Below are 72,089 nucleotides of genomic sequence, written 5' to 3' on the forward strand. Positions count from 1 at the left end.
GACTTCTAGGGTGGAGGCCATGGTCTCGCTGAACTCTTGCTCAAAACGGGCATAGACTACATTGAGCTCATCAAGGGGAGGTGCGTTGGAGCCAGTAATTTTGCATGCCATCATCTCTGTTATGTCTTACAGACCTTGCGATAGTTGGCGGGGGTTGGTGTGGCTAACCCAATACTCTAGCTTGGTCCGGTACTGTCTTTTGGCATCTTTACTGGATCTCCGTAGATCATATCTGGCTTTCTTGCATAAGTCAGGGTCGCCTGACTTAAACGTCTCAGACCTAGAATTCAGCAAGCAGTGGCTATCCCTGTTTATCTATGGTTTCCAGTTTGGAAAGTCACGGATTTGCTTCTTTGACACACTTACTGATGAAGTCAGTTACTGTAGTGGCGAACTTGTTCAGGTTGGTCGCAATGTTTTTAAAATTAATCAGCCCACAGACTCGAAACAGTCTCATAGGAAGTGATTTGATTCCTCAGACCAACATTGCATGATTTTCTTTTGACGGATTCTCCCGTTTTGATTTTTGTTTCTAAGCCGGGAGCAAGAGCACAGCCTTGTGGTCTGATTTATCAAAGTGTGGGTGGGCGATAGAGTGGTAGGTATGTTTGTAGTGCAGTGGTGTAGTATGTTTGAGCCTTTGCTGGAACAGGTGACATGTTGGTGGTAACTTGCAAATACGCTCTTGAGCTTGGCCTGATTGAAGTCCCCAGCCACAATGAACAAGGCTTTGGGATGTTTTGTTTCAAGGCTATTTAGGCTGGTGTATATATGGTCTAGCATGTTCTTCATGACTGCATGGGGTGGGATGTAAACTGTGGTCAGGGTGACAGAGGTGAACTCCTACGGAAGGTAGTCGGGGCGGCATTTTAGTGTCAAGTATTCTAATCTGGGGAGTAGAAACTTGCCAGTGTTGCTACATCTAGGCACCAAGAGATGTTGATTAGAAGGCAGACCCCACCTCCCCTAGCCTTGCCTGAGGCCGATGTACGGTCCATTCAGTGGATTGAGAAGACCTCTGGTTGTAGGGTACAGTCAGGCGGCACGGAAGCACAGTGGTTAGCACTGCTGCCTCACAGCACCAGGGACCCAGGTTCAATTCCCGATCTTGATCACTGTCTGTATGGAGTTTGCACGTTCTCCCTGTGTCTGTGTGGGTTTCCTCCGGGTGGCCCGGTTTTCTCCCACAGTCCAAAGATGTGCGGGTTAGGTTGATTAGCCATGCAAACTATACTCTAGTTCTGGAAGGAGGGAGGTGGAATTAGCAGGGTAAATATGTGGGGTTACTAGGATAGGGTGGATTTGTTGTCGGTGCAGGCTCGATGGGCTGAATGGCCTCCTCTACTGCAGGGATTCTGTGATCTCGTCCAATGAAGCAGAAATGAGTATGTCTCCATGGAACAGAGCACACAGGTCCTTTTGAAAAGTGAGTCTGGCTTTAAGTTTGTCTACCTTGTTTTCCAGAGGTTGGACATTTGCCAGGAGTAAGCTGGGGAGGGGGCCTTGGAACTGTCTTGTTTCACGCACAGCTGCAGGCCTGCATATTTTCCGTGCTTCCTGGAGTGACTGCTTCTTTTTGGGCCCGGGAGACGGTGAGAGTAGTATGCGGTGTTTGGACTATAGGTGAGCCTAATGATGTTCTTCACTTTGGTGAGTGTATGGATGGGGGATTTGTTGCCTTGTTTGTGATTCCTGCATCAGTAGACAGGTTTGCGTGGTCGGGTGTTCTGGGTCATTGTTGGTTTGGCTTCAGAGGTCAGACGATGTCCAAACCATGCTTGGGTGTGGACGGGTCAAATGTCAGTAAGTGGATGATGTCTCTGGCTCAATCGCAACAGTGATCCTAATGGCCAGGTCCACGTGTCAGGGTCATCGGGGTCACAGGTTGGGGTCTTTCTTCGGAGGTTGGAGGATCTCTAGACCTGCAAGTTAATTTACAAGAGCAGCGTTAGTAATTTTTAGACAGTGGGAGTTGATTTTAATTGTGCGGTGATTGTAGAAGTGGGAGCTTGGGGCCTGCAGAAGTACACAGTTCTCTGGGTCACAGACCTGATATTTTTCAGGTCCGAGACATTATTTACAGGTTTGCAGAGTTCAAAAGCTAAATGCGTGTCAAAATCAAATAGGGTTTCCCAGAATCAGACACAATGTCAATACCCATTGGCCATATGAATGTGGAACTTGAGGTTTTATTGAAGTTTGTGGTGTCTGTAATTAGTCGTTCATCTGTGAACTAAATGACACTTGAAATAAATCTCTTCATTGGTACAATTTATTGTACCCAACCACAGGGTGGCACAGTGGTTAGCACTGCTGTCTCACAGTGCCAGAGACCCAGATTCAATTCCAGCCTTGGGTCACTGAATGGAGTTTGCATATCCTCCCCGTTCCTCTGGGTGCTTGGGTTTCCTCTCACACGTCAAAGATGTGTGGGTTAGGTGGATTGGTCATGATAAATTGCCGTTTTACTCTCAGGGAGATTAGCAGGATAGATACATGGGGATTTGGGGATAAGGTCTGCTGTTGGTGCAGGCTCGTGGGCTGAATGACCTCCTTCTGCACTGTACGGATTCTATGAAAAGCCCAGGAAACTGAAGATAACTTTCACACTTGGGTTCCGACTGAGAGAGAAAATTCATAAATCCAGAGAGATCTCATCTTAAAAACCATTGGTCTCCAATCACATTCAAGGCAGGATTACCTGACTGACTGCTCTTGTTCTTCAGTTTCAGAAATTGCTACTTCAACCCTTCATCAAGAAACGGAAGTGGAATATATTGACATCGGGAAGGCACAATCCATAGCTACGGTTCCTCTGAAAAAAACTGAGACCAGCAAGAGGAACTGGCTGAGGTAGAAAGCCGAGTTCTCTCATCTATTCACATACTCAATAAGTACTTCCAAGTGAGAACATGGAGTTAAATGATTACCAAAATTGCGATGAGTTATCCAGTGATCCAGAAAGGAGCTGCAGAGGAAAACAGGAAGAGTTGAAACCAGGTATGTATCAGTTATTTGATCATTACTGTACGATATATACATTTTGAGATAATTAGCTAATATTTATTAACCTTCAGAAATTGAACAATAAATTGTTTATAGTTTGTTTATTAATCACAAGTGGGCTTACATTCACACTACAACATGAAAAATTCCCTAGTCACCACACTCCAGCACCTGTTCAGGTACACCGAGAGAGAATTTAGCACGGCTGTGCACCTAACCTGTATGTTTTTTGAATTGTGGGAGGAAACTGGAGAACCTGGAGGAAACCCACGTAGACACAGGGAGAACATGCAAACTCCACACAGACAATGACCCAAACTGGGAATCAAACCCGGTCCCTAGTGCTCTGACACAGCAAGTGCTAGCCACCTTGCCGCCCTGTTTGAGAGAATAAGTTATCAGTGTTCTTCAGAAGGATAAATGGATTTGGATCTGAACACTAAAACAAAGCAATAAAAATAGTAAATGTTGGAAAATCTCAGCAGGTCCGGCAACACCTGTGGAGAAAGAAACAGAGGCCGGAAATCTATCACCTCGCCTACCAAGGAATTGGTGAGGGTCTGACAACAGAAATCTCGGGCGGGCATTTCCTTCATAGCTAAAGAGAGGGAGAAATATAGAGTCATAGACGTTTACAACGTGTGGGTAGTGAATTTGTGGAATTCATTTCCACAGAAATAGCTGAGGCCAAAACGTCTGATTTCAAGAAGAAGTCAGATAAAGCCTTTGGGGCTAAAGGGATCGAGGGACATGGGAGGAAGGCAGGATCAGGATATTGAATTCAATGATCAGCTATAATCAAAATAAATGGTGGAGCAGACTCAAAGGGCCGAATGGCCTACTCCTGCTTCTAGTTTCTATGTTTCTATATGAACTTACTTCAAGGAGTCAACTTCAATTGAACTGGAAGATTCTGCTAGTGGGAGGGGCTGGAAAATTAGTTTCTTCTCCAATACCAAATGAATAAAAGTCTGGGATTATTTTTCACAAGATTGTTATAAAGCTTTCATTGATGACTTTCTCTTAAACCTTACAGAACAAGGTGAGAAATCGGCAGGCTCTGTCCAAGGAAAACAATCACCACTCGTCATCTATATTCTTCTGGGCCTCACTATCCTGTTGTTTGTGCTGATATTCACCACTGCCGTCATACTGTGTAAGTTTTTTTATTATTCATTCATGCAACATGGATGTCACTGGCTAACATTTATTGCCCAACTTTTGAATGGACCTACCTTGCATTAAGTTGATCTTTCTCTACATCCTAGCTATGACTGTAGCACTACATTCTGCACTCTGTTGCTTCCTTCTCTACAAACATTATGCTTTGTCTGTGTAGCACGCAAGAAACAATACTTTTCACTATATGTTAATACATGTGACAAAAATAAATCAAATTATTTGAAGTCACCCACATTGCTATGGTTCTAGAGTCATATGTGGGCCAGACTGGGGAAGGAAGGCAGATTCCCTTTCCTAAAGGACCTTAGTGAAGCAGATGGGGTTTTCCGACAATTGTTTCATAATCATCAGTAGACCCTTTAATTCCAGATATTTTTCACTGAATTCAAATTCCACCATCTACTGTGGCAGGATTCAAACCCGTGTCCCCAGAACATTAGATGAGTTTCTGGATTACTAGTCTCATGATAGTACCATGAGACCGTTGCTTCCTCTTAGGTTTTCTGGTATTTTCTGACTATGTAACTAATTGTTTTGAATTCTGATTGGCCAGAGCTAGAAGCAAGATAGGACTTGTCTTGATGTTTGAGGTGGTTTCCTTGATTAACTCATTTTAACTGAACTCCAGTGCAGAGCTTAAGCATGGAGCAAATCAGGGAATTCAGTTAGATGTTAAATATTTAAAAAAAGATGTTTAGAAAAAGATTAAGTTTCCCCCCACTCACTGAAAGCTGCAGTCCTGTTTAAGTTTCCTGTCTGAGGGGGAGGGATGTTGGAGGGCATTGGACATTGTGGAGCTATAGGTTGCTGCGTTCTGAGGCTTCTCTGGATGCCTGCAGGAAGATCTGGGAAGCACAGGCCATTCCGATCTGGGCTCAAGTCCTTCAAACAGCCCATCAGCCCCTACTGCTGCATCAGGTGAAGACACAGCCGCCACCTCAAAGCCTATCAACAGCTAATGTGCAGTCAGCCATCCTATCACCTGACCATCAATTAGTGAGATTGCAGGAGTTGGAAGGAGAGAGTCTTAACCCCCACTTCGATTCCACCTCAACATATAGGGAAGGCGGTGGTGTAGTGGTCTTGTCATTGGATGCATAATCAAGAGACTTGGGGTAATTCTCTGGGGACCTGGGTTTGAATCCTACCATAGCATGTATCAACATTTGAACTCAATAAGAATCTGGAATTAAAAGTCTTGTGACAGCCCAAAAATCAAATCAGGACGTTATTACTTCCTTTATTTATTGCTCTTTTTAGTTCCTCTGCTCAGTTGAACTTCTACTTTTTCCATTTCTGCAAATAGTTCCAATTAGTCCAATATTGTCATTTTGCTCACCTGTCAGTGCCAAGGAGCACTGCCAGGGGACATTGGCAGGCCAGTAGCTGGGCATAACCCTCTTCTCTGGGGTCTGTATTTACCTTTATGCCCCTGGGGAGACTTGATAACAAATTCACATCTGTGTGAATCTGTAGTAAACCGCACTAAAAATCTGAAATCTTGTTGGTGAGAACTGCAGTTTTTGGACCTTGAACCCCTGCTGGCATTCGCAAGAACGGGGAACGCAGGCTCAAGATTGAATCCTCTGCATTCTAAACCTAACCATTCAGAGAGTTTAATAAGAGATTTTCTTCACGTCATACTGCTCCTCTTGCCTTTCGCTTTAAATCAGTGTCCTTAAATTCCTGATCCTTTTGCAAATGGGAACAATTTCTCTCGATTTACTTTGTCCAGACCCCTCCTGATCTTGAACCCTTCAATCGAACCACAGCCTACTCTTGTCCTCAGAAAACAATTCTCGTCTTGCCATCCTGAAACTACACTGTCTCATCCTGAAACTATTCTCAGAAATCTTCTCTGAACAATCACCAATGTTTTGATTCATACCTTTCCTAAAGTTGGGGACATAGAACTGAACATGATGCTTATATTGCATCTGAAACAGAGCTTTACAAAAGTTTTTTTAAGTTTATGTATTAGTCACAAGTAGTCTTACTGCAATGAAACTCCTGTGAAAATCTCCTCATCATCACACTCCGGCACCTGTTCAGGCACGCTGAGGGAGAATTTAGCACGGCCAGTGCAACTAACCAGCGCGTCTTTCAGACTGAGAGGAAACCGGAGCACCCGGAAGAAACCCACGCAGACACAGGGAGAATGTGCAAAAGTCCTCACAGACAGTGACCCAAAGCCAAGAATTGAACTTGGGTCCCTTGTGCTGTGAGGCAGCAGCGCTAACCCTGTGTCACCATGCCGTCCCAAGTTCATCTTCACTTTACCCAACATACTACCTGTTCTCTGACCTTTTCATGGCCTCCATCAGCACCCTTCTTAGCTATGGTTGCCACTACCTTTGTCCTTTTGACTACAAGATCCTTGTCAATCTCTCCCTAGTTCCCACCTATCGCTGGCCTTCTATTCAGTCCCTACTGCTCCGCACACCGTGCACACCCCCCACCCCTCCAACCCACACACAACAGAAGAAAGCTCACCTTATTTCCCATTTTCTTGAGCTCTGATGAAGAGTCATACAGACTCGAAACATTGGCCCTGTTCTCTCTCCCTCTCCCCACAGATGTTGTCATACCTGCTGAGATTTTCCAGGATTTTCTGTTTTAGTTCAATCCTATTTGCGTTGTTATCGAAAATGCTGGAAAGACTCATCATGTCTGGCAGCATCTGTGAAGAGAGAAACAAGAGTTAACTGGTGAAATTTTATAGCTTCTTGGACAGGTTGGCAGGAGAGGCAACAGAAAAATGGGAATCACAGTGGGATTCATCCAATGTTTGAGGAAGTGTCAAGTTGCCTCCCACTTGCCCATGGATCAGTTGAGTTTGTCCTGGCACATTTTACCACTGGTGTGAGTACCCAGGTCACAGTGTACCTTGTTCACTAAGTGGCAGTGGGGGGAGGGAAGTGGGGGTGGCACTTGGAACACTTCCTGTTCAGGCACTCAAAGGAGACTGTTACTGTTAAGGGTGTTCCCTTACCCCTGGCTTGGAGAACTCAACTCCCCACACAACATAGCCTGGCCCCGTTGGAACGCTGCACTTCCTTGAATGCTGGAAACATGGTTCCTCTTCACTGAGGACTTCCTGTCACTCAATATTGGCCACCACTGCTAGCAGCTCGCAGAGACAGGCCTTCTTCCTTGACTGGGGCACGGCGGGTCTTTTAATCATGCATTTACATGGGAGTGATCCATGTTCTAATATCCAGACACAGCTGGGATGCCTAAATGATGGTGGAAAACAATACTCAATTGAGGCAAGGAGAAACCTTACCTCAATTGGGTATTATAATTAAGCAAGTGTAAAGTGATTGCAATTGGTTTTAAAAACTGTACTTTTATATTATGTAATCTAATTAATAACTATGATTGGGTAGAGAGAGCTCCTATTCTCTTATTGGTATATGCTAATTACTTGTATTTATATTCATTCATGGGACATGGGCACCACTGACTGGCCAACATTTATTGTCCATCCCTCGTTGCCTGAGGACAGTTGAGAATCAACCACATTGCTGTGGCTTTGGAGTCACATGTAGGCTAGAATGGCTAAGGATAGCAGATTTCCTTCCCTAACGGACATGAGTGAACCAGATGGTTTTTTCTGACAATGGTTTCATGGTCAACAGTAGATTCTTAATTCCAGATTTTTTTTTTATTGAATTCAAATTCCACCATCTGCTGTGGCGGGATTCGAACCCCGGGTCCCTAGAACATTTGCTGAGTTTCTAGATTAAGAGTCTAGTGATAATACCACTAGTCCGTCACCTCTCCTTCGCCTCCCCACTTGTAATCGAAGCTGAGACTTTACTTGCTTATGTATTTCTGAATTTTTCACTCTGATCTGAATGACTTTATGCAGAGTTCTGTACCCCTTGACTTCTTTCAATAAATTCATCCCAAACCACCCTGTGACTTTGTCTGGCTATTTGAGGGAAACAATAGTTCTAAATACAGCAAGAAACAGTCCCCAAACAGGGCAGAAGTCCCATCCCAAGGCTAAAAGTAGTCAAACAGCCATTAAATACAGACAAACAGAAGAAGACTCATCCCGGATTTTCGGCTGCAGGTTGGAGTAACCTCCTTTGTTTGAAATATTTTCATGTTTGTTATCTTGGTTGGAACTGAGACAAATTGGAAATGCAATATGTTTTGAGCAGGTGATGGGGGAGGGTGTGAAAGAACACAAGGAGAGGTCTGTGTCGGAGGAAAGTACAGATTAAATGAAAAAGGGTTCATGGTACAAAGTCAAAGGGAATGCTAATGGAACAAGCAAAAGAAGAAAAGTGTGTCTCGCTAATGTCTGAATGCCAGGACACAGCTGTCAAAATGAAAAGTAACTGAGAAAGGAACACAAGAAATAAAGACAATGAGATAGAATGGGGGAAGAAACTGAAATGTGACATTATTTCATTTAATCTGGAAAGCTGTAAAGTCTCCTCTTAAAGCACAGAACCTTTATAGTGCCATTCAGCCCATCAAATCTGCACTGGCTTTCTGACAGAACACGCTCCCTAATCCCTCTCTACTGCCTTGTCCCCATAACCTTGCACATTTTCTCTTTTCAGATAGCTACCCAATTTCCCTTTGAATACCTTGATCAAACTAGCTTCCACAGCCCTCTCAGTTTGTTCCAAATTCCAGCCACCCTCTGGGTAAAAGATGTTGGGTGAGATTAATTGGACCCCCACCATGTGTTTCTGCCAGTGGGAGTTGGCATCAGTCCCAACAGATTGTGGTAAAGGGAAACTGAGCTTGGGGAGGCGTACACAATGTGGACCTTAGTATGTGATTCTTGTCCATGAAGGATGGATGAGGAAAACCCAATTTAGGCCAATGTTGAGGAGCAAACCTTGTTTCCCTTTCAGTTTCACAGATGTTCAATGAAATGAAGAGGATTGATGGGAATTTGGAAAAGGAACTGGACCAGGTAATGAGTAATGGTGAGTGCAATGTCCAAATCCGACATCTAGATCTTTTGTGTCACCGTTTCAGAGGGCTCTCCTATTTTACAGATGGTTTGGCAGGTCTCCAGACTGTTCCCGATGATGAGGAAGTCCAGAACTAGGGGTCACACTGAAACTATCTTAATCTACTACACGGCTTACTTAGTACGAAGACTTAAGGGGATGGAAAGTGGGATTCAGAGGGGTTGAGGGGAGAGTGGGACCTGAGATGGAGATTGGGATTGTGGAATGAAAATTGGCTTAGTTTATGTAATCGTGAAGTCCATGTGGCGTTCTGGTGAGTATGCATTGCAGTATCTCAAAGAGCTTGTAGGTGCGGGTCTCAGAACTGTATGCAGTACATCAGATGTGGTTTAACCAAGGCTCTGTATAGCTGAACCAAATCTTCTCTGTTACATTCTCGCTTCAGTTACAAAGTGTAAACATTTCTTGAGCTGTGTTGATTATATTTCACATTTGAGAAATACATTTTAGAGATCAGTGAATGGACATGAAGTTTATTGAGCATCAAGGTCAGGATTCTCCGATCTTGTTCAGTCCTGCTGCTGCTCCCAGCAAGAATGGAGGATTTAACGCTTGTCCAAAACTCTATTCATTGCAGCAAGACCAGAGAATCCTCTTCACGGGCCAGGTCAGAGGTTTCTGGTTCTAGTACAGATGTAGCAAGTGCAAAGATGCCAAATGGTATGTTGGCCTTCATAGTGATAGGATTTGGGATAGGGATATTTTGCTGCAATTCTATAGGTGGGCATGATGTAGAGATGCTGGTGTTGGACTGGGGTAGGCATAGTAACAAGTCTCACTTGGTCTTGTGAGATTTCTTACTGTATTGTTGGAGCCACACCTGGAATATTTTGTGCAGATTGTTGTCCTTATCTGAGGAAGGATGTCTTTGCGATAGAAGGAGTGCAGTGAAAGTTTACCAGGCTGATTCCTGGGATGGCAGGTCTGAGACATGAGAGACTAAATTGGTTACAATTATATTCACTGGAGTTTAGAAGACTGAGAGGGGATCTCATAGAAACGTGTAGAATTCTGACAGGGGTTAGATAGGGTAGATTCAGAAAGAATGTTCCCAATAAGGGGTGAGTCCAGAACCATGGGTCATAGTTCAAGGATAAGGGATAAACCTTTTAGAACTTAGGTGAGGAGAAAGTTCTTCACCCAGAAAGTGGTGAATGTGTGGAATTTATTACCATAGAAAGTAGTTAAAGCCAAAACATTGCTTGATTTCAAGACGAAGGCTGGCACAGTGGTTGGCATGGCTGCCTCACAGAGCAGGAACCTAGGTTTGATTTTTGGCTGGAGTCACTGTCTGTGTGGAGTTTGCACATTCTCCCCATATCTGTGTGGGTTTCATCTGGGTGCTCAGGTTCCCTCCCATAGTCCAAAAGATTTGCAGGTTAAATAGATTGGTCATGCTAAATTGCCCCTTATTATCCCTGGATACATTGGTTAGAGACATTATTGGGGTATAAATTTGGGGATAGAGCCGAGGTGGGGTTGTTGTCAGTGCAGACTCAATGGGCTAAATGGCCTCTTTCGCATTGTAGGGATTCTATGAACTTTCCCAGTTGAACAGTAACGTCAGTGGTAAAGGGAAACTGAGCGTGGGGAGGGTTACACATTGTGGACCTTAGCATGTGATTCTTCTCCATGAAGGACGGAGGAGGAGAATCCAATTTGGGCTAATGTTGAGGGACAAACCTTGTTTCTCTTTCAGTTTCACAGATGTTCAATGAAATGAAGAGAATTGACGGGAATTTGGAAAAGGAACTGTCCCAGGTGACAAGGAATGGTGAGTACAAAGCCCAAATTTGACATCCAGATCTTTTGTATTGCTGTTTCAGAGAGCTCTCCAGTTTTACAGAAGGTTTAGCAGTTCTCACCCATGGCTTCAAGTCCATGATCACTCGTATCTCAAGTGAAACCATATAAGATGCCTTTAAATTTTACCCATACATATTCTCCTGTCTTTTACTTTAGCTACTGTCAGGAAAAAAATCAATTAGTTTAGTTCGGTGTGACCTGTCTTTACAGATTGATATGTCTGTCTCTAATCAGCTTACAGATTTCTCACTCTGTCCTTAATTCTTTTCTATCCCTTTATGGGATGTGGGTTTCACTGGCTTAGCTAGCATTTATTGCCCATCCCTAGTTGCCTTTAAGAAGGTGGTTGTGCGTAGCCTTCTTAAATCGCTGTAGTCCCAGTGGTGTAGGTATTCCCATTGTGCTGTTACAGAAGGTGTTCATTGATTTTTGACCTAGTGACAGTGAAAGAACGGCCAATATATTTCCAAGTCAGTGAATAACTTGGAGGGGGTATTTTTGGGGGGGAGGGGGAGCATGATGTTCCCATGTGTCTTATGCCCTTGTCCTAGATGTTAGAGGTCATAGGTTTGGAAGGTGCTGCCTGAGGAACCTTGCTGAGTAGCAAATGTGCATCTTGTAAATGATACACACAGCTGTCGCTGTTGGAGGGATTGAATGTTTATGGAAGGGGGTGCAATCAAACATGCTACTTTGTCCTGTATGGTTTGTGTAATTATGTCACAAGTGGGTTTACATTAAAGTAAGGTTTATTTATTAGTTACAAGTAGGCTTACATTCACACTGCAATGAAGTTACTGTGAAAATTCCTTAGTCACCGCACGCCTGTTCGGGTACACCGAGGGAGAATTTAACATGGCCAATCCACCTAACCAGCACCTCTTTCTGGAGGAAGCCGGGGCACCCGAAGGAAACCCACGCAGACACGGGGAGAACGTGCAGACTCCACACAGGCAGTGACCCAAACCGGAAATCGAACCCGGGTCCCAGGCGCTGTGAGGCAACAGTGGCAATCACTGTGCCACCATGCCACCCAACACCGCATTGCTACACTGCAATGAAGTTATTATGTTCCCGATTTTGAACAGTGGAAAATGCATCCAGCAACTGACTGGGGGAGGGGGTGATTGTGGCAAGATTTCACACCAATGTAAAACAAGTCTTTGGTCTTCTTGCGATATTTATTGCTATCATGTGTAATGAATTGAACGCAAGGGCTGGAATTTTGTCATTGTGGAGGCATTTTGTCATTGTGCCAGTGGTGGAGGCTACCTCGCTAAATATATTAACTCATGGGTAGATAGGTTTTTGACAGACAAGGGAATTAAGGGTTATAGGGAGAGAGCGGGAAAGTGGAACTGATCCACTTCAGATCAGCCATGATCTTATTGAATGGCAGGGCAGGCTCGAAGGGCTAGATGGCCTACTCCTGCTCCTATTTCTTATGTTCTTTAGCAAACTATTAGCCCAGGTGGGAAAAAGAGAGTTCAGCTCGACAGCTGTAATGATGGCTTTTCCCCCCAGATTTTAGGACATTCGATTGAAAAAAAACCAACAAGTGGGTTCCACATGCAGGCGGGGTGGGCTTTGAACGAGTTCCACCAGAAATTCAGATTTCTGAAAGATTGGGCTCCTTTTAAAGATCCCCATTGGACATGGAACTGGGAAATGCCCCACCCTGACATGGAACCACCGCCAACCTGAACCCCATGCTCACCACCCCCCACCACCCCCAAAACCACAAAAACCTCCCCAACATGGAATCCCTGATTCCCGCTATGGAAACAGAGCTCCCTCCACCCCCTCCACACCTCCATCATGGAGCCCTCCCACCCTGCAGCATTGTGGCACAGTTGTTGGCAGACGACATGGTGGCACAGTGGTTATCTTCGGTGCCTCACAGCTCCAGGGACCTGGGTTCGATTCCCAGCTTGGGTCACTGTCTGTGCAGAGTCTGCACATTCTCCCCGTGTCTGTGTGGGTTTCCTCCAGGTGCTCTGGTTTCTTCCCAAAGGCTGAAAGATGTGCAAGATTGTTTGATTGGCCATGCTAAATTTCCCATTAGTGTCCTGGGATGTGTAGGTTAGAGGGATTAGCGCGGTAAATGATGGGAATAGGCCTGAGTGGGATTATGGTCAGTGCAGACTTGATAGGCCGAATGACCTCCTTCTGCACAGTAGGGATTCTACGATTCTATGCTACCGGCATTGCCCATAGAACTGCTCCCCCAGCACAGTGCAGGCACTAACTCCTGGCACTGCCCCCCTGGAGTGATGAAGGCCCTGTCCTCCTGTCCTGACAACCCTTCCTTGCAACTGTCACGCCAAGGTATGGGCGCTGCTCCCTGGGTGGTGCCAGGGTACTGCCTGAGTTTACTGCCCGGACATTACCCTCCTCACCCCCCCAACCTCCTCCATGGGCTGTACCTCCCTGAGTGCCTCCAGCAGGTTTTGTTAACTAGATGCAGATTGTGGAGAATCTGTTGTGATTCATGCTGTCTTGAAGACACAGGGATGTGAATGGACAGGCAAACATGGAAGTGGGGAATGCAAGCCACCTCATTTGCATATTCAATTAGATATAAAAGTCGGGATCCCCAATGCCGCAGTGGCAGTGTGCGGAAGTTAAACAGAGAAATCACGCCAGCATACATCGTTCTGGGTCTCCCACTCAACTCTCTGCTCTCCTCCCCCCTTCCTCCATTCCAGTCCACAGTGAATGGGGCAGAAAATTCCCCCCCCCCCCCCCACTTTGGTTTTCAGACAGAGATTGGAGATGTGACTGGGAGTATTATTATACATTCAATGTGAGTATGGATTAAAGGTGATAATGAGAAACTCTCTCTTGGAGAATCAACGGGTCAAATTCCCCAACCGCGCTGGTCTAAAAGCCACCCAAATACCCGTCCGACTGTCAGTGGGGTTTCACATTCTCCAGAACCTGCCCACTACAATTCCAGTGGCCGGCAGGATGGGAGAATTCTGGCCAATAATCGAAAATGTTCTTTCTCTTCCAGTTACAAGAATGTCCAAAGAGATGAGAAACTCAATCACTGAACTTAAGACTGAAGTTTCAAAGCTGAAAGAGGGTAAGTTTAATTGCCCTGCTGAAATAAATGCTCAGAGTGGACTCACTGTGGTTTGATAATACTGTATAGCTACCTACTGCCTGCTTTAAATACTAAATACAATTGTATCTGGTGATCATATCAGCAATTTCCCTTCTGATTCTGTTGCTGGGGTTACTCATTTCTTTAACTGGCAGGCTGGAGCACTCAGTGTACAGTAGTATGTTCCTTGGCCTTCCTATCCTATTGGGACCCATCAGAATGGCTACTTTCAGACAACAATCACAAGAACAAGAAACAAGATCCGCGACTATGCTCTCTGGCCTGCGGCAGAGCCTGGGCTTTCTGCTGTGTCGGGCCTGCGGCAGAGCCTGGGCTTTCTGCTGTGTTGGGCCTGCGGCAGAGCCTGGGCTTTCTGCTGTGTCGGGCCTGCGGCAGAGCCTGGGCTTTCTGCTGTGTCGGGCCTGCGGCAGAGCCTGGGCTTTCTGCTGTGTCGGGCCTGCGGCAGAGCCTGGGCTTTCTGCTGTGTCGGGCCTGCGGCAGAGCCTGGGCTTTCTGCTGTGTCGGGCCTGCGGCAGAGCCTGGGCTTTCTGCTGTGTCGGGCCTGCGGCAGAGCCTGGGCTTTCTGCTGTGTCGGGCCTGCGGCAGAGCCTGGGCTTTCTGCTGTGTCGGGCCTGCGGCAGAGCCTGGGCTTTCTGCTGTGTCGGGCCTGCGGCAGAGCCTGGGCTTTCTGCTGTGTCGGGCCTGCGGCAGAGCCTGGGCTTTCTGCTGTGTCGGGCCTGCGGCAGAGCCTGGGCTTTCTGCTGTGTCGGGCCTGCGGCAGAGCCTGGGCTTTCTGCTGTGTCGGGCCTGCGGCAGAGCCTGGGCTTTCTGCTGTGTCGGGCCTGCGGCAGAGCCTGGGCTTTCTGCTGTGTCGGGCCTGCGGCAGAGCCTGGGCTTTCTGCTGTGTCGGGCCTGCGGCAGAGCCTGGGCTTTCTGCTGTGTCGGGCCTGCGGCAGAGCCTGGGCTTTCTGCTGTGTCGGGCCTGCGGCAGAGCCTGGGCTTTCTGCTGTGTCGGGCCTGCGGCAGAGCCTGGGCTTTCTGCTGTGTCGGGCCTGCGGCAGAGCCTGGGCTTTCTGCTGTGTCGGGCCTGCGGCAGAGCCTGGGCTTTCTGCTGTGTCGGGCCTGCGGCAGAGCCTGGGCTTTCTGCTGTGTCGGGCCTGCGGCAGAGCCTGGGCTTTCTGCTGTGTCGGGCCTGCGGCAGAGCCTGGGCTTTCTGCTGTGTCGGGCCTGCGGCAGAGCCTGGGCTTTCTGCTGTGTCGGGCCTGCGGCAGAGCCTGGGCTTTCTGCTGTGTCGGGCCTGCGGCAGAGCCTGGGCTTTCTGCTGTGTCGGGCCTGCGGCAGAGCCTGGGCTTTCTGCTGTGTCGGGCCTGCGGCAGAGCCTGGGCTTTCTGCTGTGTCGGGCCTGCGGCAGAGCCTGGGCTTTCTGCTGTGTCGGGCCTGCGGCAGAGCCTGGGCTTTCTGCTGTGTCGGGCCTGCGGCAGAGCCTGGGCTTTCTGCTGTGTCGGGCCTGCGGCAGAGCCTGGGCTTTCTGCTGTGTCGGGCCTGCGGCAGAGCCTGGGCTTTCTGCTGTGTCGGGCCTGCGGCAGAGCCTGGGCTTTCTGCTGTGTCGGGCCTGCGGCAGAGCCTGGGCTTTCTGCTGTGTCGGGCCTGCGGCAGAGCCTGGGCTTTCTGCTGTGTCGGGCCTGCGGCAGAGCCTGGGCTTTCTGCTGTGTCGGGCCTGCGGCAGAGCCTGGGCTTTCTGCTGTGTCGGGCCTGCGGCAGAGCCTGGGCTTTCTGCTGTGTCGGGCCTGCGGCAGAGCCTGGGCTTTGTGCTCTGTCAGGCTTACAGTAACAACAAGGAAAATATTGAACAGAACTTTGGCATCAAGGCAGGATTCAGCTGAATTAAAATTGCAGGGTGCTTTACACCAGTATGCGGATCCCGGTTCCTGATCACAGTTCATCCAATGTCCTGCTCATCGACAGGACTAACCACATTGTGGTGGATTAGAGGTATGCTGACATGTGGGACTCGCCCACGGGATCCTCAGTATTGCCTTCATATCCCACCAAGTGTCGTGAAGGGAAAGAAATCTCCCCTTGTAACAAAGAACAAAGAAAATTACAGCTCAGGTAGAGCCCTTCAGCCCTCCAAGCCTGCACCGACCATGCTGCCCGACTTAACTAAAATCCCCTACCCTTCCAGGGACCATATCTGTCTATTCCCATCCTATTCATGTACTTGTTAAGACATCCCTTAAAAGTCACTACCCTATCTGCTTCCATTACCTCCCCCAGCAACGAGTTCCAGGCAACCACTACTCTCTGTGTAAAAAATCTGTGTCGTACATCTCCTTTAGATCTTGCCTCTTGCACCTTAAATATGTCCTATTACACGTACCTAAATCTATTACACCTACCACTCTCCCTACGAATTGGCACTCCTCCACCTTAGACGGAAGGACAAAGGGAATAAGTTACACAGAACATGCACTGGATAGAGGGATTTCAATTCCCTCTATCCAGTGTGACTCAACAGTGTGAGTCACAATCTCAGTGACATAGCTATCATACAGAACCTGCAGAAGGTGAGGAAACCATCTTGACTGTGACTGTGACCTGATGTCTGGGAACTGGCGATGTCTCTGAGAAGTGTGTCTGCAGAACTGGTGCCAGGGCCTAGGACCATCCAGCAGCCTCTGGGATCTTGAAGCTGGAGCTGATTCAGGAACTGTGACTGGGGCCTGCACACCATTAGCAGAAAGACGTTGGGGCTGTGGACTGATTTCCTGTGATCCTGCTATGAGTATTTCTTCAGCCACACTACAGCCTGGCTTGTATTGGGCTTATCCCCAATTCAGGCAAGATCCAATTACTAGACTCTGAAGTGTGAGACTTTGGCAGGAATTGTCCGGTCTTGTGCACTGAGCACTCAGAACTTGGTACTCAGCCAAATCTCCATTCACAGCAGCAGAAATGGAGAGTCCCAGCAACAGGTGATGTTGGAGGATTCTTACCTTGAAGTTGAACTTGTCATGGGGCATTTGATGCTCTGTAACGAGCACTTTTAGAATTCTGGAAAAATCGTGGCAACTAAGGAGATTTATGGGGTACTGGGGTGTCGTTGCTGGCTCTAACATTTACCTTAATGTCTTCACAGATCAACGCCATGTCCAATGTCTTCCCCACTGGATGCCGTTCCAGAAAAACTGTTATTACTTCTCACCAGTTAAGAAAAACCAAGTGAATGCTCAGAGATCTTGTACATTAATGAACGCCAATCTTGTAGTCGTTAACAGTGCTGAGGAACGGGTAAAAGATTATCGTAATTTCACTATTGTCTAATCATTCAGTGATGATATAAAACCAGATGCAGTAAGAAGTCTGACAACACCAGACTAAAGTCCAACCAATTTATTTGATAGTAAACTCACAAGCTTTCGGTGAATGGAGAGTTCTAGCCTCAGACAGAGCATATAACAGCACACACAGTTTACAGCACAAACCTCAAACAGACCATTGTTCGCAGCAAACTACCCAGCCTTCAGGAGAACAGTGACCACAACACCACACAACCCTGCCACAGCAACCTCTGCAAGACATGCTGGATCATCGACATGGATGACATCATCACACGTGAGAACACCATCCACCAGGTACACTGCACATGCTCTTGCAACTCGGCCAACGTTGTCTACCTGATACTCTGTAGGAAAGGAAGTCCTGAGGCATGGTACATTGGGGAGACCATGCAGACGCTACGACAATGGATGAATGAACATCGCTTGAACATCACCAGGCAAGACTGTTCCCTTCCTGTTGGCAAACAGGAAGCGGTCACGAGCATCGGCCTCTGACTTTTGGGTAAGCATTCTCCAAGGCGGCCTTCACGACACACGACAGTGCAGAGTCGCTGTTTGGAGACTGATAGCCAAGTTCCGCACGCATGAGGACAGTCTCAACAGGGATCTTGGGTTCATGTCACACTATCAGTAACCCCCATGACTTGCCTGCGTTTGCAAAACCTCATTTACTGTACTGTCTGGAGACAATACACATCTCTTTAACCTATGCCTAATGCTGTTTCCACTCACACTGTCTGCATCTTTAAGACTTGAATAGCAGGTTAGTTGTAAAGACTCGCATTCTAATCAGTAATTTATAAACTGTGTGTGCTGTTATATGCTCTGTCTGAGGCCAGAACTCTCCATTCACCTGATGAAGGGGCAAACCCCGAAAGCTTGTGAGTTTACTATCAGATAAATTGGTTGGACTTTAACCTGGTGTTGTGAGACTTCTTACTGTGTTTACCCCAGTCCAACGCCGGCATCTCCACATCATAAAAGCAGATGGACAGAGACAAAGGCCATTTAGCCTTCATGCCTATACTGATACTAGCTCTTCAACTGGACCTATCATAGAAACATAGGAAGAGGAATAGGCCACTCAGCCTGTCAAGATTCCTCCCCATTCAATACGATCATGGCTGATTGGAGACTTCAATTCTTTTTACGCCCACTATCCCCATAACCCTTTATGTCATTGCTAATCAGGAATATGTCAATTTCTGTCTTAAACATGCTCGATGACTGAGCTTCAACTGCCCTCTGTGATCAAGAATGCCAAAAGTTCACAACCCTCTTTGTGAAGAAATTCTCCTCATCTCAGTCTTAATTTTGAAATTTCCCCGCCCTTGGTTCCGGACTTCCCAACCTACCACATCTCCCCCATCTCTTCCTTTAACTATTTTGTAGATTTCAAAGAGACCACCTCTCATTTTTTGAAACTCTGCAGAATACAGGCTCAGTTTGTCCAATCTCTCTTCATAACACTTCCCTGGAACAAGTCTGGTGAACCTTTGTTACACTTCCTCCATGGCAGTAATATCCTCTCTGAGGTAAGAGGACCAAAACTATACACAGTACTCTAGTTGTGGTCTCACAAAGCTTCTATACAATTGAAGCAATACTTCACTCCTTCTGTGCTCAAATCATCTTGTGATGAAGACTAACATTCCATTAGCCTTCCTAATAGTTAATATCAATGTGTAATTCCTGTCCTTCCCCAGATTATTGTACATCCACATTGAAATGCTTATTTGATTTCATTTATTATTGTTACATGTATTAGCGTACTTTAAAAAGTATTGTTTCTTGCTCACTATACAGATGAAGCATACCCTACGTGGAGAAGGAAATGAAAGAGTGCAGAATGTAGTGTTACAATCATAGCTAGGATGTAGAGAAAGATCAACTTAATGCAAGGTAGGTCCATTCAAAAGTCTGATGGCAGCAGGGAAGAAGTTCTTGAGTCAGTTGGTATGTGCCCTCAGACTTTTGTATTTTTTCCCCAAAGGAAAAAGGTGAAAGAGAGAATGTGTGGGGTCCTTAATTATGCTGATCGCTTTACCGAGACAGTGGGAAGTGTAGACGGAGTCAATGGATGGGAGGCTGATTTGCATGATGGATTGGGCTTCATTCATGAGCTTTTGTAGTTCCTTGCAATCTTGGGCAGAGCAGGAGCCATGCCAAGTTGTGATACAACCAGAAAGAATGCTTTCTATGGTGCATCTGTAAAAGCTGGTGAAAGCCATAGCTGACATGCCAAATTTCCTTAGTCTTAGAAAATAGAGGCGTTGGTGGGCTTTCTTAACTACAGTATCGGCATGGGGGGACCAGGAGAGGTTGGTGATCTGGATACCTAAAAACTCGAAGCTCTCCACCTTTTCTACTTTGTCACCATTGATGTAGACAGGGGCATGTTCTGCTTTACACTTCCTTAAGTTGATGACAATCTCCTTTGTTTTATGGACATTGAGGCAAAGATTATTGTTGCCGCACCAGTTCATGAGATTCTCTATCTCATTCTATACTCTGTCTTGTCACTGTTTGAGACCCGATCCACTACGGTGGTGTCATCTGCAAACTTGAAAATTGAATTGGAGGGGAATTTGGCCGCAGTCATAGGTGTAAAAGGAGTATGGTAGGGGGCTCTGTATAGCAGGAGTATCTACACTAGGTTGCTGTTATAAAGTGACCCACAGAGTCCATAGGTGGGATTTACTGCCCAACCTGCCATGTGTTTGACGGGAATGGGAGTCAATCTGCCATTGGCTGGTGGCGGACCTTGTGGTCCTGCCATTGCCCACAGTGTTTCCCATTGAATGCACCTGGAAATCTGCAGCAGGGGTGCACTGTCTGGGCCAGAAAAGTCTGGAGAGTTCCAGCCCATATCTTGAGATTGTGAGACCACATTATAACAAAACTCCTTTCAAAGGCATCAAGCTAGTAGCCAGTATAATACAGAGCTGCAGTAACAAATGACTACCCACTAAGTACTTCTGAAAACAAATCCTGCTCTTTTCAGACATTTATTCATTATCAAGAAATTCACAGCAGTGCATTTAGAAAGCAGAGGTAGGATCAGACAGTCAGCGTGGATTTATGAAGGGGAAATCATGCTTGACAAATCTGTTGGAATTCTTTGAAGATGTAACTAGTAGAGTTGACAAGGGAGACCAAGTCGATATGGTATATTTGGACTTTTAGAAAGAGTTTGATAAAGTCCCGCGTAAGAGAATATTGTGCAAGATTAAAGTGCATGGGATTGGGGGGAGTGAATTGAGATGGATAGAAAACTGGTGGCAGAGAGGAAGCAAAGAGTAGGAATTAATGGATCTTTTAAAAATTGGCAGGCAGTAACTAGTGGGGTGCCACAGGATCGGTGCTGGGACCCCAGCTATTCACAATATACATAATTTGGATGAGGAACAAAGTGTAACATCTCAAAGTTTGCAGATGAAATGAAGTTGAATGGGAAGGTGAACTGTGACAAGGATGCAGAGATCCTTTAGCATGTTCTGGACAGATTGAATGAGTAGGCAAATCAATGGCAAATGCAGTATAATTTGGATAAATGTGAGGTTATTCACTTTGGAAGCAAAACAAGAAGGCAGATTACTACCTGAATGGCTGTAAATTGGGAGAGGGGAGTGTGCAGCGGGACCTGGGTGTCCTTGTGCACCAGTCGCTAAAGGTAAGCATGCAGGTACAGCAGAAAGGCAAATGGCATGCTGGCCTTCATTGAAAGAGGTTTTTGGGTACAGGAACAGGAATGTGTTGTTGCAATTACACAGGGTCTTGGTGAGGCCACACCTAGAGTATTGTGTGCAGTTTTGGTCTCCTTTTCTGAGGAAGGATGTTCCTGCTCTCGAGGGAGTGCAGCGAAGGTTGATCAGGCTGATTGTGGAGACTTATAAAATTCTAACAGGACTCGGCAGGGTAGATGCAGGGAGAATATTCCCAATGATGGAGGAGTCCAGAATCAGGGATCACAGTCTGAGGATTCAGAGTAGATCATTTAGGATGAAGATGAAGAGACCTTTCTTCACCCAAAGAGTGGGAATTCTTTGCCACTAGAAGTAGTTGATGCCAAAACATTGAACATATTAGAGGATTAGATAGGGTGGATAGTAATAGCCTTTTTCCTCTGATGGAGAAATCTAGCACGAGGGGGCATGGCTTTAAATTAAGGGGTGGTAGTTATAGGACGGATGTCAGGGGTAGGTTCTTTACCCAGGGGGTGGTGAGGGATTGGAATGCCCTGCCTGCTGCAGTTGTAAATGCGCCTAGTTTGGGGGTGTTTAAGAGATCCGTGGATAGGTTTATGGACGAGAAGGGATTGGTTTAGGTTAGTGGGTCATTGTTTTGTAACTGGTCGGCGCAACATCGTGCGCTGTAATGTTCTATGTTCTATGTTCTATTCCAGAGGCAGCTGGATATAGTACTTTGACGCAATAAGAAGCCTCACACCAGGTTAAAGAACAACAGGTTTATTTGCAGCACGAGCTTTCGGAGTGTTGCTCCTTCATCAAGTGAGTGAAGGATCAGTGCTCTGAAAGTTTGTGCTATCAAATAAATCTGTTGGACTTTAACCTGGTGTTGCGAGGCTTCTTACTATGTCCACCTCAATCCAACGCCGGCATCATCATAGCACTTGGGCCAAATAGGGAGAAAGCAGAATTAGGATTTGAGTTGGACAATCAGCCACAATCGTGATGAATGGCAGAGGGGGCTCGAAGAGCCTCCTACTGCTCCTATCTTCTATGTTTCTGTGTTATCAAGGTATGAGAAGTTCATCCTCAAAGCTTCATTTCTTTAAATATAAATGAGACAGCTTTCTCCAGATGGATTTCTTTAAAACAGTTCCAATTGAAACAGTGAGTTACTTTATTCAGTCTCTATTTCCGAGTATTTAATAGAAAATAATAGAGCAGTGCTTCTAATAAGCAAGTTCAGTCAAATAATTCTTAAATTATCACATAAGAATACAGCTTTTTTGTGAAAGATTGTAAATATTTTGTATTATACACATATGTCTCACTTTATATTGTGCGCCAATAACGCAGCATGTGACTCATTACCCCACTGGTGTAGCATGTCACTTAACTTTCAGCAGTGTCAAGTATGTTGTTATTGGAGTGTGAGGTAATGTGATAAGGAAGCCTTAAATCACAGCGGTGATTTATTGAACAATAATTGTAACTATACAGAGAAGCTCAGTATGGACACAGGCCTAGTCCCACCCATTCACAGGCTCATACTGCAGGTACCACTACCCAGACCCTAACACCTGATAGGCTAAGGTTCATGTGCTTTGTCCCACAAACTATCGCCCCTTAAATGGAGCACACTACCACAGTCATTATATGAACTGGCACCAATCTGTAATTAAATTTTGGAAGTAATATACAACAGATTACAAGCGAGCACCTTCTAACTCAAAGACCATAGTTTTAATAAACTGTGTCTATCGATAGGGACTCAAAACAATATTGATTCATTCCTACCACATAGAATCATAGAATCCCTACAGTGCAGAAAGAGGCCATTCAGCCCATCGGGTCAGCCCTGACCATAATCCCACCCAGGCCCTATTCCCACAACCCCACATATTTACCCTGACTAATCCCTCTGACCCTAAAAGGCAATTTAGCATGGTCAATCCACATCTTTGGACTGTGGGAGGAAACCAGAGCACCAGAGGAAACACACGCAGACACGGGGAAAACATGCAGACTCCACGCAGATAGTGACCCAATCTGGGAATCAAACCTGGATCACTGGCACTGTGAGGCAGCAGTGCTAACCACTGTGCCACCTGCCTACCGGTAACGTAGAATTATCAGATGTTCTTTTTCTTTAAATAAAGGAGTTTATATATCAATAAAATTTCAAAATAACTTGAATCAAAAACCTACATATTCTGTAAAAAAATCTCAAACAATGATGAGACAGAGTACAGGAATGAGGTAGAGAAACTGGTGAACTGGTGCAGCAACAATAATCTCTCCCTCAATGTCAACAAAACGAAGGAGACAGTCATCGACTTCCGGAAGCATAAAGGAGAACATGCCCTGTCTGCATCAACGAAGATGAACTGGAAAAGGTCAAGAGCTTCAAGTTTTTAGGTGTCCAGACCACCAACAACCTGTCCTGGTCCCCCCATGCCGACACTATAGTTAAGAAAGCTCAACAATGCCTCTACTTTCTCAGAAGACTAAGGAAATTTCGCATGTCAGCTATGATTCTCACCAACTTTTATAGATGCACCATAAGAAGCATTCTTTCTGGTTGTATCACACCTTGGTATGGCTCCTGCTCTGCTGAAGACGGCAAGAAACTACAAAAGGTCGTGAACGAAGCCCAGTCCATCACTCAAACCAGCCTCCCATCCATTGACTCTGTCTCCACTTCCCGCTGGCTCAGAAAAGCAGCTAGCATAATTAAGGACCCCACGCACCCCATCATGGGCAGCAGGGTAGCACAGTGGTTAACCCTTGTGCCTCACTGCGCCAGAGACCTGGATTCAGTTACCAGCTTGGATCACTGTTTGTGCGGAGTTTGCATGTTCTCCCCATATCTGCATGGGTTTCCCCGGTTTCCTCCCACAGTCTGAAAGACATGCTAGTTAGATGCACTGGCCATGCTAAATTCTCCCTCGGTGTACACAAACAGGTGCCAGAGTGTGGTGACTAGAGGATTTCCACAGTAACTTCATCACAGTGTTAATGTAAGCCTATTTGTGACACTAATAAATGCACATAAACATTCTCTCTTTCACCTTCTTCTATCAGAAAAAAGATGCAAAAATCTGAGGTCATGTGCCAACCGACTTAAGAACAGCTTCTTCCCTGCTGCCATTAGACTTTCGAATGGATCTACCTCGCAATAAGTTGATCTTTCTCTACACCCTAGCTATGACAGTAACACTACACTCTGCACTCTCTCGTTTCTTTCTCTAGGAACGGTATGCTTTGTCTGTATAATGCGCACAAAATAGTACTTTTCACTGTATACTAGTACATGTGACAATAATAAATCAAATCAAATCAAAATTTCCCCCAACTGAGTCTTTGCATCAATTCTTTAACGCATTGGCCTCTCTCTTCAGATCTAATTATTCGATTCTGCAGAACACTGGTCTCAGCACAATTCAAATAAAGACTACTCCTACTGCCCTGTTTTCCCATTACACAGTGCTACATGAATTGAAACCCACTTCTCTCACGCTAATCTCTCAGCCACACATTTAACTTGCCTATGTCTTGCATTGTAGGAGGAATAAAGGTTGGCTTAAAATAAATGGGTTAAGAACTAAGGCAGGAGATTGCTAGGAAGAGAGTTTGTCTGTAATATTGCTTACAAATTATCTTGCTCCATCTACTACAGTGATACTTTTACTTTAATGACAGGTATTTCTCCAACACTGGACTCTCAGGGGAAGTCACTGGATTGGACTCAATGATTCGATCTCTGAAGGTGATTGGCGTTGGGTGGATGGAACAGATTATGCTTCCTCTGTAAAGTGAGTTTGTTTTATCAGTTGATTTTCTATACAATATCCGTGACATTGAACATGAATATAAAGTCCAACTTGTGTTCAAATTAAAATACCCATTATTTAGCCAAATGGTAAAATAAATTAGAGACAAAGGGAGTGAAATGTAGTGTGGTAATGCCAGTTTACTGGGTGCAATGAGGTCCCTTCATGTTCCAAATTGCACCCCTGGTGTATGCACACAGATATTTGATGTGAAGAATGCTGAATCCATGTTGACAAGGGGCAGCACGGTGGCACAGTGGTTAGCAGTGCTGCCACACAGCGCCAGGGACCAAGGTTCAATTCCGGCCATGGGTGACTTTGAAGTTTGCACGTTCTCCCCGTGTCTGCGTGGGTTTCCTCCAGGTGCTCTGATTTCTTCCCACAGTCCAAAGATGTGTGGGATAGGTTGATTGGCCATGCTAGATTGACCCTAGTATCAAGGGTTAGCAGGGTAAATATGTGGGGTTACAGGAATAGGGCCTGGAATGGCCTCCTTCTGCACTGTAGAGCTTCTGTGATTCTGTGAAAGGGGTTTGCTTGCACATACATCGACATACGTCGGGAGCATGCAGAGCCGACAGAACATTAGCTGAGTTTCTGGATTAATAGTCCAGTGATAACACCATTAGACCATCGCCTCCCCGCTATGTAATTAATGAATTAATGTAAATCCTGACTGTTGGTCGATGATTGATGGGTTTGTGGTGAACTGAGCATTGGTTGAGGTTATTGGTGCAATTGGTAGCATATGGCATTTGAGGATACATCACTGGCTTGAACACTTATATGAGATCATTAAACATCTTGTGGTTCAACTCCTAGTGTTGACCTTAGTGACAATCACTTCCCTACCCCCTTGCATTGCTGCAAGGTGAGCGACCTCTCAAGATCATCCTGCATCTTTCAGTCATTTTAACTAACGAACTAATGGATCTATCAATGGGAAGACACAACTCAATATGGTCAATAATAATACAAAGGACCACCACAGGGATTGTAACTATAAGATTATTGCTTAAAAGGGAGATAGTTACACATCAAGAGGGCCCTTGAGCAAGGTGCCCCACGAGTTCCATTACTATTCAACATTACAATGGGTCCCCATTGCAGGAAAGAGTATATATAGGAGTGAAGACGCAATTGAAGCCATTAATTTGATAGTTTTTTGAAGGGGTAACCAAGAAGGTGGATGAGAGCAGTGAAGTCAATGTTGTCCATATGGACTTTAACAAGGCCTTTGACAAAGTAAGACATGGTACGTTGTTGCATAAGATTAAATCTCACGGAATCCAGGGTGAGGTAGCCAAATGGATACAAAATTGGTTTAATGACAGATGGTGGTTGTAGACGGCTTTTTTTCAGTGGTGTGTCTGAGGGATCGGTGCTGCGTCCACTGTTATTTGTCATTTATATGATTTAGATGAGAATTTAGGAGGTATTGTTAGTAAGTTTGCAGATGACACCACAATTGGTGTCATAGTGGACAGTGAACAAGGCTATCTAGGATTGCAATGGGATCTTGATCAGTTGGGCCAGTGGGCTGATGAATGGCAAATGGAGTTTAATTTAGATAAATGCGAGGTGATGCATTTTGATAGATCAAACCAGGACAGGACTTAGTTAAATAATGGTAGGGCGTTGGGGGGAGTTACAGATCAAAGAGATTACAGTTCCTTGACAGTGGAGTCACAGTTGGACAGGGTGTTGAAGAAGGCATTCAGCGTGCTTGGTTTCATTAGTCAGAACATTGAATACAGGAGTTGAGACATCTTGTTGAAGTTGCACAAAACATTAGTAAGGCCACACTTGGAGTACTGTGTACAGTTCTGGTCACTTTATTATAGAAAGGATATTATTAAACTAGAAAGAGTGCAGAAAAGAGTTGCTAGGGTGCCACTGGGACTTGTTGGTATGAGTTATAAGGAGAGACTGGATAGACTGGGACTTTTTTCCCTCGAGTATAGGAGGCTTAGGGGTGGTCAATAGATCTATAAAATAATAAGGGACATAGATCTGCTAGATAGTCAATATCTTTTCCCAAAAGTAAGGGTATGTTTAAGGTGAGAAGAGAGAGATATAAAAGGGTCCAGAGGGCTTCTGCAAAGCAGGCAGCATAATTAAGGACCTTAACCCTTAACCCCCTGTACACACCCCACTAAGCCCCCTGACACTAAGGGGCAATTTAGCATGGCCAATCCACCTAACCTGCACATCTTTTGACTGTACGAAGAAACCAGAGCACCTGGAGGAAACCCATGCAAACATGGGGAGAACGTGCAAATTCCGCACAGACAGTGACCCAAATCTGGAATTGAACCCGGGTCCTGGCACTGTGAGGAGCAGTGCTAACCCACTCTGCCACCATGCCACCCTCATGTCTGGTGGATGATGCTGTTGTTGCAAAGGAAGCTAAGAAGTCATAATGGTGGGCTCTGCAGACTTATTGATGGAGGCCATGGTCAAATCTGCACAAACAGATAAACACCATCTCTGCACAAAACCCTGTGCCAAGTTAATGTTGAGTTCTTTCATACACCTTGGCCTTGAATGCAGACGTTTGTGGAGGATTCCCAATAGGGACATATGCCTCAACGTTCTTCCGAAGCCTGGCGCATTATAGTCCTTGCCTGAGTCTCCTGCAGTGCAACTAGAGTGTGAGCTTATCTTCTGCTTTCCGTTCTGACTTGACTGAAATGCACTTTTGCTGAGTGGCTCGTCACATTCTGAGTCCAATTCTGTTATACCTCCGAAATTATTTTGTTATTCATTCGTGAGACTTGGGTATCACTGGCTGGGCCAGCAGTTATACCCCTAACTGAGGGCAGCTGAGAGTCAACCATATTGCTGTGGCTCTGAAATCACATGTAAGTCAGACCAGGTAAGGACTTCCTGGCAGATTTCCTTCCCTAAAGAACATTGTGAACAGATGCGTTTTTCCAACAATCGACAATGGTTTCATGGTCATCAGTAGATTCTTAATTCCAGATAGTTTTTTAATTGAATTTAAATTCCAACATCTGACATGGCGGGATTCAAACCCAAGAGGAGAGATACAAAAGTGTCCAGAGGGGCAATTTTTTCATACAGAAGGTGGTGGGTGTCTGGAACAAGCTGCCAGAGGTAGTAGTACAGGCGAGTACACTTTTGTCTTTTAAAAATCATTTAGACAGTTACATGGGTAAGATGGGTATAGAGGGATATGGGCCAAGTGCGGGCAATTGGGACTAGCTTAAGGGTTTTAAAAAAGAGCAGCATGGACAAGTTGGGCAGAAGGGCCTGTTTCCATGCTCTGTGACTCTATGATTCAGCACTGGGGACAGGTTGGGGGGGTTAGGGGGTGATCTATTTTCATAAGTCATGTCAGGGCAGCCTTTAAAAGTGGCGCTCCGATCTTTAAAACACTAAGGGCGGGATTTTATGGCCTTGCTCGGGTGAGACCGGAAATTCCCACCCAAGGTCAACGGAGATTTCTGTTATCGGAGCCTGTCCTGTGCCACTTCCCAGTTGTGTTCTGGTCTAAGTGGCTGAGAAATCCTATTGAGCCGGCAGCATCAACGCCATTTTTCCCATCTGCTGGTGCTGCTGGAAAATGGAAAAATGACACCTTCAATCCTAATCAATTGTGGTTTGGAAAAGCTGTGAATATAAAAAATGGGAGTAGGAGTCGTTGATCCAACCCCTTGAAGCCGCTCCTTGCACTCAGTGCGATCATGACCGATCTTCAACTCAACTCTGCTGTCTGGCTGCACGTCCCTTAAAGTCCAAAACCCTATCAGTCTATTCTGGGCTGTATTCAATGGGCACGATGTGCCTGGCCCTGCACTGGCCAGTTGGCACAGTGGGCCAGGAAGGTAGTGCGTGAGGCTTTCATACTAGGTGCAAACGAGTCACGTGCTAAAAGGCAGCGCAATTAGCTTCACGCCCAGAAAGGACACAAAACCGATTTAACTATTGATGACATGCTTTCCATTAATTAATTAAGTCATTAACTTGCCTGGTATGGCCATTTCTGGCTTCCCGGATGCTCCTCCTCATCAGTGAACATTCTTACCGATGACAATCACTCATGGTCCCCACCAATGGGGATCCAGATGACCAAGCTGGGGGAAATCAGAGGCTATTGAAACCCCTTGGTGATCAGGGGAGTGGCTGAGCAGTGCCCATGGAAGTGATCCAACCTAGCACTGCCCACCAGGCACCCTGGCAGTGCTAAGGGGGTGCAGTCTGAGTGGGTGTGAAACAATGACAGGAGTGGGTGCTCTGCAAACATGGTGGAGCGGGGTAGGGCACTGGCACAGGGAGCAATCAGTAGGGAGGGGAAATGTCTGTGGTGGAGAGGGTATCAAAACATCTCACAATGCATCAGGAGACTGTGACGTCTGCGCCCCAAGCTCTCTACAGGTGGCTTCACTGGCAATGCCTGAGCTTCCACAGCCCTCTGGGATAGAGAATTCCAATGATTCACAACCCACTGAGTGAAGAAATTCCTCCTCATCTCACTGTCAGATATTCACCCCATTAAGTCCAGCTGCTGCAGCCTCTCAGTGTGTACCCAGCAATTCCTCTCAAAAATGGAGCTTATTCAATCTTATTCCTCTAAACTCCAGGGAATAAAGGCTCTCCATATTCAATCTCTTTGAATAGGCCCAACCTCTGATACCAGGAATCAATGCAGTAAAGCTTCCTTGCAACCTGTCTCTCAGCATATTCTTCTTGAGATAAGGGTTTAGATGCCCAGGTCACAATCAACCTGTCCTGCTCCCCCCCATGCCGACACTATAGTTAAGAAAGCCCACCAACGCCTCTACTTTCTCACACAACTAAGGGCATTAGCTACGACTCTCACCAGCTTTTACAGATGCACCATAAAAAGCATTCTTTCTGGTTGTATCACAGATTGGTATAACTCCTGCCCAAGACCACAAGAAACTACAAAAGGTCGTGAATGTAACCCAATCCATCACACAAACCAGCTCCCAATCATTGACTCTGTCTACACTTCCTGCTGCCTCGGCAAAGCAGCCAGCATAATCAAAGACCCCGGATATGCTCTCTTCCATTGGGGAAAAAAAACACAAAAATCTGAGCTCACATACCAACCAACTCAAGAACTGCTTCTTCCCTACTGCTGTCAGACTTTTGAATGGACCTACCTCGCATTAAGTTGATCTTTCCCTACCCCTTAGCTATGAATGTAACACTACATTCTGCACTGTCTCGTTTCCTTCTCTATGAACGGTATGCTTTGTATAGCATGCAAGAAATAACACTTTTCACTGTATGCTAATACAGTGATAATAATAAATCGAAGCAGAGACTAAAACTTTGCACAGTATTCCAGTGTAACTTCACTAAGCCTTAGATAATTGCAGCAAAATCTTGCACCCCAATCTCCATGCCACTTTGCTTCCTAATTGCTAACTATACCTGCATGTTAACTTTTTCTATCTGACACAAGGACACTCCAATCGCTGAGCGCCAGAATGACTTTTCACCATTTATAGAACAATTCTCAGAATGAACTTGTTGCCTTTCATGTTTTGTCATTTAGGTTTTGGAATGACGGGGAACCCAATGATCTTTACGGAATTGAGGATTGTGTGGAGATGACTGTTTATGGAGAATGGAATGATGAATCGTGTAACTCAATTCTATATTGGATCTGTGAAAAGTCAGCGTAACATTGGCCATAAAAAGGCCAATTACAGCGGGTGCTGGCGGGGGGTTTCCTCTTGCTCTCTGGTGAGGCAGGGTTTGATAGAGTTTGTTCCACAGAGATTGGGGCACCTTTCAAAAGGGTACACCAGTGTGTGTTAAAACAAAACCCCCAGTACAGACATCCTTGCCATCCCACAAGCAATGGGCCAACCACTCCCCATTCCTCCTTTAAGCAAACACTGGGCTACACCACCTCCCCACCACCCGCCCCTTCCCAGCCATGCATACAGATAAGGGGGGGACCCTCCTAAAGGGGCTCTCCAGAGAGCCTGCCCTTGGCACATCACCTTGGAGTGACAGTGAACAGGTTGGCACTGTCAGGTTGTCACTGCCAGGAGACAGTGCCTGGGGCACTATTTTGGTATGTCCCTCCACCACCCACCACCCCTTGAGGCTACACTTAGCCTCGTGCCCCTGGCAAGTTCCCTCAAAAGCTTCACAGTTTGCAGAAGTTGTTGTAAACCTGGCTGGTGGGACACATCATGGTGGAAAGGTGGGGGAGAGTTCTTTACCTTGGGGGTTTTAGGGGGGTGGTGGTTGGGCAACTTATGGCAGGGAAACCATTCAAATGCATTTAAATAAAGTCCCATTATGTCACTGGTGAGCAAAATATGAAATCTCGTCAACAAGAATAGCTTTTCCCAAATCTCATGAGATTTTCTCCCCATGTTGCCGTTGGCTTCAATGATGAAAATTGTCCAATAATTTCTAATTTGTGGAAAATGTCCAAACTGTTCTGCAGTTGCGGAGTCACATTTGTCACCTTTGAATCTACTGAAATGGAACAAAATGGAGCTATCACCTGAGCCAATCCAAGGAAACCCTCCAGCTTCTGTATCTGCTATTCTACCCAGCACTTCATTGCAGCACAAAAACCGCTTGAAACGGCAAACAACTTTCAGTCGCACTAAATTAAATTAAATCTTAGCATTATTGGCTGAGCACACACTTCAGGACAAATGGAAAAGACAGATAAATGATACAGTCGCACTGGGTGTGCAACCCCAAGCTGGTATTGGTACAGTGAGTGTGTACAGTCAGGACTCTCCCTTTGTCCCCCCCCTCACATTTCTGGGTGTAAAGCTCGTCGTGCATAGTGTCTGTATCTCAATCCAGTCATTGATGGCCAACACTGAGTCTCCCTATTGTCCTGTATGTAGCTGAAAGGTCTCATGGCAGTTCCTGTTTGCCTTGGTTTAAGTAAAGTTTATGTATCAGTGTCACAAGTCAGCTTACATCAACACTGTAATGAAGTTACTGTGAAAATCCCCCAGTCACTACATTCCGGCACCTGTTTGGGTCCACTGAGGGAGAATTTAGCACGGCCAATGCACCCAACCAGCACATCTTTCAACTGTGGGAAACCAGAGCATCTGGAAGAAACCCACATAGACATGGGGAGAACGTGCAAACTCCACACATACAGTGACCCGAGCCAAGTATTGAACCTGGATCCCTGGCACTGTGAGGCAGCAGTGCTAACCAGTGTGCCACCGTGCCGCCACTCATCCTTCCAGCCCAGGCTCACTGGAACAAAGCTCCTCTGGAACTCTCTGGAAAACCTGCAGTGCAGTTTGGAAACTGTGATGGATATATTGGGCTTTTCTGTTCCCGCACCCTCCAGCATTCAGGGTGGTGACTGAAAAGCCTGTGGCCAATTGGCTTCACTCAGGTCATATCACAGACGGTTGAGCCACAATTGGGAATGAGAAGGGCAATTTCAATGTGCCCTGCCTACTGTAAATGGGACGGCAGACCCAGAAAATGTAATTCATTGAATACTATGGTGCAGAAGAGGCCATTTGGCCCATCAAGTCTGCACTGACCACGATCCCACCCAGATCCTATTCCTGTAACCCCACATATTTATCCTGCTGATCCCCCTGACACTAGGGTTAATTTAGCATGGCCAATCCACCGAACCCACACATCTTTGGAATGTGGGAAGAAATCAGAGGAAACCCACACAGACACGAGGAGAACGTGCAAACTCCGCACAGACAGTGACCCAAGCCAGGAATCAAACACGTGTCCCTGGCACTGTGGGGGACTGTGCTAATCACAGTACTACCGTACCAACCATGGAGAGCTATGAAAAAGACCTTTACTGTTATCCTGTGTCTTGAAGGTGTGTGAATTATTTGCCTGCATTCAGCCTGACTGCTCTGAAATTAAAATTGCTTAATGAGGAAACGCAATCATGATTTGTCAGCAGATCAGCCTTGGTTAGTTGTTGGTAGCTGCTGTTTGTTTTTTGCACAGCTTGAATATCATCAGGAAAGATAAATAGCTAAAACTGCAGGATTGTGCTTACTTCTCATTATCTGAAGGGCCTCATATTGGTCGGAGTTCTCCGCCCTCACCCGCGGATGGGATTCTCCGATTCCGCTGCTCTGAATGGATCTCCAAATTCTCTATTCTTGCTTGCAGCAGCAGGGTGAACGAGATCAGAAATTCCCAGTTATTACAGCTTACATTAACAACATGTGGTACAAAGTGTGTAAAGTACTGCAAACACTACTAACCACTTTTGCTTTGGATTATTGGAAACAAGTCAAAATAAATATCATGAAGTATTCCAATCAGGTTAAAGCTGTTATTTGCTTTTCTCTTGGTCTTAATAAACGTGATTTATGTTTCTGAGTCTCATGGCTTGATATTTTGAGTTTTCACTAGGGAGGTTTATTCAGTTCTGGCCCTGCCAATCCAGAATAGTATATAGGGGAGGTTATGGCTGAGTGGTATTATCGCTGGACTATTAACCCAGAAACTCAGCTAATGGTCTGGGGGACCTAGGTTGGAATCCTGCCAAGGGAATTTGAATTCAATAAAAAAAGTCTGGAATTAAGAATCTACAAATGACCAGAAAACCATTGTTGGAAAAAACCCATCTGGTTCACTAATGTCCTTTAGGGAAGGAAATCTGCTATCCTTACCTTGTCTGGCCTACATGTGATTCCAGAGCCTCAGCAATGTGGTTGGCTCTCAACTCCGCTGAAATTGTCTAGCTAGCCACTCAATTTAAGGATGACTACGGATGGGCAATAAATGCTGGCCAGCCAGTGACGTCCATGTTTCACAGTTAAAAAAAATTCATGGAAAATCTTAATGCTTTATTCACATTGTACAACGATGTACGGTGCCACAATGGTTAGCACTGCTGCCTCACAGTGTCAGGGATCCGGTTCTGATTCCTGGTTTGGGTCGCTGCCTGTCAGAGTCTGCATGTTCTCCCCATGTCTGCATGGGTTTCCTCCAGGTGCTCTGGTTTCCTCTCAGTACAAAGATGTGCTGGGTAGGTGCACTGGCAATGCTAATTTCTCCCTCAGTGTACCCGAACAGGTGCCTGAGTGTGGCAACTAGGGGATTTTCACAGTAACTTCATTGCAATATTAATATCTGCTTGTGACTAATAAATAAAACTTTAACAACAAAGAATCATTAGAACTTAATGCAAAGACCCAATGTCATCACACCAGCCTGGCATAATACAGAAAAGCAGGCAGCCCTATCTATGGTTTTAATAAACTATTCGTAAGTAAGACAGGTCTTTCAGTCTTAATTGACTGAGATTTGACATGGTTCTCTTCATTTCTTGCCAGGCTTATGGCAAAAACAAGGCCTTGGTTAAGAGGGGCTTATGACTGAGTCTTGGGCAAAGAGTCTACTAATGCTGGAGGGAGCTTTGCAAGAATTTCTCCTTTGTAGATTTAGTTCTCTCAGCGTTTCATGAGAGCAATTGAGCGTACAGACAGGGTTGCAGTGCTCATCGAGAACTCACATATACCGGTTGGAACAACTATATGTCCAAGGTAAGGATGGTGTGAGTTATATGAGCGCGGGAACATAGGAGTAGGCCATTCAGCCCATCAAGCCTCCATTCAATATAATCATGGCTGATTGGCCACATTTCCCTACACTATCCCTGTAATTCTTATTGTTAATCAGAAACCTGTCAATCTCCATGTTCACCATGCTTAATAACTGAGCTTCCATATCCCTCTGGGGTAGAGAATTCCAAACAAAGAACAAAGAAAATTACAGCACAGGAACAGGCACTATGACCCTCCAAGCCTGCCATCTGAACTAAAATCCTTAATCTTTCTGGGGACCACATGTATCTGTCAGGATTTGTGCTCTGATCATAGAGTCACAGAATCCCTACAGTGCAAAAGGAGGTCATTTGGCCTATCAAGACTGCACCGATCATGCTTCCACGTAGGCCCCATTCCCGTAACCCCACACATTTATGCCCACTAATCCCCCAAACACTAGGATCAATTTAGCATGGCCAATCAACCTAACCTGCAAATCTCTTGATTATGGGAAGAAATCGGAGCACCAGAGGAAACCTATGCAGACACGGGGAGAATGTGCAAACTCCACACAAATAGTGATCCAAAGCCGGAATCAAACCCAGGTTCCTGGCACTGTAAGGCAGCAGTGCTAACCACTGTGCCACCTGATACTCCCCTGTTTTACAGGAGGAAAACATCCAATCCAGAAATGCAATGAGAAGTGAGAGGGAGGTGTAAAGAAGGGAGAAAATGTTTTTTATTTTGCGTTAATTCAATTTTCAAAACACCAGTCGAATCTTAAAGCCAACTAATTGTCTCACCGATGTTTCGACTACTGATTAATCATTTACATCTGAGGGAGAGCATCTCTGACTCCCGCGTGCTGGGTGGGGGGGAGAGAAAGAGGCCTACAGGGCCTACTCCATTCTAATTAGATTCCAGTTGATGAAAAAGTTATAATTTTTGAAGTTGACAAGCTGGAAGCAAAGTAAAACATTGAATGTATTCAAGAGGCGGATGGATACTGCACTTCAGACAAATGGGATCAAAGGTTATGGGAATAAATCAGGATTAGACAATTGAGTTGGATGATCAGCCATAATCATAATGAATGGCGGAGCAGGATTGAAGGGCCAAATGGCCTCCTTCTGTTCCTACCTTCTATGTTTTCTATGTATGGAAAAGCTACGATGTGAAGATGCTGGCGTTGGATTGGGGTGGGCACAATAAGAAGCCTCACAACACCACGTTAAAGTCCAACAAGTTTATTTGGTAACACGAACTTTCAGAGCACTGCTCTATCATCAGGTGAGACCTGATGAAGGGGCAGTACTCCGAAAGTTTGTGCTACCAAATAAACCTGTTAGACTTTAACCTGGTGGTGTGAGACTCCTTAATATAAAAGCCAACTTGGAAAAAGTTGTGTTTGATTGCACAAAACGCAAGCCCCTCAATTTATCTAGTGCAATAAGATAATGGCCAGAATTGTACCACCTTGCTCGCAACAGAATTGGCGTGGGCAAGGGCACAACAAGGGAATTCTTCCTTGATCTTGGGCGGCAATTTCCAGTCTTGCCCGAGTGAGGCTGTAAAATCCTGCCCAATGTGTTATTTGGAGGGGAGTGGTGATGTTGTTGTAATGCCAGTGTGATCCCATTCATGGCGTCATGACTTTGTACTACCAAGAGACCATGAAATTCAATTAATAAATTTGGAAATGAAAGCTTGTTTCAGTAATGTCATGTGAGTGTACCTTTAAGAAAGGTTTTTTTAAAAAAAATCATGATGCTTGCAGCTGCAATGAAGTCATTGGGAGGTGGAGCTAAGCTGTAACAGTCAGGTGATGGGGCTTTTAGTTTCGTTTGTGGCCATCAGGTGATAGGGATTTTTTGTCCTTAGGGCTTTTAGTTTGTTTTTGGGAAGCAGGTTAGCAGCGAGCTAAGAATCAACCACTCTCTCCCTCTCCCTGTTCTTCTCTTTGTTTGATTCTGAAACTGTTATCAGTTCGCTGATGGAGGGACTTATTGCCACCCTGCCTTAAAGAAGCTGTGTTTTGGGAAATAGATTCACCTACAACCTCTTCTGCGTTTCTTCACAAGGGATTTTCAGCACTCAACCCAGGAAGCTGGATTCCTGTAACGAGTGGATATTAACCTGTGCTGCATTGTTTTTATTTGGAGCATTTTGTTTATTGGATGTTGGTTTTGATTGGAACACACAGATATTTCCTTAAGAGTTATACATTATCGTGTTTGTTGTGTCACTTGTTTGTAATTGTTAAAAGATCTTGCTAATTGTTTTACTATACATGTCAACAGTCTTGTTAATCAAACTTTGGTTTTGATAAAAGCTCCTTGTGGTTCAGCTGAGTCACACCTGGAGTGAAACCTCCCATGCTCATCCTAGCTAAATTCAACGTAAAACATTACAGATCAGGCAAGCTTCATAGAATACCCTGAAGTGTCTGACCTGACTTTTAACAGTAATGATGACCATAAAATCATCATCAATTGGAGTTAAAAACCCACTTTAGAGAAGGAAGTCTCCCATCTTTACCTGGTCTGGCCTATATGTGGTGGTTGACTCTGAAATGCCTTCTGAAATAGCCTGGAAAGCCAGTCAGTTCAAAGGCAGTTGGGGATTGGCAACAAATGCTGGTTATGCCAATAGTGCCATGAAAGAATGAAGGAAAAAGGAGATAGTGGGAAGTGAGGCAATGGGGTACAACCATTCATGACCCCTCAGATACTGAAGCAGTCCATATCCAAATTAAGCAAGAAGTGGACAGACTGTGGGCGGCACGGTGGCACAGTGGTTAGCATTGCTGCCTCACAACACCAGGGACCCAGGTTAAATTCTGGCCTTGAGTGACTCTATGTGTGGATTTTACATATTCTTCCCATGTCTGCAAGGGTTTCCTTCAGGTGCTCCGGTTTCCTCCCACAGTCTGAGGATATGCAGGTTAGGTGGATTGGCCATACTAAATTGCCTCAAGATTTGGAAGGGTTTGTAGGGTAAGAAGATTTGTAGGGTAAATGTGTGGGGTTACAGGGATAGGGCCTGGGTGGAATTGTTGTTGTGGTACCTTATCCCCCTTCCCTTACATTTTGTACCCCTTTGCTTCCCCTTTTCTAAACATTACCAGTGTCCCATCCTTTACCCCTTCCCCAATATCTTCATTTCAGCATCTTTGCCATTTGGCCATTCACACCCTTTATTCTCCCTATGGACTGCCATTAGCAGCCTTTTCCCCTTGTTTCTATGGCTATGATTCATCTTTCATTCCATCACCCCTCAGTATAGATATCTCCCACTTCCAATGCCTTTTAGCTTTGACAAAAGGTCATCTGGACTTGAAACATCAGCTCTTTTCTCTCCTTCCAGATGCTGCGAGACCTGCTGAGATTTTCCAGCATTTTCCCTTGTGGTTGGAGATCCACTGGTCCCTGAATGTGTTGATTGTGGACAGGCAGATCTTTCTTTAAGAAAGGGTATGAATGGAGAATGGGATTACTAATCTGTCTCCACTCCCTCTGCATGAAGAGATTCTCTCCACTCTGTGTCCAGGAGAGTTATGTTCCAAAACCCTCAGTCTTGTCAAGACTGAACTCCTGAGCTGCCCAACCCCCTGGCTCTCCGATTTGCCCCATGACACACTCTCTGGGCCAGGGATTCTGGGTTCCGCGAGAAGGCTTCCTGATCTGTGAGATGGACAGAGCTGGTTTCATCTCAGTGATCAGACCCAGGATGTTGCTGCCACCCACTGGCTTTTCTGGGAGCTGCAGCAGTTAAGGTCTCATATTGAACACAGTCTCAGGGCCCGATTTTAGCATTGCATTGTGCCTGTTTTTGGTGTGAGGAGACGAGCGTGATCCGCGCCTGTATCTGCGCAGATGCCCACTTTACCAAGGCCTGAAAATGGCCGCGATCTGAATCGTGCCCAAAATGTGCACAATGGTGATTTAAATGTATTTGCATACATTTAAATTGAATTAATTGACTGTCCGCCCAAGATTACCGGCACTTCCCCTTTTAACATTGCGTTCCCCCGTCCAAATTTGGTACAAAACTTTTATGCTCAGCAAAGGTCTGTTTCAGGTACTCCAGCTGCTGAAGAGCGCGTTCAGAGCTTCCAACGGCTCTCTGACTCAGATCGGTGTTGGGGGTGGGGGGGGGTGGGGGGTGGAGGGAGGAGGATGGTGGGCAGATCATTCTCTGGTAGGGGGGAGGAGGAGGAGGAGGAAGGCGGGTCAGATGTATCCCTGGTGGGGGAAGAGGGGAGGCCTGATCGTTCCCTGGTTTGGGGAGGGGGCGGGGAGGAAGGTCTGATCATTCTCTGGTGGGGGTGGTAGGGAGGAGGGAGGCCACATCATTCGCTGGTGGGGGGGGTGGTGGGGGAGACGGTGCGGTCTGCTGCCATTCTACCGGTGATCGTTGGGGAGGGGGTGCAGGGGTCACAATCGGTCTGCATAATTGGAGGTTGGATGGACAAGGAGGAAGGTCATGTTGTAGGGATGGGGCGATATCAGTGGGGGCCATCGCTCCTGCTTTATCTGCTTTTTGTGGCCCGGGAGCAAAGTGACAGGGAGACGTTTTTCCAATTTTTTTATTGCAAATGCACAGTTCAAAGCTCCGATTGGAGCAACACCATTTTGGGCACAGTAAGCCCCGCCCACAGCGCAATTCAGACTCACGATTTTTTTTCAGACAGAGTGCGTACGGGGGTGCCTGAGAGCAGGGTTCCAAGTCAGATCTGAATTGTGCCCAGATTCAGCACTCAGTTTCTGGTTCATTCGCTTTAAGGGTTCCTGGGTCCTGTTTTGCATTGTTGGGTTTCCAATCGGCAGGCACAGGGAAGATGCAGCCTTGGAAATGTCAGGGTGGACATTGCATGCCCACAACAGGAGATCATCAGTGAAGTTTGGGGCATCAGAAAAGTCGTGTGATGGAGGAAGAGCCACCAAAGGCACAGAAGGTGCTGCCGCTGGTTTTGAGAGGTCTTTATTTCCCACAAAGAGAGATTGGAGTCTTCGGAGGGATACCAAGCTGCCATGGCATGACCCCAGCAGCAGAATTTGGCAAAAGAAGGGAGATCTTTGGCAACTGAAAGACCGGAGACAGGAACAGGATACTTAGCACTGAGAAGGGGCTTCAGCCGTCTTTCTCCTTGGGAGGAAGATAGAGAAAGGAGCTGCAAGGCAGAGGAAGGCACTATCTATCACTCGGCTTCACCGTGCAGCTCCTTCAGTCTGGTCTATCACGTCATTGCTCCCAATGCGGTCTACTCTACATCAGAGAGACCAAACGCAGACTGTGTGACCGCTTTGCAGAACGTTCTGTCTGTCCACAAGCAGGGGCAGCACAGTGGCACTGTGGTCAAGCACTGCTGCCTCACAGCACGAGGGACCCAGGTTCGATTCCCAGCTTGGGTCACTATCTGTGTGGAGTTTGCACTTTCTTACCATGTCTGCGTGGGTTTCCTCCGGGTGCTCCGGTTTCCTTCCACAGTCTGAAAGACATGCTGGTTAGGGTGCATTGACCCGAACAGGTGCTGGAGTGTGGCAACTAGGGGAACTTCACAGTAACTTCATTGCAGTGTCAATGTCTGCCTTACTTGTGATGAATAAATAAACTTTATACAGGACCCAGACCTTCCTGTCACCTGCCACTTCAACACATCACTCTGCTCTCCTGACCACATGTCTGTCCTTTTGTCTTTTGCAGTGTTCTAGTGAACTCCAGCGCAAACTAGAGGAACAGCATCTCATCTTCCGCCTGGGCTCCTTACAATTCCTGATGAAGGGGCGAAGCGCTAGTTCTATTCTCTGTGCACTGGTGCTGTCAGACCTGCAGAGGTTCTCTAACATTTTCTGTTTTTATATCAGATTCCAGCTTGCACAGTATTTTGCCTTTAACTATTTATATTTCCCAAGGACACACTTTATTCCTCTCCTGCTGTGTCTGGGATGGAGAGGAGGGGTTGGGGGCGGAGTTGGTGGGGTGGCAGTTACAGAGGTGTCAGCTACCTTGATATTGCCACGTTAAAACGCTGTGCCATCCAGCAAGCTTGCTCATCACCCAAAACATCCCAGGGAACACTGGGAGTTTAACAGCGATATCCTCACTATGGGACTGAATCTTGCACCTGGTTACTGCATAGACACCACAGAAACCCTATAGCCACTCGGCCCATTGAGTCTGTACTGACGACAATCCCACCCAGGACCCTATTCCTGTAACCCCACATATTTACCCTGCTAATCCCTCTAACCTATGCATTCGGGGAGACTCAGGGTCAATTTAGCACAGCCAGTGCACCTAACCCAGCACATTGTAGGACTGGGGGAGGAAACCGGAGCACCTCGAGGAAACCCATGTAGACACGGGGAGAACATGCAGACTCCACACAGACAGTGACCCAAGCTGGGAACCGAAGCCGGATACTTGGTGCTGTGAGGCAGCAGTGCTAACCACTATGCCGCCGTGCCACTAGATCACAGAGTGCCTTCACCCAGAGCCTTTCCCCTGTTGAAATAAGTTCTCTTTAATGCATTAACTTTACCTCATGACTTTATTATTGGTTTGGGTAAATGGAGCCTGAGGGAGTCCTTGTACCAAATAACTTGGAGCTCAGATCCCCAGAATTACTCCTCAGTAATAGTACCAAGCTTGAATTCATAAACAAAAATAATAACAATGTTTATCAGTGTAAATATTTTTAGAGAGGAAGCATACTTGTGGTGTATTATGGGGTCTCTGCCAGATGTTTGTAACACAAAAAGATAGGGGGGTCTTGGAATCAAATCATTGAGAGCTCTGCTCTATGTCATGATTGTCATGTGAGTGTACCTTTAAGAAGGTATTTTTAAGTCATGCTTTCAGCTGCAGCGATGTCATTGGGAGATGGAGCTAAGCTGTGGCAGTCAGGTGATTAGGGCTTTCAGTTTCGTTTGTGGCCATCAGGTGTTAGGGTTTTTTTTCCTTTGGGCTATCAGTTTCGTTTTAGGGAGTGTGTTAGAAGCAGTTTAGCAGCAAGCTAAGAAGCAATCTCTCTCTCTCTCTCTCTCTCGCTCCCTCCTTGTTCTTCTCTTTGTTCTTCTCTGAAACTATTACCAGTTTGCTGAAGGAGGGGCTTATTGTTATCTTGCCTTAAAGAAGATGTGTTTTGGGAAACATATCCGATTACAGCCTCTTCCAAGTTTCTTCACAAGGGATTTTCAGCATTCAGCCCAGGAGGCTGGATTCCTGTAACAAGTGGGCATTAACCTGTGCTGTATTGTGCTTATTTGGAGGGTTTTGTATATCGGATGTTGGCTTTGGTTGAAACACATTGGAGATATTTCCTTAAGAGTTATATATTATTGTCGTTGTGTTACTTGTTTGTAATTGTTAAAAGTTATAGTAAGCGTCTTACTATAAATGTCAACAATATTCTTAATTAATCTGTGTTTTTGATAAAAGCTCCTCGTGGATGAGTTCAATCACACCTGGAGTGAAACCTCTCAAGCTCATCCTAGCCAAATTCAACATGAAACAGGTCAGGCGAGCTTCACAGAATGCCTTGGGGTATCTGGCCTGACTTATAATACCATTCACCTCGTCCCCACTAAGCATACCCATGCTGGTGTTTGGATCAATGAGAAGTGTGGAACTGCCAGTTGGGCAATTAGAATCTGTGGGCAGAGTGCCCCCATTCTGCCCGTGGTGGGTTTGTTAACAGGCTGGAGTGGCCAATCCAGTGGGAGCCAAAGAGTTGGCTAACCTCCAGTGTAAAAAGAGTTTGAAATTCTTCCAATGCGTCTCAATACTCCTGCTGCCGTAATCGCCATCTGCATCTCACAAACACTCGGTAAAACAGCCGATGGCTGAAGTCCCATCAGGCCTTCCAATCTCAAGTCACATCAGCGAAAATTATGCCAGTGTCAAACCTGTTGGTGTGCATAGGGCAGACCTCAGTTTGTTCGAGACTTTGTGGTGAGTGAAACGTACACAGCCACATGAAACATGTTGCCATTCTCAAAGAATCCAGCCAAATGTATCAGTAATGGGTCACTGAGTTTAGTCTTTCGCTGACAGAGTAAGGGCATTTGCAATGCGTTCATTTTCACTTCCGGTTTAGGAGCACTGCTGGTGTAACCCATCAGAAAGCTGAAAATGAGTGCTCAGGTTAAACTCTTGGACAACACCATAAACAATGTGCTTTTGCTTTGAGGTAACATCGCTATCATGTCTATAGGAAAAATCAATGGCAGGTACAGTATAATTTGGATAACTGTGAGGTTATTCACTTTGGAAGCAGAAACAAGAAGGTAGATTACTACCTGAATGGTTGTAAATTGGGAGAGGGGAGTGTGCAATGGGAGTTGGGTGTCCTTTTGCACCAGTCACTGAAGGTAAGCATGCAGGTGCAGCAGGCAGTAAAGAAGGCAGATGGTATATTGGCTTCATTGCAAGAGGTTTAACAGCAGGGATGTGTTGTTACAATTACACAGTCCTTAGTGAGGCCAAACCTAGAGTTTTGTGTGCAGTCTTGATCTCCTTTTCTGAGGAAGGATGTTCTTGCTCTTGAGGGAGTGCAGTGAAGGTTTACCAGGCTGATTCCGGGGATGGCAGGACTAGTGTATGAGGAGACATTGACTAGATTAGGATTGTTTTCGCTGGAATTCAGACAAATGAGGGGGAATCTCATAGAGACTCATAAAATTCTAACAGGACTAGACAGGGTAGATGCTGGGAGGATGTTCCCGATGGTAGGGCAATCCAGAACCAGGGGTCATAGACTGAAGATTCAGGTTAGACCATTTAGGATAGAGATGAGGAGATGCTTCTTCATCCAAAGAGTGGTGAGCCTGTGGAATTCATTACCACAGGAAATAGTTGATGCCAAAACATTGAATGTATTCAACAGGCAGCTGGGTACAGCACTTGGGACGAATGGGATCAAAAGTTATGGGGAGAAAGCAGGATTAGGCTATTGAGTTGGATGATCTGCCATGACGATAATAAATGGTGGAGCAGGCTGAAAGGGCAAATGGCCTCCTCCTGCTCCAATCTGCTATGTTTCTATGTTTCTGTAGCACTGTGCTTGTTGCATTGAACACAACTCTTGGGTTAGATCAACTCCAGTTTCTTGCCAGGTTGGTTTTTGTGGACTATGCTCCGGGATTTTCCATCCTAATAGCCTCAACTTAGATCAGGAGCTGGGTACAGGTGAGAGGGGTGGGGGCTGTCACAGACATGGGCAGGAATTTGGAAAAAGGACTGTGCAAGAGCAGGAGCTGGAAGGGCAAGAGTGGCAGACAGAGGGGCAAGGAAGTGGATGAAGGAAATGAACAACGGAAGGCTGAGGAAAGATGAGAGAAAGGGATGCTGGACCCCAAATCTTATTTGTTTCAAAAAGATCACTTCTTACTCTTCTAAACACCAAGAGTGAAGGCCCAAGCTGCTCGCTCTTTGCTCATTGGACAACCCCTTCAGGAATTAACCTAGTGAACCTTCTCTGAACCACTTCCAATGCAAGTACATCATTCAAAGAAAATTACAGCACAGGAACAGACCCTTTGGCCCTCCATGCCTGCATCGACCATGCTGCCTATCTGTCCCATAAGTGAGGGAACCCAAATTGTACACAGTACCCTAGACGTGGTCATACCAACACATACAGACTTCCCTACTTGTATACTCATCCGCCTTGCCATAAAAGCCCACCTTTCACTTTTGGTGATTCATGTCCAAGGATACCCAGATCGTTCTGTAATGCAGCATTCTATAGTCATCTCCAATTAAATAATATTCTGTTTTTCTATCCAAGAGCTCTCAGGGCTCCAAAACTCCATCTGAGGCCACCATGACAAAACGTGCACTGGATTCCACCTCAGTAAAGGGGACTGAGAGGTTCCTCCCAGTACTAAGTACTGATCTGAACGTCTCAATACAAAGACTCATGAAAGACAGTATGGTGGTTAAAGATGTTCTTTATGACCAGCATGTGCAGGGAGAAAGGCAGCTGGACACACCAATGCCTTTCTGAAGTTTTCAATGCAATTTGCAAAATGGTTATACATTTTTGGAACGTCAATTCTCCCACCTACCCTGTCATCCCAGCTGGATGCTCCAATCGCATTAGCGTTGGCCAATCCAATCCCACCTTCTTGCAGAATTAGGAATTAATTGGTCTGTAGGACCCGAATGTTCCTACCCACTGTTACTATGCAACCTCACTTACATAAATCCGTGAGGTTCAAAGACTGCTTCCTCACCATAAGCTGCAGAGCTGAAAAGGTGACCCTCTGCTTTATCATCAGTAAGGATTGAATACTTTATAAACTTTGTGAACAGTTCTGTTCATTTTCTAGAGCATTAGAATTTGCACTGTCCATGACTTTGTTCTGATAACATGACTGTATTCTGCGGTTTATTGTTCCCAAAGAATCTGGCCTGTCTGGTTTAACTCTCTTCCCATCATGCTGCAGGGCAGTTTGCATTTTGGCTAAAGAGCACAATGTATTCGAAATACATTTTAAATCTAAAATACATGCTTAATTTCTAGAACAGTGGTTATGTGTGTGTCTATGCAAATAGTACTTTGTGTAATATACGTGTAAAGGCACATTGTGGTCTTTAGTCTGAGTTAATTTCCCCTGTTTAGTAATCTTACTAGTTTTTAAATCCCAGCATTTGCTGAACCTCTCTAACAGGACAGTGGACACACACTTCAGCATCCATTGGAATCCTGACACTAATTTCAATTCTAAAAACAAGCTTTGAGAGACTCAAGAAATTTATCAGCCTTTTTAACTGAAGTGAGTGCTGGGTGAACGTACAACATTGGGCAACACAGTAGCACAGTGGTTAGTGCCAAGGAACCAGGCTCGATTCCGGCCTCGGGTCAATGTCTGTGTGGAGTCTGCACATTCTCACTGTGTCTGCGTGGCTTTACTCCGGGTGTTCTGGTTTCCTCCTACAGTCCAAAGATGTGCAGGTTAAACGGATCAGTCATTCTAAATTGACCCTTAGTGTCCCAGGATGTGCAGGTTAGCAGATTAGTGGGGTAAATGCACGGGGTTAGGGGGATTTTGTTAGGAGAGAGAGGCTCTTTCTCAGCAGTGGTGCAGACTTGAATGGGCCAAATGGCCTCCTTCTGCAATGTAATTTGGCATGTCAGCTACGACTCTCACCAACTTTTACAGGTGAACTACAGAAAGCATTCTTTCTGGTTGTATCACAGCTTGGTATGGCTCCTGCTCTGCCCAAGACTGCAAAAAATTTTAAAAGATCGTGAATGTAGCCCAATCCATCACACAAACCAGCCTCCCATCCACTGACTCTGTCTACACTTGCTGCTGCCTCGGCAAAGCAGCCAGCATAATTAAGGACCCCACATACCACAGACATTCTCTCTTCCACCTTCTTCCGTTGGGAAAAAGATACAAAAGTCTGATGTCACGTACCAAATGACTCAAGAACAGCTTCTTCCCTGTTGCTGTCAGACTTTTGAATGGGCCTATCTCACATTAAGTTGATCTTTCTCCACACCCTAGCTATGACTGTAACACTATATTCTGCACTCTCTCTTTTCTGTCTCTATGAACGGTATGCTTTGTTGTAAAGCGCGCAAGAAACAATACTTTGCACTGTAGGTTAATACATGACAATAATAAATCAAATCATGTCGGGATTCCATGATTTGGGTGGCATCTGTGGAAAATCATTCTTGTTTCCTGTTCATATAGCTATTTTTAATTGCTGTGAGGTTTCAACTTCCTTTTTCATTATATGTCCAACTCCGGATTTTGGTTTTGATTTTACAAAACTCTTACGAACAATTATCTACTTCTGCTTTTGGAATTGTTTCATATCTGACCTCAGCCTGACCGCATTATTTTTGCTTTTGTGAGTGCAAAAGTGAGGAATCTTAAAGAAAAGCAGCCTCACTTTCTCAACAGAACCAGACCACCCACAGGGTCTCTCGTTGTTTTAGGGGGAAATCCTCAGGCTTATTGCTCTTCTTTTGACAGCTCAGCAAACCTCTTTAAATCTAACACTTCCCTTCACGTAGGCGAAAGTGAAAATACTGGAAATGCTCAGCAGGTGCAGCAGCATTCTGTGCAGCTGCTTGATGCAGATGGCTTGTCTGGGAGTCCTGAGAACTCCCACCTCAGGATTCCCTTAGCCTGTGCCTGTAGTAAAAGCAACCAACATTAACAAACCTTTCCATGGACGTTTTTGGCTTAACACATTTGATTAAACTAACAAAACCCGAATAAATCATTCCTCTAATAGGTGCCAGAGTGTGGCGACTAGGAGACTTCCACAATAACTTCATTGCAGTGTTAACATAAGCCTACTTGTAATGCTAATAAATAAATAAACTGCATGATGGCACAGTGGTTAGCACTGCTGCCTCACAGCGCCAGGAACCCGGATTCAATTCCCGGCTTGGGTCATTTTCTGTGTGGAGTTTGCACATTCTCCCCGTGTCTGCTAGGTTTCCTCTGGGTGCTCATGTTTCCTCTCACAGTCCAATGACATGCTGGTTAGGTGATTTGGCCATGCTAAATTCTCCCTCAGTGTACTCAAACAGGTGCTGGAGTGTGGTGACTAGGGGATTTTCACGGTAACTTCATTGCAGTGTTAATGTAAGCTGAACTTGTGGCACCAATAAATGAATAAAACTTCAATAAATTACGCCAATCTTTCGTGGAAACTACAAAAAGACATGATTGTAGTCCAATCCATCACTCAAACCAGCCTCCCATCCATTGACTCTGTCCACACTTCCTGCTGCCTCGGCAAAGCAGCCAGCATAATTAAGGACCCCACACACCTCGGACATTCTCTCTTCCACCTTCTTCCGTTGGGAAAATGTCTGAGGTCATGTACCAACCCACTCAAGAGCAACTTTTTCCCTGCTGCCATCAGACTTTTGAATGGATTTACCTCGCATTAAGTTGATCTTTCTCTACACCCTAGCTATGACAGTAACACCACATTCTGCACTCTCTCCTCTCCTCTATGGACAGTATGCTCTGTATATATAGCGCGCAAGGAACAATACTTTTCACTGTATGTAAATACATATGACAATAATAAAGCAAATCACATCAAAGTTATATATCATTGCCTATCCTGGGCCTCCTATGTGGTGTTATCTCAATGGCTGCAGCAGGGCTGGTGTCGGGCTGGATAAAATCAAAGCCTGTATAGCAGCAACCATGGATATCGTGACAACCATCTGAGCTCCTGTTGCAGCATTAGCATACTGGAAGGCTTGCCTTAATTCCAGTAATTAAATATTGAACGAATCCAAAAGATAGTCTGTACCTGAAAGGGAATTATGTCCAAGACAGACTTTCCCAGTCTGTCTCTCCTCTGTGTTCCAGGTAATTCCCATTATGATGTGTCCCAATACCCCTCACCTGTTTAATGATACAATTACTAACCATGTCATTGCTTTTAAACTCTTAAAATGTAATTGCTATTTAATCATAGACTTGTGTGTGTGCGTGTGAGTGTGCATGTATGTGTGTGTGTGTGTGAATGTGAGTATGTGTGTGAGTGAGTGTGTATATGAGAGTGTGTGTGATGATGAGTGTGCATGTGTGACTGTGCGTGTGGGTGTTTGCATGTATGTGTGTGCGTGCATGTGTGTGCAGTCACACACATATTCACACACACACTCTCACTCATACTTACACACACACTCATTCACACGCACAAACACATACTCACATGCTTGACGCTCACATAGAACATACATAGAACATAGAACACTACAGCACAAACAGGCCCTTCGGCCCACAAGTTGTGCCGATCACATCTATACCTACCAAGCCATAGAACTATCTGTAACTTCCAATCCCATTAGATACTGTCGTGGTTCCCCAGGACGACAACTTATGTAGCCCGATTGAAACAGAGAGTCTGAGTTGTAATCCTCCAAGCAGTAGACTTTATTTTCCAGCACAAGAGAATAAAGCCGGGAGGTCCGGAACACTCCAACGAGCCATCAGCTTACAGTCTTTTTAAGCACATTTCAGCTCCATACCTCAAGATCCTTATCTCGCTTTTACGACCCACTGACCCTTTATCTGTTTTGCTTGAGATTGGTCACTCCCTGTTTCCTCTCTTTTCTTCTTGAAACCATGGTGGTTACATCCCTTGCTTTTATCTTTACGACTCTGCTTGTACACTAATAGTGGTTTAGCTGACTTAGGCCGAATGTGAAGAAAAACATGCTGTTATTTCCTTTTTATTACGGTCAATCTCAAGCACCATGCTTACTTTATTATTTCCTTTTTATTACGGTCAATCTCAAGCTGGACAGCTGGGTTGTGTCCATTGTCCCCCCAAGGGACTATTGTTTGCATTTGCTAATAAGTAACTGCTATACTACTTCTCTGGGTCTCCTGCTTTGATCACATTTGCTACACTTGATTATATTAGGTTACAAATCAGCTATACTTGATTACCCATCCTAATTCTACTTCAAGGAAGACATTCTAATACTATCCGTGATTCCGTATTTCATATCCAGTTTAGGTACAATTATTCAGTACAAATTCTCTAAGTACTAACATGCTTACATATTGAGTACAAATTTCCTTACAATACCATATACTCATCCAGAAGTCTTTTAAAAGACCCCAGCGAGTTCACCTCCAGCACCACCGACGGCAGCCGATTCCACTCACTCACACATACACATACACATTCGCACGCACACACTCTCACACACTCACATTCACACACACATACTCACTCTCACATTCACAGTGAGTGCGTGTGTGTGTGTGAATGTGAGTGTGTGTTAGTGTGTGAGTGTGTGTGTGTGTGTGTGTGTGCATTTGTGTGTATGAATGTGTGTGTGTACATGTGTGAGTGCGTGTGCATGCGTGCTTGTCTGTTTGTGTATGAGTGTGTGTGTGTGAGAATATGTATGTGCATGTGTGAGTGTGTGTGTGTGTGTGCTTGCATGTGTGTATGTGTTTGAGTGTGCGTGTGTGAGTCAAAGGGTTATCTGGACTCGAAATGTCAGCTCTTTTCTCTCCTTACAAATGCTGCCAGATCTGCTGAGATTTTCCAGCATCTTCTGTTTTGGTTTTAAATATACTTTGTTTGATAAAACTTCCCTAATGGGTCGCTTGAATAATACCTGGAATGAAACATCTTCTGCTCACCCGCATAAAATTCAAATTCAAAAATTATGGTCTAGGCTGACTTCATAAAATATGCTGGAGTTTCTGACCTGCATTGTAACAACTGTCAATTAAGCACATTGACAAAAACAGAAACAGAAGTGTGAAAGCATCTCAGTGCCTATCTGGCGCAATTTATAGCTGTGGTTTTTTTTTGGGAAGCACAGAGCAAGAGAACTGGGTGAGGGAGAAAGTCCCATCTCTTGCCTTCCTTCCCACAGACACACTTGGCACAGTTTGCGGCTGATAACATGGAACCAAGTGATGAATGTGTATATTTCAGTGACTTTCACCATGACCAGCAGGGACAAGGCAGAGGAAAACATGAAAAGCTGAAGCCAGGTACTTAGCGGTGATCATTACTGCACAGTTTATTTATGTTGAATTAAGGAACTGGAATTCATCATTGCCTCCAGATCAATTAACAGCAATGAAGAGGTCATTTCTATCCATTGTCAGAAAATTCCACTCTTCCTTGTAAAAGAAGTTTGGAAGTGAATGATGAAGCAAAGCAGTGGGGTCATAAATCCCGTTACCTTCCCTTTAACTGAAGGTCCTTCTCACTCAGAGCGAGATCTCTGAGGAAGAGTTTGAAACTTAGATGTTGGGTGAGGATTGGTGAAATAATGAAGGAATGGGCTCACAGGCTGCGAGATTTTAGCCTTTATTCCTGGTGACATGTAGCTATCACCCGAGTAATGTTTCTGTTGTTAGTAACTGTGGATAATTCTCACTCTCTCCTCACTTCGATTTCCTGTGGAATTTCAATCTGATGATTGTTCTTCAATTGAAGAAATGTGTCTTCAAAGTTTTTATTTTTAAATCCAGTGTTGACTGCAATTCTCAAATGTGAAAAGGTTTCGAGCCTTTGACTTTCTTGTACACTTTGCAGAATATGATTTCCGATTAGCTAATCTCAGCCGAGGAAGATGGTCACCTCCCACCATCTACATTCTCCTGGGTCTCTCCCTCCTGCTGTCTGCATTGATTCTCATCATTACAAGTATACGGTGTAAGTTTTGTGGATCTTTTAAATTGGAACATATTGCTGTGAATTCTGCAATAGTCAATGAAGCTAATAGTAATCATCAATGAGACTGATTTGATTTGATTTATTATTGTCACAATTATTGGAATACAGTCAAAAGTATTGTTTCTTGTGTGCTTTAAACAGATAAAACATACTTTCTATAGATTAAAGAAGGGAAGGAGAGGGTGTAAAATGTAGTGTTTCAGTCAGAGCAAGAGTATAGAGGAAAGCCAACTTAATATAAGGTAGGTCCATTCAAAAGCCTGATGGCAGCAGGGAAGAACCTGTTCTTGAGTCAGTTGGTATGTGATTTCAGACTTCTGTATCTTTTACCCAAAGGAAGAAGGTGGAAGAGAGTCCTGCAGGAATGTTACTGGCATGCCTGTCCCAGAATCACGGTGGGCGAGGCTCACAGAATAGCATTCTCTGTTGGTCTCGGGCGTGATCTTACAAGCCTCAGCTGGGCGGGGCAGTAAAATTCTGGCATATATCTGGGGTACGTGTGGTCCTTGATTATGAAGGCTACTTTCCCAAGGCAGCAGGAAGTGCAGACAAAGTTAATGGATGGGAGGCTGATAACTGAGCTATGTTCACAATCCTTTGTAGTTTCTTGTGGTCTTGGTCAAAGCAAGAGCAGTGCATAAATTAGCATGTATTAACATTAGTAATATGAATTTAGTAATGGACTGAGGAATGATAATGCATGAGGTGAACCTGTCAGATGTTACTGGATAGTCAGTAACCCCATTAACTCACTGATATTACAGGGCATTTGGAGAGGATGGTATCTGTGCCGGCAATGTCGGTGACAGCAATGGGACCAGGGGAGTGCAATGTTGTTTCCCATGCAGTATTTCCCAGAATTGTGCCCAGGGCTGCTCCTGGGAACCAATAGCTACATCTTCGATGCAGCTGAGCAGGATACAATACCTCATCCATTGGAAGAGTAGACATGATCTGCCAGGTGAACATTTCACTTTCCCTTCACCGCTTATTCCAATCCAGGACTGTGGAGAATCAGAGTCTATCCTGACAGAGGTTGGACACTAGGCGAGGTACACCCAGAATGGGACACCAGTACTTCACAGGCACACACTTAAGGACAATTTATCATGGCCAATCCATCTAACCTGCACATCCTTGGACACTAAGGTGCAAATTATCATGGCCAATCCATCTAACCTACACATCTTTGGACACTAAGGGACAATTTAGAATGGCCAATGCGCCTAACCCGCACATCTTTGGATTTTAGGATGAAACTGGAGCACCTGGAGGAAACCCACGCAGAAACGGATAGAACGTGCAAATTCCGCACAGTGACCCAAGCCGGGACTCAAACCCAGGTCCCTGGCACTGTGAGGCAGCGCTAACCACTGTGCCACCGTGCCAGCCTTCCTCAAAACAGTTTTGTTGCACATGACCCACCCTTTGCCAAGTGACCCTGACTCACTGAATCAGCTTAGTGCCTTCACATTACAGATTCCAAAAAGCTCCCTCAACACATCTTAAAGTAACAGGTCTATTTAATGTCCTGGCTTTTCTCATTCACCTTTCATCTCCACATAACTTGTATGTGTCACCTGTCTGCCCATTTCACTAACCCCGTCCGTGTCTTCCTGAGGACTTTCACATTTTTCTTCACTTTTTGCAAAATCCCAACATTTGAATCTCCAGTCGTTGTGAAATGGTTCTTCCTGCCAATTATCAGTCATCAAAGCATGAATAAAGGTTGATCCAGTTCTGGTCCCTGTCTCACTGCTTCCCTAACCTCTCCAATTTGAATAACATCCATGAAACCAAACCCTTTGTGCCTAACTTGGGAACAGATTAACTGTCTGATCTGATACGGTGGAGGTTTAGGAAATGGAAGAGTTTAGGTTGGTGGCTTGTAGCTAGTAGAGAGAAAGAAAATTGAGTATGAGTTTGGAATGTATATGTTTCCTTCAACATGTGATCTTCCTCCATGAGAAACAGTAGTGGCAAATCTTGTACATACTGGTATAGAATTAATCATGTTTCCATCTCAGTTTCACAGCAGTTCAGTGAAATGAAGAAATCGAATGTGGATTTCGGGATGAAACTTTCCCAGTTAAACAATAGTGGTGAGTGTGACAGCTTTCTGTGTCTCCAATTCAGAGAGTCCTCCAGTTTTTCAGAGAATTTGAACATTTTCTTATCATCTTGAGACTGAATTTTGGGGCTGGAGGCTTTGAGCTCTTCCTGAAGATGATGCGGTAAAGGAGGGTGATCCTGTTGGATAAAAGATGCTGAAATGAGACTCCTGCTTTTGTTGTGGGTTTGTTTTATGATTAGAGGTAAAATGACATCACTCCTCCCACTGTACGCCATCACCATCTAATTGCCCACTGCAGAAACCTAAAAAAACAGATTTATTGCCCATTCCGAATTCATACCTCATAGACTCATACAACCCCACAGTGCAGAAGGAGGCCATTTGGCCCATCGAGTCTTCACTGACACAATCCCACCTAGGTCCTATTCCCATAACCCCAAGTATTTACCCTGTTAATCTCTCTGACACTAGACTCAATTTAGCATGGCCAATTAACATAACCAACACATCTTTGGACTATGGGAGGAAACCAGAACACCTGGAGGGAACCCACGTAGACATGGAGAGAACGTGCAAACTCCACACAGATGGCGACCCAATCCGGGAATTGAACCGGGGTCCCTGGTGCTGTAAGGCAGCAGTGCTAATCACTGTGCCACCCAATGACAGTGAGTTATTCTTCTTGAACTGTTCAAAGGAATGCGGGGTTCAATCAGGAATGCCACTTCTTACAAAATATTGATAGCACAGAAACAGGCTATTCAGCCCAACAGTTCTCTGTATGCTAATGTTCTATACACAACTCTTCATCTCACCCTATCAACATATCCTTCTATCCCTATCTCCTCAAGTATTTGTCTAGCTTGCCTTTGAATGTATCAATGCTATTTGTCTCAACTGTTCCCCATGGCAATGATTTCCACATTCTAATCACCCTCTTGAGTATAATAACTTGAGTATTGCTGATAAAAGAGACATGCTGTTGAAGCTTTTTGTCTTGTACTCATCAGGGAAAATGCAAGAATGCCAAATTTCAAAGGGAACAATTTAAGTTGCATGAGAATAAAGGGTGCTGAATGGTCGACAACTCAAGTTGAGTTGTTGGTGTTGCCACAGAGAATGCATCAAGGAAATCCCAAAAGCCCAGCTGTTGTGTCAATTAAGCAAAAGCAAGTTAACTCTGATATGGAACCATTCTCTCCCAAGCTTTTGTTAAATTAAAAAAGTGCAATGCCTGGATACGTACCTTTTGTTCAGAGAGACTGGGCTCCTGCCTATTGATATATGTAACTTCTAGTGAGCCACATTATGAGCCCAACTGATCATTTTGAATCCATTATTAATGTAAGTCCTAGCACACTTGGGAATGATTAGTAATTGTTGTCCAATTGCAGAAGCATATTTAATGTTGGATTCTATGTTCTATGCATGGGTTGGTTGAATGCAGTCAGTATTCTGCATGTTGTGAACAGATGAAGGGACATTCAATAGCCTATGACCTACCAGTTGTTGGGAGGCGTGACCTATATAGCTCGCGTCACACCAGCATTGAAATTCATATACCACATTACTTGTCTTAGTAACAAACACAGGGGATGATTCCCCCATTCCGATCCGCTAATTTTTTGGCGGGTCATGTCAGGAGATACACGTATGTGCTGATCCACGGAAATCTCACATGCGTTCCCGACGCATGTGCGACTCCCACTGCCGGAAATCCAGCGCGCTCGGACCACGCAGGAAACTGGTGCAAAGACCAGTTAGGTGATTTTAATCTATTTTTAATGTCATTATGGGACTCAGGACTGAATTTTCCAGGTTTGATTGCATCTCTCGCCCCACCAGTACAAGTCCAATCCTGTGTGGTTTAGAGTAGCTCCCCATTTCTGGGAAACTAGATGGAGACCCTGCTGGAGTGAAGGGGGGGCAATTGGGGCCCCCCCCAGGCTTTGACAACAGGGAAGTGATACCCCCTGGGCATGGGCACCCTGACAGTGCAAGCCTCTGCCCTGGCATTGCCCAAGGGACAAAGTGCCAATGCCCAGATGGCGCCTTGACACTGCCCACTGGGCACCGACCAATGCCAAGGGGGTGTGGCCTATTGGGATGGAGCTTAAGAGTGCAGTCTGATGGTGGAGGAACCTGGGGGGTGATCAGTGGGTGTGGTGGATCCTGTTGCCACTCTGCGTTGGGATCTGGTCAGGGTTGGAGAGAGGCCAGCGATCGGGCAGGCTGAGGGGGGCTGCCAGGTGTTGTCTGCCAGAATGGGGGCTGGGGGGGTGTCTATCTTCCAGGAGGTTCTGCCTCCCATGGTGGGGATCTGGCAGGGAGGGGGGATTATCACTGCTGGGGGGGGGGTAGGGAGTGCTGGGATGAGAGGGGTTTGAGAATACTTGTGGGGGCTGCGATCAGCTTGTGATCCGTCCAATGGGGGGGATGGAGGGACAGCACTGTGGGGGTCCTAGGCTGGCCAGCGATTGATCTCCAAAATGAGGCTATCCAAAGAGGATTGCTTACTGAACATACTTGGCTTTTAAAGACAGAAGTAGACATTGCAGTGTCGATGGGACCAGCTGCTGAAGAAGCTTCACACCTTAGGGCAGGAATGAAGACCCACAAGTTGGGGACTATCCACAAGAGCTCAAAACAGCAACAAGTGTATCACAGATGTGCCCAAATAGGCCATTCAGTGAGTGAATGCTGGAGCAAGAATCAATGCAAGAATTATGGCAAAATGGGCCTCATTGCTTGTTGGGTTAGACCAGCTTCCCCTGTTGCCCTTGAGAAGGTGGTGGTGAGCTGCCTTCTTGAATTGCTGCTGTCCATATGCTGTGGGTTGACCCACAATGCCATCAGGCAGGGAATTACAGGATTTTGACCCAGCAGCTGTGAAGGAACGGCCAATATATTTCCAAGTCAGGATGGTGAGTGGCTTGGAGGGGAACTTGCAGGTTGTGGTGTTCCCATTTATCTGCTGGCCTTGTTTTTTGATGGAAATGGCCGTGGGTTTGGAAGGTGCTGTCTAATGACCTTTAGCGAATTGCTGCAGTGCATCTTGTAGATTGTACACACTGCTGCTACTGAGTGTTGGTGGTGGAGAGATTGAATGTTTGTAGATGTGATGCCAATCAAGCAGGCTACTTTGTCCTGGATGGTGTCAAGCTTCTTGAATGTTGTTGGAACTGCACCCATCCAGGCAAGTGGGGAGTATTCCACCACACTCCTGACTTGTGCCTTGTAGATGGTGGATAGGCTTTGGGGAATCAGGAGATGAGTTATTCGCCACAGTATTCCTAGTCTCTGACCTGCTGTTGTAGCCACTGTTTATGGGGTAAACACAGTAAGAAGTCTCACAGCACCAGGTCAAAGTCCAACAGGTTTATTTGGTAGCAAACTTTATGTGGTAAGTCCAGTTGAGTTTCTGGTCAATGGTAACCCCAAGGATGTTGACAGTGAGGGATTCAGTGATGCTTGCACCATTGAATGTCCGAGGATGGTGGATAGAGTGTTTTTTATTGGTGATGGTCATTGCCTGGCATTTGTGTGGTGTGAATGCTATTTACCACCTGTCAGTCCAAGCCTGGATATTGTCCAGATTTTGTTGCATTTGAACATGGACTGCTTCAGTGTCTGAGGAATCATGAATGGTGCTGAACATTGTGCAATCATTGGCGAACATTCCCACTTCTGACCTTATGATAGAAGGAAGGTCATTGATGAAGCAGCTGGAGATTGTTGGGCCTAGGACACTAACCCTGAGGGACTCCTGCAGAGATGTCCTGGAGCTGAGATGACTGATCCTCCACCACCACAACCATCTTCCTATGTACCAGGTATGTCTCCAAACAGGGAGAGTTCGCCCCCAGTATCCATTGACTCCAGATTAGCTAGAGCTCCTTGATGTCACACTCAGTCGAATGCAGCCTTGATGTCAAGGGCTGTCACTCTCACCTCACGTCTGGAATTTAGCTCTCCTGTCTATGTTTGAACCAAGCCTGTAATAAGGTCAGGAGCTGAGTGAACCCTGGTGAAACCCAACTGGGTGCCACTGAGCAGGTTATTGCTGAGCAGGTGCTTTACTGATGATCGAGAGTAGACTGATTGGGCGGTAATTGTCTGGGTTGGATTTGTCCTGCTTTTTGTGTAGAGGACATACCTGGGCAATTTTCCACATTGTTGGGTAGATGCCAGTATTGTAACTGTCTTGGAAGAGCTTGGCTAGGGGAGCGGCAAGTTCTGGAGCACAAGTCTTCAGTACTATTGCCAGAATATTATCAGGGCCCATTGCCTTTGCAGTATTCAGTGCCTCCAGCCATTTCTTGATATCACGTGGAGTGAATCGAATTGGCTGGAGACTGACATCTGAGATGCAGGGGACCACTGGAGGAGGTCGAGATGGATCATCTACTCGGTACTCCTGGCTGAAGATTGCTGCGAATACTTCAGCCTCGTCTTTTGTACTGGTGTGCTGGGCTCCTCCATCATTGAGGATGGGGATATTTGTGAAGGCTCCTCCTCCAGTGAGTTGTTTAATTGTCCATCACCATTCACTGGAAAGACTGCAGAGCTTAGATCTAATCCGTTGGGTATGGGATCGCTTAACTCTGTCTCTCACTTGCTGCTTTTTCCATTTGGCATGCAAATATTCCTGTTTGGTGGCTTCACCAAGTTGACACCTCATTTTCAGGTATGCCTGGTGCTGTTCCTGGCATGCCCTCCTGCACTCTCCATTGAACCAGGGTTGATCCCTGGCTTGGGGATTGTAATGTTAAGTGGGGATATATGCTGGTTCATGAGGTTGCAGATTGTGTTGGAGTACAGTTCTGCTGCTGTTGATGGCCCTCAGTGCCTTATGGATGCCCAGTCTTGAGTTGCTAGTTCAGTTCGAAGTCTGTCCCATTTAGCACGGTGCTAGTGCTACATAACACAATGCAGGTTATTCTCAATGTGAAGGCAGGACTTCATCTCCACAAGAATTGTGTGGTGGTCATCTTACTGATACTGTCATGGACAAATGCATCGGCAGCTGGCAGTTTTGTAAGGATGAAGTCAAGTATGTTATTTCCTCTTGTTGGTTCCTTCACCACCTGCTGCAGACCCAGCCTAGCAGTTATTTCTGTTAGGACCCAACCAGTTCAATCAGTAGTGCTGTTGCTCGCCCACTCTTGGTGGTGGACATTGAAACCACACCCCCCCACCCCCCCCCCCCACCCAGAGTATATTTTGCACCACCCTCAGTGCTTCCTCCAACCTGTTCCACATGGAGGGATACTGATTCATCAGTTGAAGGAGGACAGTACGTGGTAACCAGTAACAGGTTTCATTTCCCATTTTTAACCTGAAGCCATGAGACTTCATAGGGTCTGATGTTAAGGACTCCCAGGGCAACTCCCTCGCACAGTGTATACCACTGTGCCGCCACCTCTGCTGAGTCTACCCTGCCAGTGGGTCAGGACATATCCAGGGATGGTAGTGGTGATGTTAAGGGTGTTATGTGTAAGGTATAATTCTGCGAGAATGACTATGTCAGGATGTTGCTGACACTTTTGGCACCAGCCCACAGATGTTGGTAAGGAGGACTTTGCAGGTCAACAGGGCTGTTTGCTTTGCCTTTGACTCAGCAGATTTCCTTCCCTAAAGGGCACTAATGACCCAGATGGGTTTTTCCAGCAATCGACAATGGTTTCTTGGTCATGAGTAGACTCTTAATTCCAGGTAGTTTTTATTGAATTCAAATTCCACCAGCTTCCATGGCGGGATTTGAACCCAGGTCCCCAGAACGTTAGCTGGTTACCTGGATTAATATTTGAGCGATAACGCTACTAGGTCACCGCCTCCCCAATACCAACAAATGCTAACAGATCTTCCTTTAAAACCAGCTGATGTGATTTTCAGGTCAAACATGGAAGAGATTGTACAGTTAAAAGATTACATCATGGTCAGTGTAAAGTTGATGGACAAACAGCAGAGTTGCCTCTCCATGTGGTCCATGGTAATTTTCCAGCTGAATTTGGGAGATCATGGTTGGAGAAGATAAAGCTTACCTGGAGTGTTGTCACCAGGGTGGTTGATGCCAAAACAGACTGACCGCACCTTCTGGATACATACAAGAGTGTTTTTGAAGAGACACTGGCCTCAAGGAAGTTCAAGTTAAGCTCAAGATAAGGCCTAATAATCAACCAAAATGTCTCAAAGCAAGTGATGCCATATCAAAGACTGAAGAAGAATTAATACTCGTTAGTATTGTTGTGTAAGGGCTGGGTGCAATGAATGACTGGGTTACAACCATTGTATCTGTCATGAAACCAGATGGTTTTAGTTCGTATTTGTGGTGATTTTAAAGCAATCATAAATCCAGTGTTGTGTGCCGATCAATATCTACTTCATTTAATTGAAGATTTGTTTGCTGGGTTATCAGATGGGCAGAAATTCAGCAAGATTGGTCTTTCACGAGCATATTTGCAGATGAATGTAGCCACTGAATCACAACCATTGCTTACTATTGTTATTCATGAAGATCTTTTTCTTTGTAAAATATTGCCTCTTGGAAACATATCCGCATCAGCCCTTTTCCAAAGATCAATGGATCAGATTTGAAGTGGTCTGTCTGGTGCACAATGTACCCGGATGATATTCTAATTACAATTATTATATTTTTTAACTTATATCTAGAACATCTTGTAAAACCAAAAAAGAATATATATTCTTATGGCCAAGTTTCTTACTGACTCTTTATAATGAACAATGATATCTAAAGTATTATTGATCCTACGTATAACATTGTAGTACTTAGTTCTCATGAGCACAGAAGTAAAGGGGGAGGGATGTTATATATTTAAAAGCATTGCATTGTTGCTTTAAGAGCTGATCAATCGTTTGATGGTGATGTCATTACGATGTTTGCAGAACCACCAGTTTACCTTCAGTTTGTACTCTGTGCATAGAGCATCTCCCCAAATAAATCCATCATTGTTATTTTGGATCTAGGTGTGTAAACCATGTTATTTTGTTTTTGTTAAAACCCACAGTCCCTAATGCAGTTAGGACATTACACATTTAGCTGCTGCCTTTCATAAGTTAGCTTCAGAAGTACTTCATTGGCTCGGAATTGTTTAAGGAGATGATTTGAAAAGCATTAAATCTTTCATTTGTGTGTTAAATAGTATTATTTAATTTTCCAAATAAGTCTGGAGTGAAGATGATAACGGTCTCTTTGGTGAAACAGTGTCACACCATCTAAAGGGTTGTTCCTCTTACAGTTACAGGAATATCTGAGAGGATAAACAGCACACGCACTGACCTCCAGACTGAAGTTACACAACTGAAAGAGCGTAAGTGTCATAACCAGAGGTTAACTTTGAATTTTCAGACTGGAAACGACCAAAATGATGACACTCTGAGTGGATCGATAATAGTGCTCAGCTGCTCATCACCAGCTCTCAGTGCTGAATATATTTGTGTCTAGTGTTGATATTTCAGCAAACAATGTTCATCCTCTATCTCCCCTCAGTCCCTCAAATGGCCCTGACTGCCTACCCACCACTGGATGGATAGCCAGAGTAACTCTGCACCTGCCTCAACCATGACTGCCCCGAGGTGAGAATGCATCAAAGAGATGCCCCAATGAGTGACAGTCAGAATTGGTCCCTCCTTCAAATCTGCCACTGTGGGATCAATAAGATTCTGACCATTATATATCCCCTGTCGCAAAACTGTTACGGCACAAAAGGACGCCATCAGACCATAAGACATAGGAGCAGAATTAGGCCACTCGGCACATCAAGTCTGCTCCGCCATTCAATCATGGCTGATATTTTTCTTATCCCCATTCTCTTGCCTTTTCCCCATAACACCTGATCCCCTTATTAATCAAGAACCTATATATCTATCTATCTCTGTCTTAAAAATACTCAATGACCCGGCCTCTGTCTTCTGTGGCAAAGAGTTCCACAGATTCACCCTAAAGAAATTCCTCCTCATCTCTGTTTTAAAGGAGCGTCCCTTTAGCCTGAGGTTGTGCCCTCTGGTTCTAGTTTTTCTTACTAGTGGAAACATCCTCTCTATGTCCACTTTATCCAGGCCTCACAGTATCCTGTAAGTTTCAATAGATTCCCCCGCTCATCCTTCTGAACTCCACTGAGTATAGACACAGAATCCTCAACCATTCTTCATACGACAAGCTCTTCATTCCAGGGATCATTCTTGTGAACCTCCTCCGGATCCTTTCCAAGGCCAGTGCATTCTTTCTTAGATACGGGGCCCAAAACTGCTCACAATACTCCATTTAGCCCATCTTGTCATCACTAACTCTCCATGACAAGGGAATACCAGTGTGCACCCAAATCAGGTTGGTTTGATGAAGTGATTGAGGGTGGATCGGCCCAGGATGCCCTAGTGAGGAACTCCGGTGTCACTGTCCTGAGGCTGGCGTATCATGAACAGTGAAAGACATATTGGAAGCACAAGCCAATATTCCTGGGACTCCTATCCAATAGAGTTATAGAATCACAGAATGCTTACAGTATAGAAGGAAGCCCATCAGCCCATTCTATCTCTATTAGCTCTCTGTAAGAATAATTTAACCAGTCTCACTCCCCTGCCCTGTTCCCCAAACCTGCATTTTTTTCTGCTTCAAGTGGTATGAATACATTGGGGGAAATTTCAAACAAGGAAAATGTTAAATCAATAATAAACGTGTCCTTTTACAGTATAATTAAAATAAAGGCCATTCAGTCCCTCTCGTGTTTATCTGTCTCCCTTTCACTTATCCTTGTGCCTGATTTCTTTTTGGAACAGAGACCCAAAACTCTTTTTAAACGCTTGTCTGGATTTTGCTGCCAGCAGTAAACTGATTGCAGATTGCACGTCTTAAAACTACTTGCATTAAAGAATTCCTAACCTGTCCCTTCACTTTTTTGGTGAAATCTTCAATTGATATGTCCTGGTTAACAACTCACAAAGCAATGGGATATATATTTTACTGATTCCTTCAGTGAAAATCTCTCACGAGTGTTATACAGCTTTAAACTTAAATCTCTTTCCAGGTACTTATTTTAGTATAACAAATCAAAGTTGACTCAAATTCACTTAAACAAAACCTTTACTTTATATAACACTTTAGGTACCAAGCTCTATAAACTCACAACAGTCGCAACACTTTAACTCTTTCACTTTGACATTAACTGTGAGTCGGATACTATCCAGTTTGAGTGAGCTTTCCAGGCTCGTTCCCGGTGTAAGTCTCCCCTTGTAAATCTTTTGTCTTCCCTGAAGATGTTCTCTAAGGCACACTTCACGGTGGTGGTTGTGAGTTATCACTGGAGACGAAGGGTAAAACACCCTTCTCTATCCTCAAACTTTTCCAATCTTCCAGGAAGTTCTCTGGCACTTAGCCAGATATCACCAAAACCAATCACAACGTTCGATCATTGCTAACTCATAAACAACTCTGTAATGTTTATTTTCAAACTGCGCCTAGGTCACATGGCTTCGAGCATATATGGACTGGTGGGAACTCTTGGTGCCAAGAAATCTAGCGTAACACAAACAATTACCCTTATTTGGTCAATGTAGGAAGTATCGAGTTATAGGTCACGACTTGCAGCAGACTTCTAACCTGCATATTTGTTTAACTATAACTCGACCAAAGTTCCCAGCATGCTTGATTCTCATTGTCACAATCATTCTTACCACTAAAACTACCTTTGTTATTGTTGTCCATCGGTGAAGCAACTCAAAAGCAAAATTGTTCTTCTACAAACAGTGCCCTTTGATCTAAAATGTTGTATCTCCTTCAGTTCTAGAACTGATTGAAAAGACAATGTCACTCAATGAACTTTATGCTGCAATCTCACAGCTGAAGCAGGGTGAGTTTAAGATCCATCAGACAGACGTTTAATTGCTAATTACTGATACAGAAAACTACTGGAATGGTGACACTGGAGTTAGATGGATTAATAATACTACAAAGTTTATTTATGAGTCACAAGTAGACTTACATTAACACTGCAATGAAGTTACTGTGAAATTCCCCTAGTCATCGCAGTCCGACACCTGTTCGGGTCAATGCACCAGCACATCTTTCGGACTGTGAGGAAGCCAGACCACCCAGAGGAAACCCACGCAGACACATGCAAACTCCACACAGACAGTGACCCAAGTTGGGAATTGAACCTGGGTCCCTGGCACTGTGAAGCAGCAGTGTTAACCACTGTGCCACTGTGCTGCCCTGTACTGTACAGCTAATCAACACTAACTCTGATTATTGAATGTGTTCATACCTGTTGCGATCAAGGAATGAGTCAGAACAGTAATGGGGGTGTGTGAATACTAAAATTCAGACTTTTACCGATTTGCATATGGGTACAGTTGTTGTACATTTTGTTCATAGGGTATAAGAAGGGGTGACACTGGGGTAAGGAATTTGTTGCAATGGCTGTTATTACCAGTTTGCAAAATTACTGTTGGACATTGCAGCACCAGGATTTTGAACAGAGGGAACAGGCATGGTCTAGCTGTATAGCTACAGTACCTTGTCCCAGCTTATTCCTGTGCTCCTTGTGCCTAATTCAACTGACCGCCTTGACATTGGTTATGTGGAGTAGTGAGGGCATTAGTTACCACTGCCTATTGGTAGCATTTAAACAGCAGTGCTTTGAAGTGAGTTGCAGCATAGGGAGTGGGAGATGGGAACCCGTTGAAGTAATTAATGGGGGGGGTGGGTGTGACAAAGTGAGCAGATGGGCTGAGCTGGGGGTGCGCTTTGTGATCGAGAGATATGGCGGGGTCAAATACCAAACCCAGAGATGGACTGGACATTTCAGAAAGAGAGAGTCAGTAAGGTGTATTAATATCAGTTTCAGTTCATGCTCTGAGCAGTTTGTTCACAGTATAGTGGGAGCGACAGGCCTGGCTTGCTAAATATGTCACACCAAGTTAGCTCTGTTCGTAACCAATCCCTATGGTCACCATACCACAATCAGTTCCGGAATCACTGACTTAGTTTTGTTGCATATCTTGTTTTGTATTCCTTTGAGTTAATGATTGAGAGCTGATCTGAAAGGATAGCTGCAAAATAACCCGGCTGAGTGGTGCAAGTGGTTAGCATTGCTGCCTCACAGTGCCAGGGACATGGGTTCAATTCTGACTTTGGGTCACTGTCTGTGTGGAGTTTGTATGCTCTCCCCATGTCTGCATGGGTTTCCTCTGGGTGCTCCGGTTTCCTCTCTCAGTCTAAAGGTGGTGCAGGTTAGGTGGATTGGCCATGCTAAGTTGCCCATTAGTGTCCAAAGATGTGCAAGTTACATGCATTGACAATGGCAAATGTTAATGTAAGCCTACTTGCGACTAATAGAGTTTACTTTATCTTAAATAGTGCCACTTGTCCTCTAACGGCCTCCTGTCTCATCCTCAAATCAGCAGCGATAACTGCCTCAGTTTTGAGCTTAAATTGCAGCCTAGATTTTGTGCACAAGTCTCTAGAGTGGGACTTGAAGCAAAACCATTCTGACTCAGAGTTGTGAGAACTCCCCTGCCAGGGCCAACAGTTGAGCAGTGTGATCCCGTTGCAGTGTGTGACACCATTAATGGGTGAGGCATTTTGTTTTTGGGAGGCTTTCACCCTTTAATAGGTGTGATCCCTTCAACCAGGGAAGCATCCAACAATTGGAGGATTCTTACTGCTGTAAGTCAGGCCTGTAAGTATATCCCAGAATGCAGAGACCCAGGGAGATGTGTGAAATGCTGCAGTCCAAACTGCTTTGAGCAATTCCACTATGACAAGGATCACATCCTGACTCAAAACTTTGGTTCCATTCTCTCTCCAAGACCATAAGACCATAAGACATAGGAGCAGAATTAGGCCACTCGGCCCATCGAGTCTGCTCTGCCATTCAATCATGGCTGATTTTTTTTCTCATCCCCATTCTCCTGCCTTTTTCCCATAATCCCTGATCCCGTTATTAATCAAGTTCCTATCTATCTCTGTTTTAAAGACACTCAATGATCCGGCCTCCACAGCTTGTGTGGCAAAAAGTTCCACAGATTCACCCCTCTCTGGCTGAAGAAATTCCTCCTCATCTCTGTTTTAAAGGAACGTCCCTTTAGCCTGAGGTTGTGCCCTCTGGTTCTAGTTTTCCCTAGTAGTGGAAACATCCTCTCCACGTCCACTCTATCCAGGCATCACAGTATCCTGTAAGTTTCAATAACACCCACCCCCCAACCCCCTCCCACCCCCTGCAATCCTTCTAAACTCCAAGGATGCTGTCAGACTTGCTGAGGTTTTACAGTATTTTCTGCTTTTGTTTGCTCATAACTTTTATTTGAACAACTTCACAGCTATGCCTCATTTGCAATGTCCTGTACAATGGACCCCATTCAAGCAAAAACTTTACTACTTTTCATCACATAAATCCACTTGGAAAGAAGGCCAGAAATTCTGTCAATTAATGGATGCTGATCTTGCTGTCATTAACAGCGCTGAAGAACAGGTATGAACCATGTATTCATTATAGTCACAAGGCTGTCAAATGTCAGCCTCAGTCACAACAGAGCATAGGTCGTATTGCAAAGAACAAAGAAAATTACAGCACAGGAGCAGGCCCTTCGGCCCTCCAAGCCTGCACCGACCATGCTGCCCAACTGAACTAAACCCCCTGCCCTTCTGAGGATTGTATTCCTCTATCCCCATCCTATTCACGTATTTGTCTAGTCGCCCCTTTAAAGTCACTACCGTATTCGCTTCCACTACCTCCCCTGGCAGCGAGTTCCAGGCACCCACCACCCTCTTTGTAAAAAAACTTGCCTCGTAAAAACAATCCAACAAACCTCTCCAACCAATCTGCGTCCTGCTGGATCCTCTAATGGTCCTCGTCACTATTCACAAATCCACCAACCTTTGTGTTGTCTGCGAACTTACGAATCATTCTCTGACCTTGCCCATGGAAGGGGTTCTCCAGTCCCGCTGCAGTGAGCAGAGATTTGGCTGAGGACCAAATTCTCCGGTCTTCCTCGCAGCATTGGCCGGGTGTGAGTGTCTGGAGAATGCGTCCTATGTGTTCAGTTGTTACTCCAAACAAGGGGCAGAGATTGCAGGGAAATTGTATCCTAATAATGATGCATTAATGTTGCCCTCACTATTTCAATGTAAAGAATTCAGTGAATGACAGATGAACTGAAATATACATCCAGCACAAGTTGCCATTATTTGTGTCACTCCAATTGTCAGATTCACCCTAACAAAGGCTGAAAGGATGTGAGGAGGGGAAACACACTAAAAATGCAGAATTAGTTCAGCAAATAAATAATGGCCATGACGTTACACCCACCATTGCTGTGAACGCAGGTGGTGAGGCAGACACAGAGTATCGTCAGCATAAGAAAACAGGAATCTCACCGACCAGCAGGAAGATTAGAAACCTCTAAAATAACAGATGATTAAATGGCTTCCTTGCTGTATTGTTTCCCAAGGAGCAGTGCCAGGGGTCAGTGCCAGAACACCAGGGGCAGCGCCAGGGGGTCAAGCCAAAGTGGGCTTCTCGGGTAAGCCCCATTGGAGGAGGGGGGGATTCCCTCTATCCGGGCAGCTGTGGGGGGGGTCCCTATATCTGTGGTGAGGGAGTACAGTCCACATGCACATGGTGCTGTGGCAGAGAGGGGGCAGGGGACAGTTCCTTATCAGAAATCAGGGTGCCCTTTAAAACGTGTGCCCTGACCTCAGGGTTACCGGCTCCCAGCTTTCTCCGACCCTGTCTCGTCAGCGTGAGCCACACCTTCAGATTTTTTTCTGCATCAAATGCCACACAATGTGTCGAGAAGAACCAGCTGTGCAGCATCGAGCTGAATGCCACTATCCTCATCTCAGCCAGCGCTCTGTACAATGAAGGGGAAGCACTGCCATATGAATCATGAATACACAGTATTCCAAGTGTGGCCTTACCAATGTTTTGTACAATTTCAACAAGACATCCCAATTCCTGTATTCAACGTTCTGACCGATGAAACCAAGCATGCCGAATGCCTTCTTCACCACTCTGTCCACCTGTAACTCCACTTTCAAGGAGCTATGAACATGTACCCCTAGATCTCTTTGTTTTGTAACTCTCCCCAGTGCCCTACCATTAACTGAGTAAGTCCTGCCATGGTTCAATTTACCAAAATGCAACACCTCGCATTTATGTAAATTAAACTCCACCTGCCATTCGTCAATCCACTGGCCCAATTGATCAAGGTCCCGTTGCAATTGGAGACAACTTCCTTCACTCCACTATGCCACCAATCCTGGTTTTATCTGCAAACTTACTGACCATGCTTCTTATATTCTCATCCAAGTCATTAATATAAATGACAAATAACAGTGGACCCAGCACGATCCCTGAGGCACACCGCTGATCACAGACTTCAGCTTGAAAAACAACCCTCTACAACCACCCTCTGGCTTCTGTGAAGAAGCTAATTTTGTATCTATTTAGATACCTCACCCTGGATCCCATGGGATTTAACTTTATGCAACAACCTATCATGCGGTACCTTGTCAAAGGCCTTGCTAAAGTCCATGTAGACAACATCAACTGCACTGCCCTCATCTACCTTCTCGGTTACCCTTCATAAAACTCAATCTAACTCAAGTCAGGGGGCCTAGAGAGCAGGAGCCAGTCCTTCCAGGATTTGTGTTATTTGGGGGGCTGGGGTTGGAATTTGCTCTCAAGGTAGCCAGGGTCTGGGCTCAATGTCACATTATTTCCATTCAATTTCATATAAATGGCAGACCAAAACAGTGACTACTTTGAATTGTAAAAATAACAAGGAGAGTTACTGGACAAACAATCCTTTACTGTGATGATGACCCTTCAGAAACAAATGATCATAGATATACACTGTTATTTACCTGTTAGATGTACATCAGGTGGAATATTTACCATGATCACTGGATTGGACTGAATGACATTGATGAAGAGCGGAAATGGCAGTGGGTGGATGGTACAGATTATGATTCAAATTTCAAGTGAGTATTATTATTCATATTATTCATCACAGTCATGTAATTTTCACTTTCACTGTCCTGGTATTCATTTAACAGAGTGCTTCAGCTGTTATATTACACCCAGCCAAAACTTGTTTCCTGACCTTTAGCATTCCGTCTACTGTTGTGCCTCATAGAAAGCTAGCAGGGAACATAAAAACTGACTGTAAAAGTTTCTACAGGTATCTGAAGAGAAAAAGATTGACAAAAATGAATGTAGGCCCCTTACAATCAGAAACAGGGTTATTCATTACAGAGAGGCAGCACGGTGGCACAGTGGTTACCACTTCTGCCTCACAGCGCCATGGGCCCAGATACAATTCCTGGCTTGGGTGACTGTTTGTGTGGAGCCTGCACGTTCTCCCTGTGTCTGCGTGGGCTTCCTCCAAGTGCTCCATTTTCCTCCCACAGCCCAAAGATGTGCGGGTTAGGTGGACTGGCCATGGTCCGTTAATGGTAGGGTGTTGGGGAGTGTTACAGAACAAAAGGATCTGTGGGGACAGGTTCATAGCTCCTTGAAAGTGGAGGCACAGCTGGACAAAGTGGTGAAGAAGGCATTCGGCATGCTCGGTTTCATTGGTTAGAACATTGAATATAGGAGTTGGGATGTCTTGTTGGAGTTGTACAAGACATTGGTAAGGCTACACTTGGAATGCTGTCTACAATTCTGGTCACCCTATTATAGAAAAGATATTATTAAACTAGAAAGAGTGCAGAAAAGATGCTACCAGGACTTGATGGTTTGAGTTATAAGGAGAGGCTGGTTAGACTGGAACTTTTCTCTCTGGAGCATAGAAGGCTGAGGGGTGATCTTATAAAGTTCTATAAAATAATGAGGGGCATAGACAAGGTAGATAGTGAATATCTTTTCCCAAAGGTAGGGGAGTCTAAAATTAGAGGGGATAGGTTTAAGGTGAGAGGGGAGAGATACAAAAGGGTCCAGAGGGGCACTTTCTTCACACAGACAGTGGTGAGTGTCTGGAACAAGCTGCCAGAGGTAGTAATAGAGGTGGGTATAATTTTGTCTTTTAAAAAGCGCTTAGACAGTTACATGGGGAAGATGGGTATAGCGAGATATGGGCCAAACACAGGCAAGTGGGACTAGCTTAGGGGTTTAGAAAAAAAGGGCAGCATGGACAAGTTGGACTGAAGGGCCTGTTTCCATAAGGTAAACCCCCATGACTCTATGACTCTATGCTAAATTGCTCCTTAGTGTCAGGAAGGACTGGCTAGGGTAAATGCATGCGATTATGGGGTAGGGTCTGGGTGATTGGTGCAGACCCGATGGACCGAATGGCCTCCTTCTACACAATTAGAGATTCTGGGGGTCTAGAACAAAGAAATGGCTGAGGAACTAAATTGGTACTTTGCTTCTGCCCTCACAGAGAAAAACATGAATAATGTACCAGAAGTTCTGAGAGAAATAAGTTTTAGTGAGGAGTTGAAGGAAATCTGTATTAGTGGAGAAATGGTTTTGGGGAAATTAATGGGATTTATGGCACAGAAATCTCCAGAGCCAGATAATCTTCATCCCAGAATACTTAAGGAAGTGGGCGAAGTGATCATTTTCCAAAATTCCTTGGACTCTGGTCTCCTAAAAATTGGAGAGTAGCTAATGTAATCCCACTATTCAAAAAGGGAGGTAAAGAGAAAACAAGGAACTATAGATCAGTGAGCCTAATGTCAGTACAGGGAAAGGTGCTAGGGTCCATTATCAAGGATTTCATAGCACAGATAAAGACAGAATAGATTTATGAAATGGAAATCATGATTGACTAATCTACTGGAATTCTTTGAAGATGTAATTCGTAGAGTTGACCAGGAGAACAGGTGGACATGGTACTGCAGGGATCTGTGCTAGGACCCCCGTTGTTCATATTATATACTAATGATTTGATCAAGGAAACTAAATGTATTATCACCAATGTTGCGGATGATACAAAGCTGGCTGGGAGGGTGAGCTGTGAGGAGGATGCAGAGATGATTCAGAGTCATTTGCACAGGCGAAGTGAGTGGGTATATGCATGGTAGATGCAGTATAATATGGATAAATGTGAGGTTATCCACTTCGGTAGCACAAATAAGGAGGCAGATTATTATTTGAATGGGTGTAAATTGAGAGAGGTGGATACTCAGCGAAACCTTGGTGTCCTCATGCATCAGTCACTGAAAGTACGTGTGCCAGTACAGCAGGCAGTAAAGAAGGCAAAAGGTGTGTTGGCCTTCGTAGTGAGGGGATTTGAGTATAGGGTTAGGGATGTTTTACTGTAATTGTATAGGGTTTTGCTGCAGCCACATCTGGAGTATTGTCTGTCGTTTTTATGTCTTTATCTGAGGTGTCCTTACATAGAGGGAATACAGCGAAGGTTTACCAGGCTGATTCCTGGGATAGAAGGTCTATCATATAGGAAGAGATTAAGTCGGTTAGGATTGTATTCATTGGCTCTTAGAAGAGTGAGAGAGGGTCTCATAGAAACAAAGAACAAAGAAAATTACAGCACAGGAACGGGCTCTTCACTCCTCCAAGCCTGCATCGTTCATACTGCCCACTGAATCAAAACCCCCTATCCTTCCGGGAACGTATCCCTCTATTCCCATCCTATTCATGTATTTGTCAAGACATCCCTTAAAAGTCACTATTGTATCTGCTTCCACCACCTCCCCCAGGAGCGAGTTCCAGACACCTACCACCCGTGTAAAAGACTTGCCTCATACATCTTTTCTATTTATATACCTATAACAAGATTAGACAGGGTAGATTCAGAAAGAATGCTCCTGATGGTGGGGTAATCCTGAACTCGGGGTCATAGTCTAAGGATACAGGGTAAACCTTTTAGGCCTGAGGTGAGGAGAAATTTCTTCACCCAGTGTTTAATCTGTTGAATTCACTACCACAGAAAGTAGTTGAGGCCAAAACCTTTGATTAATTTCAAGGAGGAATTAGATATAGCTCTTGGGGTTAAAGGGATCAAAATATATGGGGGAAGGCAGGATCAGAGTATTGAATTTAAGCATAGAACCCTACAGTACAGAAAGAGTCTGCACTGAACACAATCCCACCCAGGCCCTATCCCCATATCCCTACATATTGTACTCACTAATCCCCTCCAACCTACGCATCCCTGGACACTAAGGAGCAATTTCTTAGCATGGCTAATCAACTTAACCTGCACATCTTTGGACTGTGGGAGGAAACCGGAGTACTCGGAGGAAACCCACGCAGACGCGAGGAGAATGTGCAAACTCCACACAGCCAGTGACCTGAGCTGGGAATCGAACCCAGGACCCTGGAGCTGTGAAGCGGCAGTGCTAACGACTGTGCTACTGTGCCGCCCCCATAACGATCAGCCATCGTCATAATGAATGGCAGAATAGGCCCAAAGGGCCAAATGGCCTACTCCTTCTCCTATGTGTATAGAGTTGTGGAGGTTTACAGCATGGAATCTTGTATGATTCTATGTTTTCACTGTGAATCCTTTATCCTTAAATTCTACTCTTACCAAATTCTTTCAAAATCATTAAAAAAAAATTCTTTCCCTTCCTCTTGTATTTCTTTACGGAATTTGAGAAGGTTGCCCAGTTGTAACTTTCCTTTTACAGCTCCATTTAATTGACCCTAATTGACCCCGGTTTCCCCCAGTATTTACTATTTCAGAATATAATTTACATGAGAATAACCAGACTATAATTCCCTGGCTTGTCCTCATACATACTGTTCTTGAAGAGGGACTCTCACTTTCCCCTCTCACCTCTGCTACAATTCCCCTGCTCACAGAACTTTGAAACATTATCGACAGGGATAAATGTCCCAGCATCTCCAGGGTCATTAATGGTCAATTAGATCCTGAGCTTTCAATATAGTTACCATTACTGACACTTATTGAATACTATCCCCCTACGTTTCCCAATGGTTATACAATCCCAAAGCACACACTCACTGCAAGCTTCAATGAGTTATGAATGGTGCTGAACATTGTGAAGTCATCATCCTACCTCTGACCTTCTGATGGAAAGCAGGTCATTGATAAAGCAGCCGAAGATGGCCTCAGATACAACCTTGAGGAACCAGTAACTGGCCGAGTTGGATTTCTCCTACCTTTTTGTGTGCAGAACATACCTGGGCTATTTTTCATATTGCGTGGTAGGTGCTAGTATCACTCACCTGATGAAGGGCTGCAAAAGCTCATGCTACCAAATAAACCTGTTGCCCTTTAACCTGATGTTGTGATATATTTCCAGATCAGGATGGTCACTGACCTGGAGGGGAACTTCCACTGAGTTG

At 45.1% G+C, this 72,089-nt stretch overlaps 2 protein-coding genes across 2 annotated transcripts; both read left to right on the forward strand.

Moving 5' to 3' along the window:
• The first annotated feature begins 2,922 nt into the window (after positions 1 to 2,922).
• On the forward strand, positions 2,923 to 30,650 carry LOC145360913 (CD209 antigen-like protein C). The gene is made up of 8 exons (XM_080216416.1): positions 2,923 to 3,000; positions 4,043 to 4,162; positions 9,069 to 9,143; positions 10,891 to 10,965; positions 14,014 to 14,085; positions 17,246 to 17,397; positions 24,839 to 24,951; positions 30,521 to 30,650. The coding sequence occupies exons 3-8, from the start codon at positions 9,077 to 9,079 to the stop codon at positions 30,648 to 30,650; spliced, it is 609 nt and encodes a 202-aa protein (XP_080072542.1). The 5' UTR covers positions 2,923 to 3,000; positions 4,043 to 4,162; positions 9,069 to 9,076.
• A 19,262-nt stretch (positions 30,651 to 49,912) lies between these two features.
• On the forward strand, positions 49,913 to 66,696 carry LOC145360914 (uncharacterized). Its single transcript, XM_080216418.1, has 6 exons — positions 49,913 to 50,023; positions 50,574 to 50,693; positions 52,742 to 52,816; positions 60,048 to 60,119; positions 62,586 to 62,654; positions 66,506 to 66,696. The coding sequence occupies exons 1-6, from the start codon at positions 49,933 to 49,935 to the stop codon at positions 66,694 to 66,696; spliced, it is 618 nt and encodes a 205-aa protein (XP_080072544.1). The 5' UTR covers positions 49,913 to 49,932.
• Positions 66,697 to 72,089: the final 5,393 nt, after the last annotated feature.

The sequence above is a fragment of the Carcharhinus amblyrhynchos genome, chromosome 33 (genome assembly GCF_965287045.1).
Source record: "Carcharhinus amblyrhynchos chromosome 33, sCarAmb.v2.hapA, whole genome shotgun sequence".
NCBI lineage: Eukaryota > Metazoa > Chordata > Chondrichthyes > Carcharhiniformes > Carcharhinidae > Carcharhinus > Carcharhinus amblyrhynchos.

Bases quoted from the DNA above. Each gene is read 5' to 3' on its own strand.
- LOC145360913 (XM_080216416.1), top strand. From the start codon at position 9,077: ATGTTCAATGAAATGAAGAGGATTGATGGGAATTTGGAAAAGGAACTG. The intron at 10,966-14,013 runs GTGAGTACAAAG...TTTCTCTTCCAG, and splicing joins GTCCCAGGTGACAAGGAATG to TTACAAGAATGTCCAAAGAG. The intron at 24,952-30,520 runs GTGAGTTTGTTT...TTTGTCATTTAG, and splicing joins GATTATGCTTCCTCTGTAAA to GTTTTGGAATGACGGGGAAC.
- LOC145360914 (XM_080216418.1), top strand. From the start codon at position 49,933: ATGGAACCAAGTGATGAATGTGTATATTTCAGTGACTTTCACCATGAC. The intron at 50,024-50,573 runs GTACTTAGCGGT...TACACTTTGCAG, and splicing joins ACATGAAAAGCTGAAGCCAG to AATATGATTTCCGATTAGCT. The intron at 60,120-62,585 runs GTAAGTGTCATA...TATCTCCTTCAG, and splicing joins AGTTACACAACTGAAAGAGC to TTCTAGAACTGATTGAAAAG.